This window comes from Nyctereutes procyonoides, unplaced genomic scaffold (assembly GCF_905146905.1).
Source record: "Nyctereutes procyonoides isolate TBG_1078 unplaced genomic scaffold, NYPRO_anot_genome, whole genome shotgun sequence".
In the NCBI taxonomy this organism is placed as follows: Eukaryota; Metazoa; Chordata; class Mammalia; order Carnivora; family Canidae; genus Nyctereutes; species Nyctereutes procyonoides.
This window is the reverse complement of record NW_026575145.1, coordinates 22,753,146-22,814,622: the sequence shown is the minus strand read 5'-3', so window position 1 is coordinate 22,814,622 and position 61,477 is coordinate 22,753,146. Positions and strand designations below refer to the sequence as shown.

The window sequence follows — 61,477 nt, the reverse complement described above, 5'->3', positions numbered from 1 at the left end:
GAGGTATGGTTTTCCTGTTAAGATTGGATCAGACAATGGAACAGGATTCATCTCTAAGCTGTGGCCTAAGCTGAGGTGACTGGGTGTACTTCCAGAGATACCAACACCAAACACTTCAACCTCACTGGAAGGGACCCTACATCGTGAGCCTGACCACTCCCACCGCTCTCAAGGTCGACGGGATTACTCCCTGGGTCCACTACACCCACATCCAGCCAGCTGACCCACACGCTGTTCTCAAGGACTTTGTTCCAGAATGGAAAAGTCAACCGGACAAGGACAATCCCCTAAAGCTAAGACTGTGCCGTTCTCACTTACGCCACTAATGTTGCTTATGCTCTGTACTCTTCATGCCAGAACCAATCCCCATCAGCCACTTAATCTAACCTGGCAGGTGATAGATGTCTCAAGGGGAGAAGTAATATACTCCATCTCTAAGAAAGCACCTCCACAGACCTGGTTCCCAGACCTTACTTTTAACTTACCTCAACCTTGCCAGGGATACTGTGGAGACTGGACAGATCAATGCTTTTATGTCTGTCTGGGGCATCTTAAAGGGAACCTACGTAAATAGTGCAGAGACCCCTCCGATTTCTATTGCGCCTCTTGGAGTTGAGTCTTCACCGGAGATATTTGATGGACCTCCCCCTTCAGCAAGGATCTGATCACCCTTAAACGCGACTCCACAACCCGGGGGCGCCACCGAACAGGGCCCAGGAGTGGGGCCAGACTAGTGACCCTGAGGTTTACAGAGGCCGGTAGAATAGAGAATAGGTGGCAAACAGGACTTACCTGGGGCCTGCAATTCTGTTCACAACTGGGATCAGACCCCAGTATCCTGTTTACTGTTAAACTCCAACACAGGGATATCCGTTGGGTTGCCTTAGGCCCAAACCCTGTGCTAGTACCTCCTCCGCCTAAACCTCAGACAACTCCTATCTCGCCACCCCCCTCCCCTATACCTACCATGCCATCTGCGTTCAGTAACACCCCTGATGCAGACACAATCACTCCCGTCCTGGCCTCCTTCCCACAAGATCCTCCTTTCCTCAGCCCCTCTCAGCATCCACTTTGGGACCTGATGTTCCAAGCTTACAGGTTCCTCAATGCGACTAAGTCCAATCTTACCCGATCTTGCTGGCTCTGCTATGACATCCGGCCTCCCTTCTATGAGGGAATCGCGATGTTAGGTCAGTAAACAACCTTCGACCCTAATGCCTGTAGATGGCATCAAAAGACTCAAGGACTCACTTTACAATCAATGTCAGGTCAGGGACTCTGTATAGGCACCCCGTCACCCCAAAACCAGTCCCTATGTAATGATACAAAATCTATATCTAGCCTAGACTACCACCTACCTCAAGACGGTTGGTGGGCATGTTCTACAGGCCTAACCTCCGGTTTTCATGGCCAGATTCTAAATCAGACAAAGAGTTTCTGCGTGCGAGTTCAGCTACTTCCTAAAATTATCTACCACTCAGATGAGCAGGTACTTCACTGGTTCAATGCAGGTACCCACAGACGGGATAGGAGAGAGCCCATCTCAGCTATCACCATCGCCACCATGTTGGGAATTGGGTTAGCAGGTGCAGGGACAGGTATTGCTTCACTAGCTTTATAAAACTCCCACTATAACAGTCTCAGAGCAGCAATCAATCTAGACACAGAACAGAGAGAAACCTCTATTTCCCACCTCCAAGACTCCCTAATATCTTTGTCTGAGGTTGTCCTTCAAAAGAGAAGGGGATTAGACTTAGTCTTCTTACAACAGGGGGGATTATGTGCTGCCTTAAACAAGGAATGTTGCTTTTTTATTGACCACTCTGGAATAGTTCGAGAATCTATGGCAAACGTCAGAGAAGTTTGGCTAGAAGTAAACGGGAGTGAGAACAGCAACAAGGTTGATTTGAATTCTGGTTCAATCATTCCCCCTGGCTCACTGTCTTGCTGTCCACCCTAGCCGGGCCCCTTATTATCCTCCTTCTCCTCCTTACCTTCAGGCCCTGCATTATCAATAGGTTAATTACTTTTGTCAAAGACAGAGTCAGTGTCTGCACCCAGTTCAGCTCATGGTACTCAGACAGCAATACCAACCACTGGACCTTGTTACTGAGACCAACCTGGACCCATGATTGGGTCCTTCCTTAGGTTCCTTTGAGAGGGGGAAATGTGGAGGCCGAGAAAATTAAGGCCATTGCACCTCAAGTTTAGCGTTAGCCCAAGTACAGCCATCTTAGCTTCGGCAGCCCTCTCAGGCCCCTGTGAACAAGAGCTGAACTTTACCCTACTTCAGTTACAGGAAAAACCGCAGAACGCCCTTGACAGAATGCCCTTGACAGAAAGTCCCATATCGGAATGAAAACAGAGCTTAAGAAACTCCCCCACCCTTTCCCCCATATTGGAATGAAGAAATTCCTCCACCCCTTCTGGAGGTCCCCTAGACCAGCCCATAAAAACCCAGCTGGAACCCACCTCAGGGTCCAAGTCCCTGCCTGCTCCACTGTGTCGGGTATACTTGGACCCAAGCTCGAGCTTGCTAATAAACCCTCGTGTGCTTGCATCGGTGTCGGCTCCTTGGTGGTTTCTCGGGCACAACATATATACTCAGCTTTAAAGTTAGAAACTTCTGATTCCTCAGGGTTTAAGCCTGGACTGGTGGTATGCAGACTTTGTCCTAAATCATGACTATCCCCATGCCCCAGTGGTTTGTTATATGATGAAGGGAAAAGTGAAACATTTTAGGCAGCAGCAGCCTCAGTTTTCAGTGGAGATGTTGTTCTCTCATAATCCAAACAAATAACAAGACAAATAACAAATAACTTCCCGGTTGACCGGGAAGAACTCATGCTTATCAAGCTGGAAAGCCAGGCAAGCAATGTCTGTGGGCACTTAATGCCTGCCCCTAGAGGATTTAGTTTGGCTCTCTGGCAACACTGATCATAGGCTTGGAAATCTGAAAGGTGGACAACTCTGCTCATTAAGACACTCACTCCTGGGATAACTAGGTGGCTCAGCAGTTGAGCCCCTGCCTTTGGCTCAGGGTGTGATCCTGGAGTCCTGGGATCGGGTCCACATCAGGCTCCCTGCATGGAGCCTGCTTCTCTCTCTGCCTATGTCTCTGCCTCTCTCTCTCTGTGTCTCTCAGGAATAAATAAATAAAATCTTTAAATAAATTAAAAAAAAAAGAAAAGACACTCACTCCTGAGACTCCAGAATAGGGAGCAGAACTGGACAGGTTTAGGAGAGGGAAAATCCAGGGATAGAAGAAATCCACCTGCCCCTATTCTAGAGTGTGTGCTGAAGACTCCCTCTTATGTGGATTTCACTCTAAAACTTTAGAAGATGGAGTGGACTGTATGGGGATTGGAAGAGAGGAAGAGATCCAGGCTATCCGAGATGGGAGGGCCCCACCTTTAGCAAGACAACGAACCTTCCCAGCTCTTCCAGGGACTAGTGCTGAAGAATGGGGACTCATCATGCCATCCTCAATATAGAGATGTTAATCCCCCATATTGGTGGAAATTCTCTCTTCCTTTGCATGACTTAGATATTAGCAGGATTAACCAAGAGGCACATTTACCCTATAGCTAAGGAAGCTGAAGTTTCAGGGCCATCTCTTGCACAGACCTCTTCCAAAGCACTGAAGGAGCCCCAAGAACATGTTAACATGGTCATAGTTTTTTATAAACTTGAAAAAAATATTTCAACTGCAATTGGCTCAGATTGATGTCTCTTTCCTTTCTGACTCCCCTTCCATTATACTTCTTTTGTCAAGTGGCAGTGGAGGAGCCATAGGCATTTTGGGATTGGCTAAGGAAATTAAGTTGGGGATACATTTGCTTTGGGTTGAGTAGGTATATCACTGTGGTTTGCAGTTACTTCTGTAAATAGTTTAATAGTAAGCATACTGTTAGGGGCTGAACTGTGTTGCCCCCCCCCCCACACACACACTCCATATTCTTTTTTTTTTTTTAATTTTTATTTATTTATTTATTTATTTATTTATTTATTTATTTATTTACGATAGTCATACAGAGAGAGAGAGAGAGGCAGAGACACAGGCAGAGGGAGAAGCAGGCTCCATGCACCGGGAGCCCGACGTGGGATTCGATCCCGGGTCTCCAGGATCGTGCCCTAGGCCAAAGGCAGGCGCCAAACCGCTGCGCCACCCAGGGATCCCCACACTCCATATTCTTACTGTGAAGTACTAACTCTCGATACCTTAGAATATAACTGTATTTGGAAACAAGGTCTATAAAGAGGTAATTAAGTTAAACTGAGGTCTTCAGGGTGAGTCCTAATCCAATATGACTGGTATCTTTAGAATAGGAAATTTGGACACAGACACGAACATAGGAATGACCATGGGAACAGATAGGGAGATGGGTATCTATAAGCCCAGGAGAGGAACCTCAGAATGAAGTCAACCCTGTGGATACCTTGACCTCAGACTTTTACCCTCTACAATTGTAAGGGAATTTCTGGCTAAAGCCACCCAGTCTGTTGTATTTTGTATGGCAGCTCTAGCAGACTAATACACTTACATTAATACTAATGTCAATGATCCAGAGCATATTAGTCATTACAAATTTGAAATGCTCTGAAATTTTATATCACATACATCAAGGAAATTTAAGTGTTTTTTTCAAGTTTGATAAAAATCAGAAAAAAATTTGTGATATTCTTATCACTTATAAAGTGTGAAGGTGAAAGTTTTCTAAATCACTAATAATAAAAAAAAGTGTCATGTTGACTTTTCTATACTCCTTAGAGAAATCATAATCATCATAGAAGCTATCAAGAGCATGCACTCAAAAATAAAATTGTAAAAAAAAATGCTTGTCAAGTAGGTTTTAAATTTTTATTTTTCTTGATTTTATGATATTGTGGTATTTGTCAGCTCTTTAAAATTTTTATCTTTTCTCATTCTAAACTATTTTCACTTTTGTGACTAATGTATTTTTCTTTTAAAAAGCCTCCAAAAAGGGGCATCTGGGTGGCTCAGTGGTTGAGCATCTGCCTTTGGCTCAGGGTGTGATCTCGGGGTCCTGGGATAGAGTCCTGCATTGGACTCCCCATGGGGAGCCTGTTTCTCCCTCTGCCTATGTCTCAGCCTCCGTGTCTCATGAATAAAATTTTTAAAAAGCCCCCAAAATTGTGCTTCAAGCACCCCAAAACTAGCATCTACCCCTGGGACAACCCAAATGGATATGGGGAGTTTCTGCCTCACTTATGGGAAACATGCTCCACCATTTTGTGCCCGGTCTCCTAAGAAATCCAAAAGCTGAGGGCTGACCAATCAGAACTGCAACTATTAAAAGATTTGGGATAGCTAAAGCTGCAGTGAAGGAATTTGTGGAAGAATTTCAGACAGACGTAGCACTAAACTGTGAGAAGCCAGGAAAGACATTAGGGCCACGGAGGGACTTTAGGCAATAAGCCACAGAGAAAAACCCTGGGAAGCCCCCACTTACCTCTCTTTGGGTGTCTGCTCCTCATGCTGACTCTACCCTTCAGCAGATCTAGCTTCACAACGTTAGTGTGGGTGCTCTGTAGTGACATCACAACTTGGCCATTATGATGAAATTAGGAGAATCTGATTATTCTCAGGTTAGGGCTTTCCTATTAGAAACATTGTCTCATTTGTGGGTAACTGGATTCTCTCATCGTTCAGGTGATGTGGAAGTCAAAATTAGGTTAGAACCTGATCTTTTTCAAGGATGCCTCACTTTAATATTTATTGTTCCACTCTGGATTAGACAGAGGTCTTTGCTTTTCCTCTTCATATTTCTTGTGCTTTACTTTAGGGTTGCCCTTGATAGAGAAAAGGGCTTTGCTCTGCCCTTCAGCGCTTAAGAAGAATGTAACTTAGATGGCCCCCAGACACAAGGGGAAACTCTGGGCTTTTACCCTTTAACTGTACCAGGAATTGGTGCTGGGTGCTAGGGAACTAGAGCTGGGCCCCCTGACAACTTTCCTACCACTATCCAAATGGTGGGATTCTATTGGGGTGTCTTATACCAGTGCTGCTCCTCTGTATCTTCTGCCCATCCAACTTTTGTGTAGCAATAGGACAACAATGGACAGGGCTTTTCGGAAATGAGATAACCAAAAAATGGGAAATAGGGAAGAGGAATCTTGCCGCTGGGTCTCTTGCCACCCTCCCCCCACCCCCGAACAAATCAATTTATCTCAGTATCTTATACTTTCATATTTTACCTTTATTTCAAACATGAGGCCTCTTAACCAGAAGGGAGGGCAGTTGCATGAGGAAGCTGAAGTGAGGCTCAGCGCTGGTGGGATTGGGGCCCAGAGAACAGGGCTGTGCTGTGAAGGGAATGAGGACACTCTGCAAGGGCCTGATGAGAACTGTGGTTTGGGGGGATTCACATAGCAAACTTGCAATTCCTCTCCAGGTTAGCTAGTCAATGGGTGGGTTATTCAGTCTTTTTTTTTTTTTTTTTTTTAGCAACTTCACTGTTCCTTAGCAATATCACCCAAAGCGCGAAGGCTTGGGAGAACAGAGAAAAAACTACAAGTGCCTTTTGTTTCTTTTTATGCCGGGATAGAAAAGGGAGTGGAAACTAGCAGCAGAAAATGAAACATTTGTGATATTATCCTTGCCATGAAAAACCCCAGGTCTGATTGTGCAGCAGCCTGTTTTCTAGCCTGGGAGTGGGATATGGTCAGGAAGGCTGGGGTTAAGCCCCATCTCCAGCTGCACTAACAAATTCTCTGGCCCTGCTGAAGTCACTCCATCTCCAGACCTGTGTTCTCATCTGTACTGAAGCAGGGACCCCAGTGATCTCTAAAGATAAGCTTTTCCAGGTCTCTGATTATATGACTTGCAGATTGCAGGGATCCAGAGGAGCTCCAGAGAAACACAGGTGTTAGAAGCAAAGGAAGGCGGGTGTTAGACTGAAAAGTTCAGGAGTTAGGACTTACTACGAAGAGAAATAATGAGCTGCATTCATAAAGAGAAACAAGGTACAAAAAGAAGGCTCATAGGTGTTAAGACAGGTTGGTGTAGGGAAACATCTGAGGTCTAGATGAGAGAAATGGGCAATGTTCCAGCTGTGTTGCTTCAAGGGTTCAAGCCCCTAACCAGGGTAATGTTTTCTCTTACAGTGCTGTCTCGTCCACAGCTGACGTATTATATGTTAAATTGTTCCAGTTCGTATAGTCACCAGCCTTTAGGGGAAAGGACTCATCCCAATGCCTAATATGTAACACATCTCTAAAGATTGCTTCAACTTCTAGTATTTCCCATTCCAGATTACACCACCAGCTTACCCCCAGGCCCTGGGGCAGCTCTATATGGGAAGAACTAGAAGATTCAGGTGTTGGTTCTCTAAAGCTGAGAATGGGGGGGTGGGTGAGCCATGGTACTTCCTACAGACAGAGCTCAGGGAAAAATGGATTATCCTTGGTTCCTTGTCTCCAACCAGTTTACATTTCCACTCAATAATACCCAGGCTTGCAGAAAGGACCCAAGCACAGACCATTTGGCAGTTGTCCGAGTCAGGGATACCTTTTAGTGGAAACTTTAGGGACTGGTCAGTTCCAGACTAGTCCGGGGAGTTGGGTGTCACACCAACAAGTGTGGGTTGGTTACAGCCAGGAGAGAATCCCAATCAATGTACAGAAAAGGTGGAGTTCAAATGGGTTCCCAAGTTCTCTAGCAGGCAGGCAGTGTGGTACCTTGCTGATTCTGCAGAGCCAGAACACTGGTACAGGAGAGAGCAGCAAGCTCCTGCATGGAGCTTGGGACCCTCAGTACTATGCCTTCTCTGAGCCAGTTTGGAAGACTGGGAGGATGGGAAGGCAGAGCAATTAGAAACTGTGTTCTTTTCCTAATAAAAGATTATATATGGCAGTTTTCAGTTTTGTTTAAAGTAAAAAATACAGTAACGTGGCTATGCATAGAAACTCTGGAGATCCTAACTATGCCATTTACCAGAGACGTGAGCTTGGAACAAATTACTTAGCTTTTCTGACCTGTTTTCTCATCTCTGAAACAGGGATAATATTTCTCAACTGACAGAGTTGTCCTGAGGATTATAATGCATGCACGACACCAGATTTTAGTTGCTAAGTAAAGGTGAGCGATTATGATTGTTAATACAACATGACAATAATGCATACACATTAGGCAAGAGATTATTATACATTGAGCCTCAACCCAGGCTCCTCCTTCTCCATCGTCCTCCCTTGGGCTCTTCATCGATGACTAAAAAGCGCATTGTTTGGTGGCTTCCAGGAATTTCTTTCTTCACTCTGCTGGAACTTTGACCTGAAGATGACCCACAAGATGCATGAAATTTTTTGTTTTCTTCATCAGGTAAGGATGGTGTTTAAACCGGCATTTCTTTGAGGAGCGACTCGAGATTCCTCTTTTTTGGCCATCTTCCTTCAAAAGACTAAGGCTTTGGATAGGAGGGGCATGGTAACAAGCCCCATACTCTGTTCTGAATGCATGTATGGGCCCATGTGCATGCACTCTCTGACTTGGTAATAAGGAAGAGGGGGATTCAGAAATTTTTAAGAAAGTAGTAACAGATAAAAAAAGGGTGTGGGGAACTGGTTACCTGGGAGCAGCTGTTCATCTGCATCAGGAACTGCTTCTTTCCCTCTTCTCCCTTCTAGAAGACTGTCAAGAAGGAGCCTGAGGAAGGAAGGTGGATCAACCATGGTCTTGGAGAAGGGAAGAAGGTTCTCCACCCCTTCTGGAGGGAGAAGGAATAGCAGAGATCAACAAGGACGAAGATGGAGGCAAATGGAAAAGAGAAAACGAAGGTGAATACCCTGTATGCTAAAAGGAAAATGAAAGTGATGAGAGAGAGGGACAAGGAAAGGAAAAAGCTTAGGAATAGGGCAAGAAAGGAAAGGAAAAACTACTAGCAGAGGTTAGCCAGGAGGGGAGACCTAAGGCATGACTGTGATAGCAGAGTCCAGCTTTCCCACTCTACTTGCTCAGGGTATGGAACAGACTGCCATCTTCTGGTGCCACTTAATTGGCTTTGATTCTTGATTTGAAATGTTTTCCATTTCTCGTATCCACAATCCTTTATCCTAAAGAGAGCCTCACATGGTTTCATCTCTGGGGCTCCCAAACATTATTTTCCCCAACAGAGATGCAGCTGCCCAAAACTGTCTCAAAGGACCTAGACTGGAAGTCTGTGGGGGTCAAGAGCAAAAACCACGGGGCAGAGGAGGAACTGCAGTTTGGAAGAAGCCCTGGAATACCATCAGGCTGAAGTCTGGTTATGAGATGCTTCCTGGGCTCTGAATATTTGTGTCAAATATTCATCCTCAGCCCTACCCAAATGCTGAAAGTGCTGTGTGTTCTGAACTGTAGCACTCCAACTGTAGGTTGGAGATTGGGGCTTCTAATCTACACTCTGCCACTCATAAATCATAAAATATCAAAGCAAGAATAGACTGTGAGATCACCTCGCCAAGATCTAATTTTCCAAGATGAAAACTGGGGCCCAGAAAGGTAAAGTTAACTTTGCCCGAAGTAATACGGCTAGTCAGTGAGTCTTTCTGAGGCAGAATCATGAGAGTGATTCTCGTGATTCACTATTCCATGACAGATACAGCGCATAAAGTGCTTAGAGGTCATTAAAAGGCACCCTAGGAAGGTATAAGGCTGGCATTTTTCTGGAAGTCCCTGAGTGTACCAACTCCTCAGGCACGACATTATTTGGCTACAAGGACAGGCCTGGAGTTGGTTTCGCCTTCATTTTAATCCCCAGGGCTGCCTGGAGGAGGACGAAGGAGCTCTGATTGCGGTCTGCCATCACTCCCCAGGCCAGTCAGGGATAACCAAGGAATCGTGTCATAACGCCTGGGACTGAGGAGCAATGGCCAAGTTCCTGGGACTTACGCAAGGCAATTATGGCTGAGTTTAAAGCTAGGATGCGCAGGACTGCGGGACCTGAGGTGGCAATTGGCGGGTTAGAAGAGGAATGAGCAATCCAAATGACTTTAGTCAGGTGGGCTCCTACTCAATCTCAAGGAGGTAGCTAACCTTCACTGCCTAGGCCTGCCGAATCCGCTTCCTTTCTCCCAGCACTAGCTCACGACACCAATCTTCTGCTTTTTTTCTAATCCCTCTAATCCCTTCTTCTATGCCTTGGGTTCCTGTCCCATCCTACTCCTGTCTTCCCATCCCGACGTCCCCGACGTCCCCGACCTTGGCTGTTGCCGCCCACCGCCCACACCCCTTTGATTTCTCCCTCCCCCAATTGACTCTCTCGGACAGCTCCCAGCCAATCTCGGTTTCTCTCATTCCTCCCCGCCAAATCTTCGGGCTCCCCCAGCCCCTGGGTGCCTTTGGTTTGCCCGCCGTCGGCCGCAGGTGGCTCAGATAAAGTGGATCCAGCCCTGGGGCTCCGGGGCTCCGCCACTCCCGGGGTGCTCGGGCCCACGTAGCGCATAGTCGCGGCCGCCGTTGTTGTCCCAGAACTCGTGGCCGGTCACGCGGTAGCGCAAGGCGAAAAGCAGGGCGCCCCCACTGGGTGGCGCGGGCAGGCGGAAGGCAAAGCGGTCCGCGCGCGGCGGGGGCGGGGCCGGGCCGGCGTAGGAGGCGGCCGCTTCGCGTTGGCTCCGCCAGCCGTCGGCGCTCCAGCGCACGCTCACGCGCTTCTCGTAGGCCAGGTCCAGCACGCGCGCGCTCCCGGCCACGCCCAACGGGCCCGCCTCGGCGCGTTCCAGGCAGATGCGCTGCGCCTGCAAGCGGGCGGCGAAGCCGGGCTCCCGGGCCGGCTCCAGGGCGGCGCGCGCCTCCTGGGGGAGGGGGGAGGAGAGGAGAGACGGGGGCGGGGTCAGGCGAGGCACTGGGCCAATCCGAGGCCGACTCCGACGCCGCGCAGTCGGGAGTGGAGCCCCGCTGAGAGGGCGGCCCCGACGGGAAAGAGCGACAAGCCTGGGGTTGGGCGTGGACGTGGGTGTTCCTCCATAAACGCTCTCCCACACGCCCGCGGCGGCCAGGTCGGGGAGGTCCCGGGAAAGGGGCGTGCCGCCGCCGCCTGCCTACCTGGAGGCCGCGGGCGCGAGGCCTGCACGGCGCGAAGTGGCGGAGGGCGTCCCTCTGCAGCTGCACTTGCACGTGGCGAGGCACCCGGGGCAGCTCTCCGGGGCGGAAGCGGCGCACCGCGGCCAGCTCCAGCCCAAGCGCGTCGGCGAAACGCACTCTCTTGCGGGTGTCGGGGCTGCGGCTGCGGGGCGCCGGGACGCCGCCGCCTCCGGCGGGAGCAGAAAGAGCGCGGCGACCCCGACTCGGGGCGTGAGCGCGGGATCGGGCCCCCAGGCGCGTCCCGCCCTCGCCGGGCTCCACCTCCGGCTCCTCCTCCTCGAGGCTGGGCCGCTGGCTGCGGTAGTAGGCACGCTCTGTCAGCGCGGCTATGAAGCTCAGGTTGCGGGGGATGTCGGTGCGGGGGGGCCGCTCTCGAGACATGGCACCCCCCGCCCGGCCGGGCCCTCCTGCCGCGCCGCCGCGTTGCCCTGCTCTCCTCTCCCCCGACCGCCCGGCGTCCGCGCCGAAGCCGCCCCTCGCCGCTGCCGCTGCCGCTGCCGCTGCCGCTGCCGCTGCCGCTGCGTACTCTCCTTGCTGTCACCTCCAGGATCTCCACCTCCTGTAGCCCTGTCTCCCCTCCGTGACTACCTTCCCCCCCGCTCTGGCTGCCAGCTCCCCGGGTTGTAGACCATCATCTCCTGCCTCCTGCGGGCCGTCTGCTCTGAGCGTGCGCTCAGCGGCGCTCACCCTCCGGTGCCGCGGCCCTCTCGCCCCGGCCCCCGCCCACAGTCCGCTGATATGGGGCTCCCCGTCAGTCTTCGCAGTGTACCGGGGGCGGGGATCCCCCTTCCGGTCTTGATGAGTGAGACCACTCGGGCTTTTTTTTTTTTTTTTTTTTTTAATAGCTTCAACCTCTCCAGCACCGGAAGGGTTAATGCAGAGGCCAGAGTAACCTTTCCCGGTCTTGCAGACTGGCTCAAAATACCCAGCGTGTGACTTTCTCTTCAGAGTTTCACCGTTTTCTTTTCCAAACCCCAGGCTCCGGGTTTTGGAGTGGGGTGGTGGCGGAGGGAGCACAGAAGGAAAGGTCATGAAAACTAGGTAATGTCTCAAATAGAAGCTGAGACGTGGCCCTCAAAAGGGTGGGTGGTCCATTGGAAAAAAGAGTTCTGAATTGAGTTGTGGGAAGACAGCTCTGGTCTCACCTCTGGTGGCATTTTGCTGTGTGACCTTGAGCAAGGCATAACTTCTCTGGACATCAATTTTCTCATCTGTGAGAAAGTAGATGAGCATTCTGATCTCCAACACCACTGCATGTACTTTGAAGGCAGAAACTGTGTCTGATTCACGGTCAGTTTCAGCATATAGTAGGCTCTCAAATTACTGAGTGAACACAACTCTCTGGGAGTTGGGACTGGATTTCTAGCTCTAGTGGGAGCTTCTAACAGGGGCACAGAGCTGGCTTTTTTCTCCTTCATTTTGTTGTACATTAGTGAAAGAAAAAAAAAGTATTTTGTGTATTATTTTCTCTGAATTTCCTACTGATCTTGTGTAACACAAAATGTACTGGGTATGCTTGCACGAGTTTTACAAATATTAACTCCTTTTTTAAAATATTTTACTTATTCGGGATCCCTGGGTGGCGCAGCGGTTTGGCGCCTGCCTTTGGCCCAGGGCGCGATCCTGGAGACCCGGGATCGAATCCCACATCGGGCTCCCGGTGCATGGGGCCTGCTTCTCCCTCTGCCTATGTCTCTGCCTCTCTCTCTAGCTCTGTCTCTGTGTGACTATCGTAAATAAATAAAAATTTAAAAAAAATAAAATAAAATATTTTACTTATTCATGAGAGACACAGAGAGAGGCAGAGACAGGCTCCATGCAGGGAGCCTGATGTGGGACTTGTTCCCGGGACTCCAGGATCACGCCCTGAGCCCAAGGCAGGCGCTAAACCGCTGAGCCACCCAGGGGTCCTCACAAATATTAACTCCTATAAATATTTTATAGATATCCTATAAGTGAGAAATTTGAGGGAGAGAGGGGATAGGACTCTTGCCCAGGGTCATATAGGTAATAATTGAGGAGCTGGAATTAGAACATCAGCAGTCTGTGCTAGAGCCCACTCTCTTATCCATTTGGTTATATAAGCTTAAAACGTTTAGTGATAATAGTTGACATTAGAGTACCATAACGAGGAATGTTAGAGTAGAAATGGAATCTCTACATTTACACAATAGTTTAACTGTAAAAATCACAAGTAACTAAGTTGGAAATAAGCAGTGAGACACATACTATCTTGTCATACAAGTCATTCCTGTTTGCATTTTTACTCCAATATTAACCTTAGCAATGCTAATTAGCCAGGAATCATTTTTAAAGTGATACATTTTTTTTGAAGATTTTATTTATTTATTAATGACAGAGAGAGAGGCAGAGACATAGGCAGAGGGAGAAGCAGGCTCCCTGCAGGGAGCCTGATGGGAAACTGGATCCCAGGACCCCGGGATCCTGACCAGAGCCAAAGGCAGATGCTCAACCACTGAGCCACCCAGGCATCCCTGAGTTTTATTTTTTGATTTTATGCATACATATATAGTTCAGGACATATTCTTTTCCTATCTTAGGGTGTAAAATAATGTTACACTAATATGTGTTATAGTCAAGCATTTTAAAACTGTCTTCCTTGCTCTTCTAAAATATATCATTGAGGGGTGCCCGGGGTGGCTCAGTTGGTTAAGTGTCTGCCTTCAGCTCAGGTCATCATCTTCGGGATATTGGGATGCAGCCCAGGTCAAGCTCCCTGTTCAGTAGGGAGTCTGCTTCTCCCTCTGTCCCTTCCCTGCTCATGCTCTCTCTCCCTCTATTTCTCTCTCAAATAAATAAATAAATAAATAAATAAATAAATAAATAAATATTTAGATATGTATATCTATATCATTGAAAGAATAGATAAGGTTCAAAGTGGGCCTATGGTCTGAGATGTCCTGATAAAAACATTTATGCTTTGTCTATAGTTTCACTGTTATTCCTTGGCTCTGTGGTGTTGGTCTGAGAAGATCCTTGAGGTATGTAGCTTTGGACCAGGTATACTTTGTGTTGGTCTAGTAGCTCTGTTCTGGCTGCTCAGACTGACATTTTTTTTAAAAAAGATATTTATTTATTCATGAGAGACACAGAGACAGAGTCAGAGACACAGGCAGAGGGAGAAGCAGGCTTCCCACAAGCCCGAAGTGGGACTCAATCCAGAGACTCCAGGATCACACCCTGAGCTGAAGGCAGACACTCAACCACTGAGCCACCCAGGTGCCCCTCAGACTGATATTGAACCTTTATTCCAAATCAATTTTTGTTTCTTTTTCTTTTTTTCCCCTCTTCACAGTTGAGTCTTTGGTTCTTTAACAGCCACTACAGTTATCTTCAAACATCAGAGTGGGCCTGCTCAAATAACTGACCAAGGGTGTTGAATGATTTGTTCAGTCAACATTTACTGAGTGTCTATTAGGCCTGAAGAACATAACAGTGAATATAATTCCGTTCTTGCTCTCACAGGGTTTATAAATAAATGGGAGGGCAGACAGAAACATTTGGATCCTGAAACCTAAAAGTGTTTTTATTTCAAGTAAGTGTCTTAGAAGAAATCAGGATTGCAAATGAAGGACTGGACTGGATTATTCTCTAAAGAAGGCAGCCTTGCTGGTGGCAGCTGGAGTGATCAGCCCAAGAGCAAAGAAGTGAGGAGGGTGATTGAAAGGATACAGTCATAAAGGTGTGAAATCTGCTGTGCATTCAGAATGGAGGGGATAACTGAGTTTGGACTTGATTCTTTTTTCTTTTTAAATTTTATTTTATTTACTCATGAGAGATATGGAGACACAGGCAGAGGAGGAAGCAGGCTCCATGCTGGGAGCCCGACGTGGGACTCGATCCCAGGTCTCCAGGATCACGCCCTGGGCTGTGGTGCTAAACTGCTACGCCACTGGGGCTGCCCTGAGTTTGGACTTGAAAATGGGGTTGTAACAACATAGATTACCCGAAGCAGAAGAGATGATCTTACAGCAATGCACTTAAAGACAAACTTTAAAGTCAGACAAAATTGAGTAAGAGTTTCTAAGTATATGATTTCAGCCAAATTACTTACCGTCTCCAAGCTTCACTCTCTTCATCTATAGAATGAGAATAAAGCATAGGGATTGGTGTGAGGATAACTATCATACATGTAACGAAAGCACATAGCACCTAATAAGTCATCAAAATGTATTTGTTGTTACTATTATTGTTACAGAAACCTTTCTTCTCCTGTGACTGTAGGGCCAGGTCGGAATATCAAGGCTTGAAGTAGAGGTAGAAGTAAAGGGAACCAGCAGGAAAGGAAAAGTGAGTTGCCGCTTTCTAGCCTTTGGCTGGAGATCCCTTCAAATGGAGCCGAAGGACGTGCCAGAGCAAGAGCCAGTGGGGCCCAGTCAGAATGCCTGAGAGAACATTCCTGAGGATCACCTGTAGACAGACTGCTTAATATTCTGTGAACTGCCCTGTATAAATATACTGCCTTGTATAAATAATAAGCATACATACATACGTGTGTCTATACATATAATTATATACATAATTATATATATAATATATATATGTAATGTGAAAGAGTAAACATCAACCTTGTCATTAGCAACTTCCATGAAAGGAGGTGGAATTGGGCAAGAGGTGGAAGGGGGAGGAGATTAAGGACTCATATGTTTCCCCCTTATACCTTTATGTTGTTTGAACTTGTCATAATGAGAATTCATGTGTTGAGTAAAAAGAATTAGAATGAAAACCAATCTGATTACAAAACAAAAAGGGAAAGAAAGAAAGAAAGAAAGAAAGAAAGAAAGAAAGAAAGAAAGAAAGAAAGAAAGAGAAAGAAAGGTAAAGAAAAGTTACCTGCAGAAACTACTTGGCGATCCAAGTCTTGATGCCTGGCTAAAGCTTCAGCCCATGAAGAGACTACTAGATTAGAGGTCCTGGAGAAAAGAGGAAGTGAAATGTTCAGTGTCCATGTTGTGTCTGCCAGTCCCACAAGGCAAGGAAGGCACCTGGTCAGCAGTTCCCATTCTAGTGGGAACTGCTCCCCTAATCCAGGCATCCGCTCCAGGGCAGGAAAAATTCAACAAGTGCATGGAACATCAGAGACCTTCTGGGAAATGGTGAATTTACTCCGAGGTTTCCTGAGGCCTAGCTGGCTTTTCTGGGCAGCCTTCAGTCTCAGGAGCCCAGACTGGCCCTCAGTATCCTCCCAGCCCTACTCCTCTTGGCCTCCAGCGGGCCTCTCTCTTCCGGAGTTGTGGCCCTTCCCAAGCTTGCTTCCCAGCCCCGCCCCTCTCTCTCTGGACGCATCTCTAGGCCCCATCATCACCCGGCGCCGGGCCCTCCCTCCCGCCCCCCCTTTCTCCTCCCTCCTTCCTTCCCTCCCTTCCTCCCTCTCTCCCTCCCTCCCAGCTCCTGCACCAGGAAACGGCCCGGATCCTGCCAGCGGCCTGACCCGTGAGATCCCTAACCTGGCAGGCAGGCGGGGTTGGAGACTTGCTGAGGGTGGGGGTGAAGGAGGAGCTGGGCTGTTGGACTGCACTGGGGGGGGAGCCGGGAGTAGAGATGGTGAAGGCAGGAAGCCCTTGGCCCTGGGTTTCCCGGGAGGACAGTCATTAAACATGGATTCGGCCACACAGCTGGTAGAATGTTGGGGGCAGGGGCCGGTCCAGGGAGCTGCAACCCCAGCCTTCTTAGTCCAGACTCTGATCGCTGGCCTTCCCCACCTAGCTCTGCTCTCCCCCTCCCCTTCCCAGGGCTCCACGCTGGCCAGGAGGATGAAAGGCCCCAGCTGGGGGCTCCTTGCCACCAGCGCTGGGTCCTAAGAGCTGCCATCCAGGCTAGGTGAGTGTCCCCTTTCTTTTCTGTCCCCTGTCTCCTCCCCCATCGTGTGCCTCTGCCAGCATCTTCACATCTTCCCTCTGGGAAAGTACTAGGCCCCTTCCTTTAGCCAAAAAGGTGTGTACTGTGGAAAGGGGGGGTTTTGCAGGGGTGTTGCAGAGCTGGTATTCTCCTATTGTGGAAAAAAATCTAAAGTATTTTAAAAATAAAATTTACTTGTTTTGCATTTAATGTGGCATATTACGAATTTAATGGCCAGCCCCTCATGCCCTGACCGCTCACCTTGACTTAACTCTTGTGTTCTTGTCCCTCCCTGCCCAGTGGTCTCTGAGCATTTCCTCCCACCTCTCTCCCTGTCTCACTGGGTTGGCCAAGCCTGAAGTACCCCTTCTGGCTCTCTGACCATATATTCATGCCAGTCTTTCATCCTTGACTCTTACAGCCGCCCGGATGGCGACCCCAGCCTCAGCCCCAGACACACGGGCTCTAGTGGCAGACTTTGTAGGCTATAAGCTGAGGCAGAAGGGTTATGTTTGTGGAGCTGGCCCTGGAGAGGGCCCAGCAGCTAATCCACTGCACCAAGCCATGCGGGCAGCTGGAGATGAGTTTGAGACCCGCTTCCGGCGCACCTTCTCAGATTTGGCAGCCCAGCTGCATGTGACCCCAGGCTCAGCCCAGCAACGCTTCACCCAGGTCTCTGACGAACTCTTCCAAGGGGGCCCCAACTGGGGCCGTCTTGTGGCCTTCTTTGTCTTTGGAGCTGCACTGTGTGCTGAGAGTGTCAACAAAGAGATGGAGCCACTTGTGGGACAAGTGCAAGAGTGGATGGTGGCCTACCTGGAGACACGGCTGGCCGACTGGATCCACAGCAGTGGGGGCTGGGTAAGAAGCTTCTCAATTGCTGCTCTGCACACCCCTCCGAAAAGCTTGTCTCCAGAGGGAAGATGGGGGCTCTGGCTGGAGGCTAGGGGCAGAGTCGCCCTATTTGGGTGGAATCAGATGCCTTCACTATGGGTATCTCGCTAGACTCTGCACTCCAGGGCTGCCATGCAGTCATCACTGGATGGGTTCATGGTCCAAAGCAGAGGACAGACTACACAGTGCCTGCAGGGAAATGGCATCCAGCTGTCAGGAACTTTTTACACCAGAGTACGGTGACATGGGCGGTGGTGGGGGTGGGGTGTCAGGGATGGGGTGGTAGTTAGGAAAGCCTTGGCAAAGGATGTCAGTTCAGAGCACAATTTTTGGCCAAGGAGAGGCTGGGATTCACTTGAGGTAGAGAGGGCAAATGAGCCAGGCGCTCATGGGGGATGATGGGGCCTTGCAGCCAGTAGAGCTTTGGCTGGCGAGGAGCTGGGTATGGGGTAGTGCTTGCAGTGGATGGAACTGGAACTCTTCCTCTCCTCTTTCCTCCACTCTTTCCTCTCCTGATCTCCCTTTCTCCTTCTTTCTCTCCTACTTCCCTTCTCTCCCACAGGCGGAGTTCACAGCTCTATACGGGGACGGGGCCCTGGAGGAGGCGCGGCGTCTGCGGGAGGGGAACTGGGCCTCAGTGAGGACAGTGCTGACGGGGGCCGTGGCACTGGGGGCCCTGGTCACCGTAGGGGCCTTTTTTGCGAGCAAGTGAGCAAGTCCAGGGCCAGGTGGGGCTAGGTGTGGCTGGGGGACAGGAGAGCAAGAACAGAACAGGAGAAATGCCCTTGGAAGAAGTGGGGTGAATGGATGGGCACGGAATGGGGATCGGAAAGGGCAGGGTACTGTGTGAAGGAGCTGTGTGTGTCAGGCAGGCAGTTGGAAGGATGAGCTGGGAGACATTAGGGAATGTATTTGGAAAGTTGGGGGGGGGGCGGCAGGAGATAAAGTCATTCCAAGGTCAGGAGGAGGTGAGAGAGATCATGTCTATAGGTGTAGGCACACAAAACTATACCTAGAACTTAGCTTGTAGCCCTGAGGAAGGTCGACTTGCAGAAGGGGTTGTGTCTCCATTGGGTGAGTGAGAGTGGGGGGGGGGGAAACAGAGGACACATTCCTTTGAAATGGAAGCTTGAGGTTCTCTGGTGATAGAGAGAGATGGCTGTGATGGTGGGCTGCTTGGACATGCGTGTGCATGTGTACGCATGCTTGTGTGCATGCCGGGCTGCTTGTCTAACCTGTTGGTGGCTGTACTTGAGAAGAGCTCCCTGTTGGAGTGGCAGGAACAAGGGGCAGTTCTCTGCCCCTCCCCCGCCACCCTCCCCACCCCTTGTCCTGATACCTCAAGGCTGTGGGAGAAACACTGTATCCAGTAAAGGGCTTTGGGCACTTTCTGGCAGAAAGTCATCAGCAGGTTTGAGGGAGAAGAGAAGTTCTGTAGCTTGCCCTGTTGCTTTGCCATCCCCATTCCCTGTACATCACATACTTGCTGCTGCCTCCTGGACTCTGACTGAAAACAGGAGAATAGGCTGCCAAGCCTGCAGGGGTGGGTGGAGATGGGGTTGGGGGGTCTGGACCTACCTGCCACCCTCCTTTCCCACTGGGGCACACTGGTGCCTCAGGTGTTCCCTGTCTCTGGGACTGTACCCAAGCTTAACTCTAAATTGGGACTCTAATTTTCCTTTGGAGTGTGTGGAGGTAAATGTTGATCTAGAGTATGGTCTGGGTCCTGCACTGTGTCTCAGTGAGACTCCTGATGCCTTGAGAGGAACATTCCAGCTCTGAACCCCATGGGTGTGAGGGTGACCTGTAGTCCATGACTGGCCTATTCCATGTAGTGGGCTTTGGTGCTGCTTTATCAAGGGCCAGGTGTATGGGTTCTAGAGTACCTACGACCTAGAAGCATTTCTTTCTTTGAAGCCACACTGTTTGCATGGGTATTACTTGTCTGTACCTCAGAGTCTGAGGACACTAACTTTAGAGCTCACAGTCCTCTAGAATGGACTCAGATTATAGCTTTTTCTTTTGAGAGAGAAATTATTTCACTCCAGATGTATGTCCTGAGCCAGACCTCACTGCTGCACTTCCCAAGGTGCTAAAATTGCTGCTCTCCAATGCTGACTTCAGACACAGTGCTCTAGAACCCTGCCCTTGATCCTGAGCACTGATCAGCTTAGCTAGACCATGGTTGACTCTTCTTGGAGATTTTCATTTGGTCCCAGAATGTGGCAACATAGTTGTACTTGCGAGAATGTGGGACCAAAATTGGCCTCAGGTGTTTAGCCCAGACTTCTGCTTTTGAGAGAGGGCTGCACTTTTTAAACGGTATTTATAGGGGAAGTGGTAGACTGCATGCACCACTTGGTCTGTTGTGAGTATGCTGATACCAGAAACTCAGAGCTGGTCTGTGGCAGGCAGTTGGGGTGGGGGTGGGGGGTCTCTGACTTGCTCAGGACAAACTAGACCAGTGGTTTTCAGACTGCTTGGCAGAACCCTGAAGTTTTGTAGGAGTTGCCTCAGGAGTCCTTGGGGAGATGAAGTGGGGGTGCTAAGCAGGCTGGGCTACGTGTCCTCAAACAGAATAGCTCCCCTGGTGGCTGTCTTACATATCGGGGTTCAGGGTAGATTTAATTTACATTAAGGGGTTTGCTGCTGAAAAAAAAGTTGGAAAACCACTGACTAGACCATCAGCTCCAAATTGGAGCCCACTCTCCCCCAAGTTTGGGGCAGACTCTTCACCTTCCCTTCTACCACAGGACCCCTGACCCTGCTAGCTTTCCTGGGGGCCTTTAGCAAACCAGAGCAGCAGGGACCATGGTCAGGTAACTGAAATGCCCTGTGCTGAGGCCTTCACACCTGGGTGGAAGGAGACATTGTTTTCTGAAAGGGTAAAGGGCTTGGATTCCCAGAAGCATAGCTTACCTGGGGTCATAGTGGGCAGTTTTGATCTGTCCTGTCCTTTATAGCTTGAGGGGCAATGGAAACCCCAGAGACTCTTCTGTCAGGGAAAACTAGAGACTCTCTTCTAGAGCCATATAGTTCCTTGGGATTAGCTCTTGGCCAGGAAGGCTGAGTATGGCTCCCAACTTTTAAATCTATTTCATTAAAAAAAAAAAAAAGGGAAATAAATCTAAATGCCATTTTTTCAGAGATTAAAGAGGTGGAGAGGGCATTTCTTGCTTTCCAGAGCCCAAAGGGACAAATAGGGACTTTGCTTAGGCCAAGGAAGGAGAAGTAGGGCAACTAGGTCCTGCAATTATTAATCCCACTCCCCATTTATCCTAGGGTATATACTATTTTACTTTTTTAAATCATAAAATGGCGGGAGAACAGATTTGGTTAGTTTAGAAGAAAAGAAAAAGCTCTATAAATATAAATATATATTCCTGTATTTTTATTTAATAATTTATAAATATCAAGTTCATTTGACTTTTATTTTTGTGTAATATGTAATGGTCGTATTAAAAAAAAAATAAAGCCCAGAAGTTTAATGAGAAGGACTGAGCAGGGTTTGTGACTTTTACACTCTGTAGCCTGGTGTCAGGACATTTCTTGATCTAATCATCTCTTCATGACCTTGTTAAAGTGCAAGAATTAGAGTAACAGGGATTTCGGAAAGTGTTGAGATAAAAAAAGAAAAGAAAATCAGAGTTGTTCCCCCCATCTCCCAACCCCTGCCAAATGCCCAAAGCCAAGAGCTCCATCTGTGCCAAACCAAATCTTAAGAGGTGTGTGTGTATACAGTACTTTGGAGTGGCCACAAACAAACAAACAAACAAACAAAACAAAGAAAATCTTACCCCAAATCTTTTTGTGATGTTAATCAAGTCCCCAGTTGTGGTTCAGCCTCCAGTGATGATGAGCATTTCTTCCCCGAATCCTGCTGCTTACTTCTTGCAAAAATGGAGCCCCTGGTTCCTTTCCTGGCACCTTGAGATACTTGATTTCAGCCATTTTAATGCAAACAGTTGAAGTGGATGGAATCTACAGGAATTATTCAGCCCATCCTTCTGTCCTAACTGAGAACAACATCAGAATCCTGTCTGACAGGAAGAGCGATACTAATTTCAAATTATAAGCAGGAATTTCTAGTCTTTCTATAATCCGGTGCAATTAAATTACATTTGGGTATATATGTGTTAGATTGTAGTTAGAGATATACTGCTCAGAGGAGAGTTTCCATCCTCTCTACAGGAAATCAACAGGGCAAGCCATATGAAAATCTGAGAGTGGCTTGGTGAACATGGCGTTAAGGAAAGGAGAATTAGATGCTCTTAATAGTTAATATTGTCAGGCTATGAGAGCATTTATCTCCACTCCAGGGTGATTGATTTAATGATCGGTTGATTTGTATTTGACTAATTCCTTCCAAAAAGCATTTGCAACATCTTGCTATACAAAACAATAGGAAAATACGGATTTTAAAAGTAGAGGTAAAGAAAAAAAATAAAAAGTAAAGTAGAAGTAAAGGATAAATTGAAATATTAAAATAAGATGACAGCAAAAGGAAAATTAATGTACAGAAAAGCATTCTATAAGCAGTATTTCCGAATACTGAAGCTAAGCTATGAATTTGGCCTTGAGCTTTCCAATTTCTAAGGCAAATTGGAAAACAGAACAAGATTCACTTTCCTCTTGGGATTTAGAAAAGTCTGTCGGTTCCTTAAGATGGGCAAAGACTTTTGTGGCTCTTCTGGGGTGATATAGAGGCTATCACCCTCTGTAACATCTGACAGTAAATATGATGTTGAGTTTTGCACCAATAAACACCAAATGGGAATTCAGTAGATCCTAAGCTTGTTCTATCAGGCTCATCACAATTTAGCCCAAATATACCCTATGGCAGTTTATTATAGGGCTAAACTGCAGACCATCTAAATGGATAGATGGATTTTTTAATCTTTTAGACATTTCTCCATGAATGTCATTTCTCCATATGGTACTTTTGATAAAATTTGGGCAACATTTAGTTACAGTTTCTAGCAAATGGATGGGTTGTAGACATTCTGTGTTTTTACTTAAGAGCAGATTCTTTGAAAACTTTAAAATGTTCCTTAAATGTGGATATAGGTGTGACATAAACTATATGAGAGAGAGAGAGAGAGAGAGAGAGAGAGAGAGAGAGGCAGAGACACAGGTAGAGGGAGAAGCAGGTTCCCTGCAGGGGAGCCCAATGCGGGACTCCATCCCGAGACTCAGAGATCATGACCTGAGCCAAAGGCAGACGCTCTACTACTGGGCCACTCAAGCGCCCAAAATTAACAATATTTTAAAAATCAACTAGAAAACGTAATATAATGGAAAGCTATGTAGTTTTTTTTTTTACTGATTCAATCATTGATTCATGCAGCAAATATTCAAGCATCTTCTATGTACTAAGCACAGTTCTAGGCACTGAGTGCATAGGCACAAATTTCTGCCCTCATATTACATATTACTTACATTCTACTAAGGGAAACAAACAAAAACTAAATAAATTCATTTCACAATATTCATTAACATAACATTTCATGTTTCAAGGTGATAATGTTGTGAAGAAAAATAATTCATTGGCATGGAATTGGGAAAGTGTTTAAGTATAGATTTCAATGTTAAATAGAATAGTCAGGGAAGCCCTCATTTCTAAGGTGACTTTTTTGAGTAAAGTCATGGAAAATCAAATTGGAAAAATATTTTTATTGCTATGGAAAGACATTTCTAACTTGGTAAAGAAGGAAGTAGAAAATAATATATACAGTATGATCCCAGTTTGCCAAAATAAATATATAAATGTGTGTGTGTGTGCATGTGTGCTTCTATATGTATATATGTTTTGAAAATTTCAGGAAGGGGATATGCCAAAATATCACTAGTGATTATCTCTGGGTGTTGGATTTTACTGGTGATTTTATTTTGTTCTTTTTACTATCCATATTTTCTGATCTTTTCATAAAGAACACATATATATGATACAGTATATTAAAACAAGTTTTCCAGGTACATTTTTTAAAAGTTAACCAAGCAGAATAGAAAATAAGCAGCCCATGGAGATTCTTTCTCATTTAAATGGACACCTCACTTCCCTGCAAGGACAGACCTAGGGAGTTAAGATAGTCGAGCCTAGACTTTGCATTAGAGAATAATTGGAGTTGGGGCACCTGGGTGGCTCAGTTGGTTGGACATCCAACTCTTGATCTCAGCTCAAGTCTCCATCTTAGGGTTGTGAGTTCAAGCCCTGTGTTGGGGCTCAGCCTGAAAAGAAAACAACAAAGAAAATAATTGGAGTCTGTTCCATAGTAGAGGTAAGTAAATGATCAAGGCTTCAAGGTTTTATGTCAGCACTAACAGAAATATAATGCAAATCATATATGTAGTTTCAATTTTCTGGTAGCCTCATTAAAAAAGCAAAAAGGTACAGGTATAAAACTAATTTTAATAATATTTTACTTAGCCCAGTATATAAAAATTATTATAATTGCAACCTATAATTAATATAACAGTTATTAATTTGTTTTATAGTCTCTTTTTCCTAGTGTCTTTGAAATTTGGTGTATATTTGACATTTTCAGTATATCTCAAGTCAGACTACTCACATTCCAAGTGCTCAAGGCATGTGTGAGTAGTGGGTATCATATTAAACAATGTAGTTTTAGATTATAGAGAATTATTATAGCAGGCAAAAAAGAAAAAAAAAAGCAAGAGTTAAAAATAGGGATGAAACTACCACAAAGCCATGTGTTTATATAGTTTAGTGAGACAGCTTTTCCCTTTTGGACAAAACTGGAGATGCCCTCATCCATTTTTTTACTGATTAAATTCTCCTTAAGTCCACTAGCCACTTCTATTGACACATTTTTCCTTCTAGGGCACAGCATCACTGAGTTTTATTTTTCCCAAAACTCCATAGCCTCTATGGAAAGGTTATTACTGAAGGAAAATTATACTCATAATGGGTAAATTTCACATCATCACGTATGAATTTCTTACAAATTCATTCTTAGAAACTTACTCTTTGATGTTCTCTATGCATCAACAATGGGTAAGATTTTAAATTATTATGGAAGATCATTCATTCAGTTAGCATTTATTGAGCACACAGTGTTGGGCATTGGGAATACAAATATAATTAAGATGATGTCCCTGCCTTTTACAGTTTACACTCTAATAGGGAAGTATCTCACTTTATAAGTCATTCAAATATCTTTTTAAATGTGTCTGAAAAAGTAATCATTCTTACTAGAGTAAGTTTGGAAGTTAGAGGGTTTTTAAAATTTTAAATAAAAATAACATGATAAAAAATAACATGATATTGTGGGGAAAATCGTTCGTATAACGCAGAAAATGATAAATCAATTATAATCCTACTACTCAGAAAGTACCACTGTTAACATTTTGGCATATTTCTTTCCCATCTTTTATCTGTGCTTATATTTTATGATCATACTGTATATACAATTTCTTATACTACAGTTCTGCTTACCATTATATTGCACAGTTTTTCCTTGTCATTAAAAGTGTTTTGAAGGCAAAATGACTATATAAAATTAAATCTATGTGTGTATAATAATTCTCCTGAATGTGCCTATTTGGACATTCAAGTTGCTTACCTTTTTTCACTTTGATGAAGGTCTTTATTCCTAAATGTGCAGATGATAAATAAAATCGCCAGGTCAAGAATCTCAACTGTTAAAAAATTAGAGAAAAAAAAAGGAGGGGGACGCTTGGATGGCCCGGTGGTTGAGCATCTGCCTTTGGCTCAGGGCATGATCCTGGAGTCCCGGGATCAGGTCCCACATTGGGCTCCCTGCAGGGAGCCTGCTTCTCCCTCTGCCTGTATCTTTACCTCTCTCTGTCTCTCATGAATAAATAAATTTTAAAAATAAAAAAATAAAAAATAAAAAGAATCTCAACAGTTTTAAAGCTTTTAGTACATATTACCAAAGAAAAGATAGAACTGGTTCTTGCTCCCTTTTTTCCCCAAAGTCCAAGTTATTAAAAAAAAAATCATAATCGTGCTTTATATACACTTTTACATTCTACTTCTTTGACCTAACAAGAATTATTTTTGGATTTTATTACATGTTTTGTGTAACCCTTTTAATAGGTGCATAATAATCTTTGGATATAATTACAGCTTGCCTAAACATATGTCTATTGTTGAAATTTAGTCTTTTTCCAATTTCAATATCATACATAATATAATATTTGTGTATTAAGGCAGACTTTATGGTAATTTTGATCTAAGCTTTGAAAGCTAGCTCTGAATTCCCTGCTAACTTTTTTTCTCCCCTGCTCACTTTTAATTATTAGTTCCATGACTTGGGCAAGTTACTTCACTCTTTCTTCGTCCCCCCAAAAGGCTATAGTTTTGGAAATATCTGCTTTATAGAGTTGTGAGAATTCAATGAGATAATATAATAAGGAGTCCAGGATTGTGCCTGTTACGAAATCAAGTGCTCAACAAAATTAGGATTCGAAAGTCCTTATAAAAAAATCGCATTTCCCTTGATCAGCTTGATTAGTTAATTTATCAAGATTTTGTTTATTTATTTGAGAGACAGCACATGCCAAAGAGTAGGGAGGGGCACTGGGAGAGGGAGAAGCAGGGTCTCTGCTGAGTGTAGATCCTCCATCCCAGGACTATAGGACCATGAGCACTAAAGGCCACGCTCAATCTACTGAGCCACCCAGGCGCCCTCAGCTTGATTAGTTTAAACCAAGCACCAATTAAATATGAAAATATTGATTAGGTTAAGATTAGTAGAAAACCTTTTTTTTCCAGTGACCTCACAGTCTTTTAGAACTTGTCTTCCGTGCTCAAGTTAGTTCTCCCAGACCACTGGAGCTGAGATGCTGCTGAAGTAATTTTCAGTGAAATTTTAAGCGACTGTGACTCTGCTTTGAATTCCCCTGTTCCTGAGGTAAGGATTTGTGAGGAAAAGTGAGGGTGAGGGGAAGAGTGGGGTATACTGAGACGCTTTTGACTTTTTGGTTTGCTAACAGGGATCTCCTCTTGTCCAAATCTCCTCACCCCAGACACACACATCCTGTTGGGGTTGTCTGATTAATTTGATTGGGCTCATTTGAATCTGGCTGTCAAACCCTAGCTGCGTCTGGCTACAAATAACCCTCTTGCAAACTTTGCACCTTTGTTTCTTCTTTTTAAATAAATGTGTAGTATCACTACTACATATGGCAACCCTGCTTTCCAGGGTGATGTCTCATTGGTTATCTCAGAGTGGAAACTTGTGGTGGGAACCTGCCTGGAGGAATTCCTCTGTGGTCTGAAGGAAGGTTTGGGGGCTGGGAAAGAGTTGAAGATGAGGGTGGCACCCAGATTCCCGGTCAATGCAGACATTTATTGACACTTAATATGTGCCAAGCATATTGCCCCACAGTGGAGCTGCAAATATAAATAGGATCCAGCCTCTCCTCTCCAAATTCTCAGGATGCAGGACAAAATGATTATGTGCACAGTGGAGGTAGTAAGCCTGCTAGTCATGGGAAAGGAGAGGAGGCTAGCGTAAGGTTTTGCACGAGCGGTGCTTAGGTTTGCAGTGGTCTGGTCGAAGAGTGACTTCATGTACAGAGGCACAGAGCTGGGTGCAGGTATACCCCCTGGAATGAGGACTGTAGAAATAACATTTGTGACGTAGGCTGGTCCTGAGGTCTCTAAGGCCACGGCACAGTTTTACTTTTACCTGGCCAGCAAAGGGGAGCCAGCTCACTGTGGTAGCGGTGAGGACTGTTAAGAGTGACACTGGAAGCTGAGAGATCTATTAGGGGGCTTAGCAAACAGCCCAAGAAACAAACTGAAACTGAGGCATGAGCAGCGGGCTTGGAAAGTATGCCTGCACAAGGAAGACAGATCAGACAGGCCTGGTAGCTCTGGAGTGAAGATTCCTTCCTGCTTTCTGGTCTGGGAGACCTGATGGGTGTTGGTACCTGGATGGGGAAAGCAAGCATCTTACTGGAGAGCTCCATTCAGAACCTCCATTTCCAGCAACATCCCATCCACTGGTAGTTTCCTGGTTAGCAAACCAGTTTACAGAAACCGCTTCAACGTTTCCAGCCACTGCTTTCTAACACCTCTCCAGCCGGCAACCAGTAGCGTCAAGATGGCGGCCCCCGCCAAGGACTAGTCATGTGACCTCGGCTTTCCATGGCTGGAAGCCTTGCCGTCCGTTGCGGGGCAAGGTTCACCTGTCACGAAACGGATGTTAGCCCTTCGAATCTCACGAGCCAATCGGCATCCGAGAGGGCTATTGCTGCGAGGCGATCGGAAGATTGGCCTTTTCTCCTCGCCCTAGCCAGCGGCCAATCACCGAGCGTCCTATACTCGCGGATCCGCCTGGAGGTGGGGGTGGGGGGAAGCAGGAATGTCGTCACAGCGTGGCGGTATTGTTACCTAAGGGCTTGAGAGGAGGTGGGGCGTATGTTGATTGACAGGCCAGCTCCCCTACCGGGATTTGAGAATTTGGCGCAATATCCCGCCTTAGGGGTGGGGTCTTATTTGATCGCCAAGTAATATCTCCCAATGGAGTCCTAGCTCGTGGTGACGGGCAGGTTGCTAGACTAATGAATCCTCGGCGTGCCCGGCGCTGTTCTCCAATCGCCGGGCGGCGGGCCCCAGTCTGAGCGGCGATGGCGGCGGCGGCGGCGGCGGCAGCAGCAGCGGGGGCTGCGGGCGGTCGGGGCTCCGGGCCGGGGCGGCGGCGCCATCTTGTGCCCGGGGCCGGTGGGGAGGCCGGGGAGGGGGCCCCGGGGGGCGCAGGGGACTACGGGAACGGCCTGGAGTCTGAGGAACTGGAGCCTGAGGAGCTGCTGCTGGAGCCCGAGCCGGAGCCCGAGCCCGAAGAGGAGCCGCCCCGGCCCCGCGCCCCCCCGGGAGCTCCGGGCCCTGGGCCTGGCTCGGGAGCCCCCGGCAGCCAGGAGGAGGAGGAGGAGCCGGGACTGGTCGAGGGTGACCCGGGGGACGGCGCCATTGAGGACCCGGTGAGGGAAGGAGGGCGAGCGAGCAGGCCTGGCCGTGTCACGGGAGGCCCAGAGCTCGGGCGAGCGGGAGGCAGGCGGGGGGTGGGGTGGGCGGGGAATAACGTGGCTGGGGCCGGGCGCGGATCCTCGACGTCCAGAAGGGGCCCAGCCGGGTTGATTCGGGCGTTATGGGTGCCTAGTGTTGTTCTAGAGAAGGTAGCTTGGTTTTCTTTTCATCGCGACCCGCGCGTGGGGCGAGGGAAATGGCCGAGCACGGCTGGGGCCGCGCTTGGACGGAGAGCAGGGCACAGCCCCTGCGTTGGTTCCTCTGAAGCTCTTCTCCATACCCTTTCCACTCATTACAGGAGCTGGAAGCGATAAAAGCTCGAGTCAGGGAGATGGAGGAAGAAGCTGAGAAGTTAAAGGAGCTACAGAACGAGGTAGAGAAACAGATGAATATGAGTCCACCTCCAGGCAATGGTGAGTAACCGGCGGTTGCACGCGGAGCCCGGGTCCTCGGAAGGGTTCTGCGAGCACGGATTGTGTGGGATTAGATGCTCGGGACCTTGGAGCTGCTTGTATGTGCAGTTACTGGGCAGGTGCTGGGGTCATAGTCCATTGTGTGTTTTTCTGACCTTAGTGAGGCAAGAATCTCTATTTTGGTGATGGTAATTTTGTGCCTTTCTTTGTCCTTTTTACAAATGTGTTCTTCTTTGTTCTTTAGTCTACCTCTACTCTTTGTGGACGTTGCCAACTGGCATTTGACCTTCAAGTCTCATAGTTCTTCCTTTAGTTGGAGACCCTTTAGTTAGGAGTCCTAAGAGAAGCTACTCGACTGCAGAGGGCTTTCTCTTTAACCTAGAACTGTTGAGTTTGGGTTCCCTTGATTTTGTTCACTATAAAAATGATTTGAGTCAAAGCTGTTCAATAGGGTCTTGATTTGGGGGCAGGAGAGAAATTCCTGTACTGTTTTCTCTGATTTTTTTTTTTAAGGATATGTTAATCTGTTGCTTGATTAGTCAGATGTTCAGCCCAGCATCTATTGTGTGCTAGACAGTATTCTTGGTAAGGGGTGCAGCAGGGAACAGAACAGACCAAAATCTTTGCCTTCCCTGTAGTGGTTGTGGTGGTAGTGATGCATATATTGGTCAAATAGAAAACCAGTTTCCTGCCACCCCCCTCCCTTTCTTTTTTCTTCAAAGCTGGCCCAGTGATCATGTCCATTGAAGAGAAGATGGAGGCTGATGCCCGTTCCATTTATGTTGGCAATGTATGTATTGGGGCCCTGATTGGGGTTGTGGGAAAGCTCTTGTTTGGGGAGTTGGTTAATAGGAGTCTTAAGGAATATTTCAAGGATAGGTAGTAAGTTGGGGGAGTATTGAGAGGGTTTGGAGGAGGTAAAAGGAAATGGAGATCAGCAGAGGCTCTGGGGTTAGGAAGAGAAGATTAACTTCTTAGAGAACGAGAGTTGATGTGATTTGGAGAGGATAGGCAGGGTACCTGTGAAATATAACCTTCTCTACCCTCACAGGTGGACTATGGTGCAACAGCAGAAGAGTTGGAAGCACACTTTCATGGCTGTGGTTCAGTCAACCGTGTTACCATACTCTGTGACAAATTTAGTGGCCATCCTAAAGGGTAAGTAGAGAAGTAAAATGAGGTTGTTTTAATCACATCTTAGAAATAGATAAATCATGTTTTGTATTGAGCAGTGTTAACTTGTTACACTAAGCAGTGTTCGTCTTACGGTTAGGGCGTTAGTGTCACATATACATATCGGGTTGCACGTAAATGTCTTCAGAGACCAAACATAAAGATGAAGGTTAGCATGAGTAGGATTATGAACTAGAAGAAGGAGGGACAGCATTTGCTTAGCAATCCAGGCTGTTTGTATACTATTTTATAATTTTCTTAAGAGTAGGTGGAAATTTAGATTGAAGTATTCCATTTAAAAAAAATTTGACCAGGGCAGCCCGGTGGCTCAGCGGTTTTAGTGCTGCCTTCAGCCCAGGGCCTGATCCTGGAGACCTGGGATCAAGTCCCACCTCAGGCTACCTGCATGGAGCCGCCTTCTCCCTCTGCCTGTGTCTTTGCCCCCACCCCCCACCCCCCCGCATTGTCTCTCATGAATGAATAAATAAATAAAAACCTTTTTTAAAAAAAATTGACCAATAAATAAATATGTGGCCCTGTTGTTATTCAGGCATACCTGCAAGTTGGATTTGATGTGTAAGCTGCTGTAACTTCAGATGAATGAAATGACAATTATTCTTTTCAGTTTTGCGTATATAGAGTTCTCAGACAAAGAGTCAGTGAGGACTTCCTTGGCCTTAGATGAGTCACTATTTAGAGGAAGACAAATCAAGGTAAGCCCTGTACTCATTGCTGTTCTGGTTCTGTGTAAACTCTCCAGGCTTATTTTAAGACTTTCTGTTGTATATCCCTCACTCTCAGGTGATCCCAAAACGAACCAACAGACCAGGCATCAGCACAACAGACCGGGGTTTCCCACGAGCCCGATACCGTGCCCGGACTACCAACTACAACAGCTCCCGCTCTCGATTCTACAGTGGTTTTAACAGCAGGCCCCGGGGTCGCGTCTACAGGTCAGGATAGATGGGCTGCTCCTCTCCCCCGCCTCCCATGAGCCCTGTATGTTTCCTTCTTTCCTGATCTGAGGAACCTCCCTCACGTTACCCTCCCCTTGGTCTCCAGGGACTTGGTCTCCTGCCTGTGCAGGGTGAGGAAGGTAGTTGCAGGCCAGGCCAGGAGGCCAGTCTCATCATCGTTTTCTGGAGCAGGAATTGGTGATAAGGGCTGGATCTCTCTGCTCTTGTTCTGAGAGATGCTTTCCCCCAGCCTTTTTTTTTCCCTGAGAGTTGGTAGCAATGAAGGCATTTACACAGCAGGCCGGAAAGAATGGCCTTAGTAGTGAAGGCATTGCTTGGACATTTGCTATTTTTCCCAGAGTTAAGGAGGGGGTTGAAGATTGAATCTCCCTTGGAAGAATACCAGAGGCTAGTTGATCTTCCTCAACAGCCGTGTGGGAGGATACTGAAATATTTACTCTTTAACTGAGCCACTGTTTTGCAAGGTTAACTTTTTCTCTGGGCCTAGTGTGGTGCCCATGTTGTTGCTTTACTATCATTTCTCCGCCTTTGAATAGACAGGACAGGTATATAGACCTTGGCTTTTTATAAGATACACTTATCTGCTCCCAGGAATTAGGGAGGATCTGATGGTGAAGGCCTGGGGTTTAAGAGCTGTGGAAAACTGAAACTGGAAAGATGAGTCCATTTTCTTGCCCCTGTATCTCAGATGTAGTTTTTTGCCTCTGGCAAAGTATTCTGTTAAATTATCCCCTCCTGTTTGCCAGGTGTGTCACCATTGTGGGGTCACTTTTAGGATACTTGGAAACTTCTCCTCCCCCCCCCCATTCCCTGCACTGTCACTGGGGCAAGGGCCCACGGGGAGGGGCTTGTGCTAAACTCTTAAGTGATCATGTTAACACCTAACTCTCCTTCTTTCTTCCAGGGGCCGGGCTAGAGCGACATCATGGTATTCCCCTTACTAAAAAAAGTGTGTATTAGGAGGAGAGAGAGGAAAAAAAGAGGAAAGAAGGAAAAAAAAAAAAAGAATTAAAAAAAAAAAGAAAAACAGAAGATGACCTTGATGGAAAAAAAAATATTTTTTAAAAAAAAGATATACTGTGGAAGGGGGGAGAATCCCATAACTAACTGCTGAGGAGGGACCTGCTTTGGGAAGTAGGGGAAGGCCCAGGGAGCGGGGCAGGGGGCTGCTCAATCACTCTGGGGATTCGCCATGGACACGTCTCAACTGCGCAAGCTGCTCCCTTGTTTCCCTGTCCCACTTCACCCCTTTGGGGGCTGCTCGAGGGTAGGTGGGCATGGGTGGTAGGAGGGTTTTTTTACCCAGGGCTCTGGAAGGACACCAAACTGTTCTGCTTGTTACCTTCCCTCCATCTTCTCCCTAACTTTCGCAGTCCCCTCCACCTGCTCCTGTCCTGCCAGGTCTGCCACCCACCCCACCCCTCTTTTCCGGCTCCCTGCCCCTCCAGATTGCCTGGTGATCTATTTTGTTTCCTTTTGTGTTTCTTTTTCTGTTTTGAGTGTCTTTCTTTGCAGGTTTCTGTAGCCGGAAGATCTCCGTTCCGCTCCCAGCGGCTCCAGTGTAAATTCCCCTACCCCCTGGGGAAATGCACTACCTTGTTTTGGGGGGTTTTGGGGCGTTTTTTTTTGTTTTTCAGTTTTTTTGTTTTGTTTTGTTTTCCTTTGCCTTTTTTTCCCTTTTATTTGGAGGGAATGGGAGGAAGTGGGAACAGGGCGGTGGGAGGTGGATTTTGTTTATTTTTTTAGCTCATTTCCAGGGGGTGGGATTTTTTTTTAATATGTGTCATGAATAAAGTTGTTTTTGAAAATAAAAATTGTTTGGCCTTTGGGTGTAAGAATTATTTATCTATTTTCCTATTTTCTTTTAGATCCAGATGGCTGCTAATACTCTTTGTGGAAGTGCTGGTGTTGTGGAGGGGAAGTTCTCACTTAACGAATTAGAGTGGGGGTTAAAATTGCAACAGGAACATTGTGTATTTAGTTGGGGACGATGAGTTTTCTGGGTAGTATGTAGCCTGGTATTTGAAAGGTCTATCGAATGAGTCCGGGAATGTAAAAGAATGGCAGGATTAAGAGTAATCAGTGTGCATACCTGATTAATGTGCAAATGAATTATCCACACCAGCAGCACTGGAGTCTTTGGGGTCTGGGTAGCTTTTCTTGTCTTTACCTCAAAGTGAGCTCAAAAAAATGAGGGAAAAAGGCAGTAGTTTGCTAACAAAGATAGTTGCAAAGCTTATGCTATCTTCTGTAGCCACACTGACCACTTAATATATGTTCAGTGAATTCATTTTGAATCATACCATTAATTAGGACTTAACTGGTTTTCACTGATTTATATCTTTAAGTTTCGTACTTGGTCTCATTAATAACTGAATTACTCCATTTTGTATTTTTAAGTCAGATTGGTCTTAAAACTTTTGGGTGCTACATCGCCCCCTAACTGTTCCAGTCTTCCCCTGCTATAGGATTTCTAAATATCTAAACCTTTATATGTTCTATTGAACCATTTACTTCTGTTCATAGGGTGTTTTGTGATTGCCTCTGACCTACATACTCTTCAGTAATCTTAGGTTAAAGAAATGAGTTCCCTATATATCCATGAAGCCTTAACCCACCTCTCTGGCTTTGTATTCTGAATTCTCAGGCCAGCATCAACCACATTAGCATTTCGCTCATCTATTATATTGCCTCCGTTGCATCATTTAAGCATTCAGAGGTCTGTCTGTTCTCTAACGATTCAACTAGAATAGTGCCTTGTAATCTGAATGGAGATTTCTGCAAAGGCTGGTTGGTAGAAATCTGGATAGCATATTAATATCAACTTGGCTAGAAACACATGGAACTTCTTAATGCTGGGAAGCTTAATGCATTAGTACTGGGAAGGTCTCTTCTATCCACCAGAGGGCACTAAATGGCCATCTAAAAAGTTCACATAAATTGTTAGAGATCATTTTTTTGACCTTTGTTTTAAATTTTGTACGTCCAATTAACATCCTGCGCATTCTCCGTTCTGTTTTAACTTCTTGAGCAACTCCCTACCTTAATTGGGCTGCTGAGAGATGTCTGGCTCCAGACTTCATGTTGCCATTGAAGGGCCCTTGTTCTACCACCAATAATTACAAATTCACTTAGGTGTGTAACTAAGCCCTTTCCCAGTTTGATCCTGGTTAAGTTTCCCTGCCACATCTTGCTCTACATCTGATGCCCTGTGCATTCCAGTTGAATTTTATGTACTGTTCATGCTGTGCCCATTCCATTTACTCTCTCAGAATCAAGGTGTAAGCCAAGGCATAAAGCCAAACACCACAGCCAGAAACCTTTCTTCATTCCCTAGTCAGAATGAGTCACTTCTGCTCTCAGGGCAAATTGTTCCTATCGCTGTTTAAGCATTTCATTGTTTTATAATTAGAACAATTATATCCTGGTTTCCTCACTAGACTGCAAGCTCCTTGTGGGCATGGATTGTGCCTTTGTATAAATTAGTAGGTACTCAGAAGATGTTAATTACCCTTGAGGGTTCCCTTTATCTGGGACCTGCTGGTTCCTGTCCTCACAAGAATCAGATTTCCCTCCTTATCTGAACTTTTAAATTTTTCCTGTATCTTAGTAATTTTTTTTTTTTTTAGTAATTTTAAAGGAAGTGGCATGGAAGGAAAGTTACTTTCCTTGGGAAGGATTGCTTTCTTTGGTCAATCACTTCCTGATGAACCACCTCTTAACCAAGGGATTGGAATGAGCTCAGTCTCACTGGGACTATGGGGGAAGGAAGTGTTTAGGAGATTTGAGGGCGCTTGTCTACAAGATTTCTCTGGAGTGAGACTGAGGGACTGAGTGTTAGAAAAACAAATGAAGACAACATAACTTTTTCAGATAGAATTTGCCCAACTTGACATCAGCATAGAGAAAAATGATGTTTTGTGGGTTTTTTTTTTCCCCAAAATGGTTGCTCTTCTACATGGTTGAAATGAATAGCCTTCCTTAAATCAACTAATTTTAAAACATCTTTCAACTCTGCTAATGCTACTTTCTCATACCTCTTTCCCTTTGTGCTTGTGGTAATCATTGGTTCAACAGACATTTACTGAGTATTTGCCAAGTGCTGGGCATTGTTTTGGATGTTATTTGCTTGGATGTCATTTGTTAATCATTTAGTAAGAGAACTTTTTAATAAAGATTTTATTTATTCACGAGAGAGAGAGGCAGAGACACAGGAAGAGGAGGGAGAAGCAGGCTTCATGCAGGGAGCTTGACGTGGGTCTTGATCCTGGGGCTCCATGACCATGCCCTGGGCCAAAGGCAGGCATTAAACCAATGAGCCACCCAGGGATCCGCCTAGTAAGAGAACTTTAATTTTATTTGTTGAAGGCGAATGTTGGTTTGCCATACCTCTGATTGCATCCCATTGAAAAGTTGTATGGATTTTGTTACATATAATTCGCATACCATACAAATTTAACTTTTAAGTGTACAGTAGTATTTTATGTAACATAAATATATATGTTATCATCTATACATACATTTATGTTAACCATCACCATTACTTAATTGTAGAGCATTTTCATAAGCCCCCAAAGAACCCTATACCCATTAGCAAGCATTCTTAATTTTCCCTCCCACTAACAAACAATGATTTCTGTTTCTCTGATTTTGCCTGTTCTGGATAGTTCATATAAATGGGGTCATACAACATGTGGCCTTTTATGTCTGACTTCCTTCACTTGGTATCATGTTTTAAAGATTCATCCATGTTGTAGCATATATCAATAATTCGTTCTTTTTCATAGCTAAGTATTTCCTTTTTTTTTCATAGCTGAGTATTTCCTTGTGTTGACTGATCATATTTTGATTATCTGTGAATTGATGGACATTTGCAATTTCCATTTTTTTCTACTGTTAGGAACAGTGCTGCTACAAGCTATATGATTTTCTATGAACATACCTTTTCATTTCTCTTAGAAGTGGAGTTGCTAGGTTATCAGGTAATAAACCACGTTTAACCTTTTGAGGAACTGCTGGAACTGCCAGGCTGTTTTCAAAAGCAGCAGCAGCATTTTACCTTTCTACCAGCAGTGTAGTAGGGTTCCAATTTCTCCACATCCTCATCAAATTCATTACTGTCCATCTTTTTGATTATAGCCATCCTAGTGGGTATGAAGTGGTATCTTGTGTTTATTTGCATTTCCCTAATGACTAAGGATACTGAACATCTTTTCTTGTGCTTACTAGCCATTTGTTTATCTTCTTTGAAGAAACTTTGGTTTGGATCCTTTGCCCACTTTTTAATCGGCTTGTCTTTTTTTTTTTAATTTTTATTTATTTATGATAGTCACAGAGAGAGAGAGAGAGAGAGAGAGGCAGAGACACAGGCAGAGGGAGAAGCAGGCTCCATGCACCGGGAGCCCGACGTGGGATTTGATCCCAGGTCTCCAGGATCGCGCCCTGGGCCAAAGGCAGGCGCCAAACCGCTGCGCCACCCAGGGATCCCTTGGCTTGTCTTTTTATTGATGAGTTGTAGGAGTTCTTTATATGCTGAGTACTAGACCCTTATATATGTGATTTGCAAATATTTTCTCCTATTTTGTAGGTTGCTTTTTCACTTTCTTGATAGTATCCTTTGAAGCACAAAAGTCATGAAGATGTATGCCTATGTTTTCTCCTAACAGTTTTATAGTTTGACTCTTATATTTAGGTCTTTGATCCATTTTGGATGAACTTTTGTGTATGGTGCGAGGGAGAGGGCCACTTCATTATTCTGCATGCAGATATGCATTCTCTCTGCACCATTTGTTTAAAAAGCTGTTCTTTCCTCATTAAATATGTTGGCATCCTTGTTGAAAATGAATTAATTAACCATGAATGTATAGGTTTATTTCCGGGGTCTCAATTCTATTCCATCAATTTATATGGCTGTCCTATGCCAGTACTACACTGTGTTCATTACTTTACCTTTGTAGTTAAGTTTTAGAAGTGGGAAGTATGAGACCTCTAATTTTGTTCCTTTTCAAGATTGTTTAGCTATTCTGGGTCTTGTATATTTCATATGAATTTCAGAATCAGCTTGTCAGCTTTCAAAAAAGAAAGCCAGGATTTTAATAGGGATTATATTGAATCTGTAGAACAATTTGGGGAGGATTGCCATTGTAACAATATTAAGTCTTCCAAACTATGAAAGTACTATGTCTACTTATTTGTCTTTAATTTCTTTAACAATGTTTTATAGTTTTCAGTGCACAAGTCAACGCTTCTTTTAGTACATTTATTCCTAAGTATTTTTTGCTGTATTAAGTGGAGTTTTCTTAATTTACTTTCAGATTATTCATGGCTATTGTATAGAAATATGGTTGATTTTGTACATTGATCTTGTATCCTACAAGTTTAATTGTAAGTTTAGTAACCTTACTGAACTTGTTTGTTTAGTTCTTACAGTTTTTGTGTGTGTATAGTCCTTGGGATTCTGTATATACAAGATCATGCCATCTGCAAATACAGGGTTTTACATTGTTCTTTATATTCCAGGAGTATTTTTTTGTTTTTGTTTTTTCATTTTCTTGCCTCATTTCCCTGCCTTGAACCTCCAGTATAATGTTGAATAGAAGGTGAGAGCAGACATCCTTGTCTTATTCCTGATCTTTGGGGAAAAGCTCTCAGTTGGTCGTGATAAATAGGATCAGCTGTGGGTTTTTCAGAGTCTCCTTTTATTTTGTTGATTTTTGAACACTTGCTGTTCTCTGCACACCATTCATGTTCTGTCATGCCCCTGAGCTTTGCATTGTTCCAGTCCAAATATCTGAGAAGCTTTCCTTGACTGTCTCCCAAAGAGGAGACCGTTCCCTTGACAGAGCTGCTGCAGTGCTTTTTATATTTCTCTGTATTTTATTTTTTAAAAGATTTTTTTATTTATTCATGAGAAACATAAGAGAGAGAGAGGGAGAGAGATTGGCAGAGACACAGACAGAGGAGAAGCAGGCTCCATGCAGGGAGCCTGATGTGGGACTCGATCCCGAGTTTCCAGGATCAGGCCCTGGGCTGAAGGCGGCGCTAAACTGCTGAGCCACTGGGGCTGCCCTTCTCTGCATTTTCATATAGGATTTTAAGTATTAGTTGCACGGTATTCAGAACTCTCACAGGGCAGGACCATGTCCCTTCCCCCAGAGCTGAGGCAGTACCAGACAGTAGTGGGTCATTGGTAGAAATCGGTTCCATGGTGGCCAGGCAAGGTTGACCAAATGAGAGGGATGAGAGTGGCCTTCATGTCATTTCATGTAACTTAAGTTTAGAAATGTACCCTGTATATTCTTTTAATTTCCCCCTCAGAATCCATTATGGCCCATAGTTGTGAATCCAACTAAAACATTTCTAAAATCTGTTTTGTGTTCATGAAAGTAGTCATTTCCTTATTTGCCTAAAAACGATCTCAAGTTCCTGAGGTATCTTCGAAACTGACTACAGAATAAGTAATACTTCCATGGTGTTCAGAAATATTTTCTATCTGGTGTGCTGTACGAAGATTGCAGGTTCTCAGTTCTCCAGATCTGGCTACTCTAATTAGTCAACAGTCACAAAATCTCTTTTTTAAAAAAAAAAAATTTTATTATTACTTATGATAGTCACAGAGAGAGAGAGAGGCAGAGACACAGGCAGAGGGAGAAGCAGGCTCCATGCACCGGAAGCCCGATGTGGGATTCGATCCCGGGTCTCCAGGATCGCGCCCTGGGCCAAAGGCAGGCGCTAAACCGCTGCGCCACCCAGTGATCCCAACAGTCACAAAATCTTGAAGAAGTTACCTTTCCAAACCTCAGTCTCCCCATCTGTAAAAGCCTTAAAAAGGAGACCTGTTTCTTTCTTTTTTAAAAATATTTTATTTATTTATTCATGAGAAACACACAGAGAGAGAGAGAGGCAGAGACACAGGCAGAGGGAGGAGCAGGCTCCATGCAGGGAGCCTTACGTGGGACTCGATCCCAGGTCTCTAGGATCAGGCCCTGGACTGAAGGCGATGCTAAACCGCTCAGCCACCCAGGCTGCCCAGGAGACCTGTTTCTCATGGGATTATTGACTAGGGTCCAGTGAGATTATGTGATTGGTGGGTTTAGAACAAGATGCCAATTGTTTTAGCTGTACACTGACCCTTTTTACCTAGCCTATGAATTGCTTAGGGATAAGGAACTGTATCTTCCTCCGTGCTTCGTTGATGCTTCTTGAATGCTTTCATTTTCTTTGCCTTCACCTCTGGTTGAAGTCAAATAATCATGTTCTCTTTCACCTATCCTCCTACAAGAGCTGCTCTTTGTTTTTACTTTTTTTCCCTAAACCTTCTTGTAATGTGCAAAGAATGGGTTTACTGGAATGCCCCTTTAACGTCATTCTTCACAGTATGTATTGGACAGTGTCATTAGCATATAACTAACAGGGGCCCTTCCAAAAAGTACAAGAGCTTTCTTATCTACCATCATGTTGGTTTTCGCTGAATCCCTGGAGACAGTAGGGAGTGTGATTTCATTTCATCATTGTCTATCCCAAGCTCAACAGTGAACGTTGGAATCAGTTACATTGTTCACAGACATTGTTCTACAGAATGTGAGATACAGAGTACATAACTGTGAAGGAACTGATAGAGTTGAAAGAGCAGCCAGAAGGCCCAAATTGGAGTCCTGGATCTACCATTTAATGGCAGAGCCTTCTCATTTCCATGTCCTCAGTAGTTAAATAGGACAAAAATAACAATACGCACTTCTGTGGGCTGTAAAGATTCATTGAGAAAGGCTCTTAAGAGTTCTCCAGTAACATGGTTAGTATCGAGAGTCCAGCAGCATGGCTTGGTGTGTAGAGCCTTGGGCTGTCGACATGGATCAGCAGAGGGGAAGAGAGAGAGAACACTGGTGCTGCAGGAACCTGTGGAGAATGGGCCTCCCTCCTCTGGAAGAGACTGGCTTCAAGACTCCAGTTTCTTTAAGAATTCTCTCCAGGGGGATCCCTGGGTGGCTCCGCAGTTTGGCGCCTGCCTTCGGCCCAGGGTGTGACCCTGGAGTCCTGGGATCGAGTCCCACGTCAGGCTTCCTGCATGGAGCCTGCTTCTCCTCTGTGTCTCTGCGTCTCTCCCTCTATCTGTGTCTCTCATGAATAAATAAATAAAATCTTAAACAAACAAACAAACAAAACAACAACAAAAACATCTACCACGTCAGGCTTTGGTGTTTTAAAGTTGAGAAAGACAAAGTTCCTGTCCTCAACGAGCTTACCATTTAGTGGGATAATATAAGAGGCATTTATAATACATTATCTTGTTTAATCTCATAGCAACCTTGAGGGAGCTGGAAGAAATTTGCCCAAAGTGGTAAAGCCAGGCCAGGGCTAGTTTGAGAGGCAGGGAGGCCCTGTCATCAAGGTGGAAGTCCTAGTCTCCTATAGCCAACTCCTGGGTGCCTCAAGACTCAATCCTTGCTTCCAAGGGTAGTGCCTAAAGATTGGAAGGAGTTAGGAAGGTGGACACAGTGTGCGTCAATTAAGAGCTCCAACTCCAGGATCTAATGTGTCACTGCACTCATTAGCTTTGTAACCTTGACTAGATTACTGGGTATCTCTGAGCATCTATTTTTTTAAAGATTTTATTTATTTATGATGAGAGAGAGAGAGAGAGAGAGAGAGAAGAGACACAGGCAGAGGGAGAAGCAGGCTCCATGCAGGGATCTTGATGCGGGACCCAATCCCAGGTCTCCAGGATCACGTCCTGGGCCAAAGGCGGCGCTAAACCGCTGAGCCACCCAGGCGTCCGCATCAATTTTATTTGTAAAAGAATACTGTAGTGGGCATCTGTCGTTTTTACCTGCACAATATCCAGTCCTACTTTTGCTAACAGCACTCAGTTGCATTCCATCTTCCCGGTTCTCAGTAACATGGGTGGGGATGCAGGTATGTTATTCAAGCTAGCCAGGCTTTTGCTCTTTGGAAGTGAATCTTCAGTGGGATGGAATCCCACTGGTGGTCATTCATCCAGGTGAGGCCCCAGTCCCTACTCCCTGGACCAGTGGGCCTCTCTGGTTCCTGAACTTTTATGACTAGTTCTGCTTCTCTTTGTTTTGTGAGCTCCCCACCACGTCCCTCTAATAAATTCCCCTTTTTGTTTAACTTCATTATAGCAGTTTTTATTGCTTGCAATAACAAAAGAACTGTTAATTGATCCAAACACCTACCTTGTGGTGTTGGAAGGACTAAATGGTTAAGTGAAGTTTGTTAAGTGTCTAGCCCAGTCTTGAGCAGCAGAGCAAGTCATCCCTAAAGGTGGTGGCTGTAAGTTAACAGCGGGGCAAGGTACAAGGAGGTGGGGAGGGAGATTATTACTGATTTTGGTTCCACTCAAAGAAACCTTCCCCCAAGAGACAGGACAACAGAAGGGAGGGAAGTCCAGGCTATGGTATGCTCATTTATTCAAAATGTCTTTATTGAAACAGAATGATAGAGCAAGAAAGAATGAGGTCTGGGAGGATGTCTTTGGGCGCAGGATGATGCCCAGACCTAGTGATTACACTGTGGAGCTCGCTCCCTGTCCCCTGACTCTTGCCAAGGAAGTGAACACAAAGCAGCAGGGAGGAGATGGGGGTGGGGACAGCCCTCTGAGCCCTCCTTGATGGCTGGCGTGAGGTGCCTCTCAGTCTCCTGGGCAGCCCTGCCTTCCTCACCAGTCCTCCCAATCTGTTTGCCAGGGCCTTATGCCACCTTTCAGTATAAGCCAGCCTCCTGCCAGGGTGCTCAGAGGCCACTCAGAGGGCAGGGTTGGGGGTGGCAAGCAGTGGGACATGGTCACAGCGATTGGGGGGTGGCTGCCGCAGCAGGGAAGGCCGGCGGCACAGCTCCCCATCCCGGAGCACCTCGGGCAGGAGCTTGCGCTTGGTCTCCGGCAGAAGCATGATGCTGAGGATGCAGAGGAGGGCACAGGCTGCCAGCACCACATGCTGCAGGAAGGCTCCATGGCCCATGTGGAGGCGCTGAGCTGGGCCACTTAGCCCTCCAAGAGCCCCCAGTGCCATGATCAGACCCAGGCCTCGGCCCCTGGGAGAGAGGGAGGAGGTACTCAGCCTCTAGCTGTGGGCCTCACCCCAACCCTTCTCCAGCAGCCTCCCCGCCTCCCTTAGGCCCTTCCTCAGCCAGAACAGCACTGCTCTCACCGGACAGTGGTAGGGATGACTTCAGAAGCAAGAAGGGTGCTGAGGATGCCAGCAGCTTGGGAGGAGAAGAGGCCAAGGACAGAGAAGGTGGTGATGGCAGCCTCGTTCAGATCTGGAGGACCAAGGGAGGATGTGAACAGAGGTGAAGAGATCATGCTCGGTCTAGGTCCTGGCATCATCCCTTTGGCTCTCTGATCCCATGGCTCTAGCCAGGTGGGCTCTGGGCATCCACTAATTGATTGGGAGAACAGACAGGGTTGTGTGGCTGGGGGGAGGGGGGGAGGGACAGGGAAGGTGGACTGTGGAAGATCTGAGCAGGGTCTGGTCTTGGGAGGCCTATGCCAGGAGCAGTGGCTGATTCTGTCTGGAGCACCTCTGCTGGGGTTCCTTTGCTCAGCCCACACTGTGGGGAAGGGAGGATGCTCACAATCCCACAGGCCCAGCAGGACAAGGGACGCAATGCCAGTGAGGGTCATCGAGAGTAGCAGAATGCCCCGGCGGCCAAATCGGTCCACGGTGACCCCCAGGAAGACGCAGGCCAGGGCTGCTGTGCCGCTGGCTAGTAGGGAACACAGGTAGAAGTCCGAAGGGCTCCCTCCTCCTCCCACAGGCTGGTAGCAGTGGCGGATGGCATGGGCAATAAAACTGTGAGAAGGGGGTAAAACAAAGAGGAGTGTCTGAATCCCCATCCACATAGCCTTCCACTGCCCTGGCTGCCCTCTGCAGGGGTCCTTAGGCCTTCCCCACCCAGCCAGCCCCCATTCCAGCTACTGGCCTGGCCCTTGGCTCAGACACCCAGGCTCACTTGGTGAAGCCCAGGATAAGCAGATTTTTCCAGATGTTGCGGTAGTTGAGGAGGGAAGCGAAGGAAAAGGAAGATGTTGCAGGGAGAGGGCAGGTGTTCTCCAGGTCTTTGGGAAAGAGAGAGGAGCTGTCTGTTAGAAGAAACAGCTGAGAACCCAGGGTCATCCCACGTGGGTGGTGGGGACCCTGGGATGTGGCACAGATATAACCATGGAGAGGATACTATCATGTGTGCATGTGAGGTGTCTATCACCTGTAGGGACCCCTGTCTCTTACCCTGCAGGGCCTCCTGGGCCTCCTCTCCCAACATCTGCCCATGGGGCCGGTTCCGCTCAGCCAGGATCCTCAGCACGGACTGGGCCTCCTCAATCTGTCGCTTCACTATTAGCCACCTTGCAGACTCCAGAAACAGACCAGGCCAGCTAGGGACAGAGTAGGGGTGCACTCTCAGGTCTTCTGTCTCCTGATCCAGGGGTGGGAAACTCCACCTCTGAGGGGCTGGGGCTGGGAAAGGTGGGAACAAGGGGTAGTGGAGAGGAGGAAGGGTCTCCGGGCCAGAGCCAGGCTGGAGGTAGAGGTGGGAATGGCCAGACAACAGGTGGAGGATGATACTAACCCATAAAACAGGAAGAGGATGCAGGGAGCGGTGATCATGCGCTGCAGAAATCGCCAGTCCTTAGAGACAAGGGCCAGGCCCAGGAACAGGAAGTGACCCCCCACCCCCACCAACTCCCCTGCCAGGGCCACCCGAAGCCTCTGGGTTGGGTCGCACAGCTCCAGGCCTAGAGATACAGCAGGGACAGGGAGGAGACGCCAGGGGGGAAAGAGGGATGGGAGAGAGAGGGAAGGAGGGACAGAGAGCGAGGTCAGACCCTGAGTGGAGGCTGCAGCTATCACCTCCCACAGACTAACCTCAGAATGGCAAAGAGTGGAGAGACTGTTCAGTCCTCTCTCTTCTCCTGCTCAAACCTAGGAGGACTCAAGGGTCAGAGTCCCTGGTGAGTGAGTGTTCGGCATTCCTACTTTACAGTTCCTCTCACATCAGACTTTTTATCTGACCTGCATTATCAATGCTTGCCCAACCGCATACAGCTACTCAGGATTTCATTTTTCAATGAGGCACCATTCCCTGACAACAGTGATTCAAGGGCAAGGAAGGCCTTAAAGATGGGGGGGTGGGGTGGGAGGAGGGGTGTGGAGAGAAGCAAAGTCCCTGGATCCTTCAAAGGCTAGGGCAGAAAGATAGCTGAGATCCTGGACAGCTGAAATTTGGGGCTGAGAAGAGACTGAGGGGGCCCTAGGGGGGAAGTGGGAACAGCCTGTGTATACAGACAGGCAGGCATGGGCCTCAATGGAAGGACATCTGGGAAGTTGCCACTCACGCATCAGGTAGACACCAAGGTCAACTCCGGCAAGCAGAAAGCCCAGGAGGAATCGGAGGGCCATGACACCTGTGGAGGAGCCTGCGGCAGCCCCTCCCACTCCACAGGGCCCCACCAGCCCCAAAGTCAGCAGCACAATCCCTCGACGGCCGAACCTGGAAAGTGGGAAGGGCCTCTGGTCACCCAGACTCCCTGGAAAAAGAGTTGCCGGGTAGGGCCCAGCTGCCCACTTCAAAGCTGGAGGTATGAGGATGAGGCCCCGGGGTAAAAAGTTGGACTGGGGCTGGAGAAGATGGGAAGGGATGGGGACCATGGGTAACTGATGTCTGGCTACTGGGCACTGGAGTGTAGCTCTGTAGCTATGTAGGGGATTGACTCTTGTGGATGAGGCTGTTGGTCAGAGACGAGAGCATGGAAGTGAGACCAGCCATTAAAGGAGATTAGATATTGCTTGGGGGACATGGAACCAGTGATCCTTGGGGATAGAGCTATTGGCCATTGGAGATAGAACTTGTCTTGCTCAGACTGGTCAGAGGAGATGAAGTCATTGATATATGGAGTTGGAACTATAGATCTAGGAAGGCGAGGTCATTGGCTACTTATACATGGGGATAGTATTAGTCAGTGAAGACACAGCTATTGACCTTAGGGGACTGAATAATTGATTTGGGGGGATGAGGCCATTGTTACATGGGTTGGTTTATGGGTCATTTAATCCATACAGATGTCAGTGGGGATGGGGTCACTTGCCAGAAGATCCACTGATCCATGAGAATAGAACTATTTGTTAACCCATGGGGTAAAACTATTGATCAATGGGGATGATCATTAATCTTTGAAGATTGGACAAATGATCTTTGGGGATAAGGCAATTGATTCATGAAGTGGGGACATTAGTTCTTGGGTGGATGGGGCTATTGGTCAATGAGGAATGAATCTACGGGGATATAAATCCACAAGGATAATCAATAAGCTGGCAGTGAGACCAGGAAAGCTGAGACTATTGGTCAGCAATGGTGCTTACTGACTATGAGTCAATGAGGACAGGGCTACTGATCCTTGGAGGCTGAGCTACTGATCTTTGAGAATAGGACCACTGATCTGTAGGGATGAAGATAGGGGTCACTGATCATTGAGAAGGGGGGCTGATCCTTGAGAGTGAAGCTACTGCTCCAATACAATGGGGTCATTTTTCCATGGAGATGAACTTATTGGTTAATGAAGCTAAGGCTACCGAATTTAGGAGACTGAATTATTGGTTTTTGGGGATGAGGGTATTATTCCATAGGAATGATGCTCTTGGTCTGTGGGAATGAGACCAGTAATGCATGATGAGAATGGGCTGTTGACGTGTGGGTTTAGGAACATTTTTCCAACAGGTGTGTGGCTATTGGGCAGTGAAGGCATATTGATTTTGGGATTATTGAATGTTGTGTTGCCTTTGACCTATGGGAGTTGAGCTATTAATCCATTTGGATGGGACTGTAGATGGATGGAGATGAGTCTAATAATCCATGATGATGGTCAGTGGAGATGGAGCACCTGGTCAGTGGATGGTATCAGGAACCACAGGAATTGGGAGTTTTGATCCCAGGGGAGAGCTACTGGTTGGCAGGGATAAGTTGTTGGTCTTTGAGATAAGGCCATTGATTCATGCGAATTGGGCTTTTGATCTGAGAGGATCTAAGAGCATTGAAGACCATGAGGATGAGACTATTAATCTCTTGGGGGGGGGTACTATTATGATTATTGGTCTTTGGGGTGGAGTCATTTGTAGTGTTGAACTATATAGGTCAGTGGGAATGCGGCTTTTGATATTTAGGAATTAGCATACTGATCTGTAGGAATAACACCGTTAAGATGAAGCCCATTGTGTAGATGGGGCTATTACTGGGGATGAGTCTATGAATCTATGAGGGTACAGAGGGAGGTGGTTAGTGATGACAGGGACAATAAAGGATGAGCTAGGACTTTTGATCTGTAAAGGTAGGAGTTTTAGTCAGTGGGGATGGGGCTGTCATCTTTGGAGATGAGCCACTGATCCATGGATATGGGGATGGCTAATGGGTGGTATTATTCTCTTGTGCGGAAGAGGTATGGAAGGAGTATTTCTTGATGGGGAGTGAAGTGAAGGTGAGACAGGGCTGGGGCTGCAGATCATTAAACAGAAGAAGTCCAGAAGACTGCAGAGTCCAGTGAATCCTCTTCGGCCTCCTGCTAAGGCCACCTGCCTGGGCTAGCCACCCTAGCATCCCCTTCTCTCTACTCGCCCTGTCCCCACAGCAGCCCTCACCTGTCCGCAGGGTAGCCCAGGAACAGATAGCCGGAGGCAAAGCCCAGGATGAAGAGGATCTGCTCCAGGATCACCTGCCAGCCCAGGTCACACACTAGATCCCACTGGGGTTGTGAGAGGGATATAGCCGGCGTCAGGCCCTATGCTCCCCTCTCTTGGCCCACCCCCACACCCGCGGCCCGGCAGGCCGCCTCACCTGGCCGATGGCGTTGGTGGTGAGCACCGGCAACCCGTTATAGTCCCAGTCCTTGAGACAATGGTTGAAGTCCGGTGGGGCAAAGCCGCTGCACGAGGGGTCCGTACTGGTGACGACGCGGCTGGCAGCGCTGGCTGCTAGGGCCGCGCTGGTGACGCTGACGCCGCTGGCGTTGGGGGTCTGCTCCCAGCCAGAGGCGTTGGGGGCAAAGCCCCCGTAGTGGCAATGCAGTGGGGGCGCCAGGGTGAAGATGGGGTCCGAGGCCAGGCCCAGCGCCACGAAGAGCACGGGCAAGCAGCAGAGGCCGAGCTGCAGCTGCTGGCCGCCGCCCAGCGCCCCCACCTGGGCGAGCAGCGCTTCAAAGCTGAGGGGGCCGGGGGGCACGGCCAGCGACAGGCTGCTGCCCAGGCCGTCGCCGCCCGCGTCGCCCTCCCCCTCCCGCTCGCGCTCGCGCTCCCGCTCACCCTGCAGCTGCTCCGTGGGCACCGCATCTCCGAGGGTCCCGACCTGCTGGGGGGCGGGGGGCAGAAGGGTGAAGCGGAGAAGCGGGGAAAGCCGCAGAGCAAGGGAGGAGGGCGGGCGCGAAGCAGGCGTCGGGGGCGGGGGGCGCGCGGGAGCAGGATGCCAGGCGCTGGGCGCGGGCGCGGGAGGGGGGGGTGATGGCGTAGCCCCCAGGGCGCGGGCACTTACTCCGTTGGAGCTGGGGGTGATCTCTACAGTGCTGTCGATTTTGCTGCCGCCCCCGCCATTGGGCTCGGGGGTCCCGGTGGCCACCCGGGGAGCCAGCTTGCCGACTGCAGGGGCCCCGCCGGCCCTCACCGAAAGGATGCGCTGTCCTCTGGCCCAGTGGGGCGCCGGATGCGCGGTCAGAGGCCGGAGAGACCCCGCTCCGCAGCTCTGCAGCCGCGGGCGCCTCCTTCGTCTCTGCGATCTCTGCGCTGCTTTCCCCTCCCCTTCCTCCAGACTCTCCTCCCCTTCCCACGTCAGCAGAACCTTCGGTCCAGACTCTTCGTCAGAGGGAGGAAGGGGGGCCAGGGCCCAGGGGCTCTGTCTCTGTTCCCTGGGTCTGCAGGTCATTGCGGTAAAAAGGAAAGAAAGCTGAAGGATAGCAGCTATCCAGGCAGTTGCCAGAGATTCCATCTTTGCTTCCACTTCCTCCTCATCCATCCATCCATCTTCCCATCCATCCTCTCATTGTCAGTAAAATTTATTAAGTGTCTATTATGTGCCTGGCCTTGTGCTAGGCTTTGGGGGATGACAGGATGGACAAGGCCACCTTGGAGTAGCTTACTTGGGAGACAGCTGTGTGTACTGGCATCTACAGTTCAGGGTATGCACACGGAGGGCTGGGTTGGGCCCTGTACGCAGCCCTGGCTGCCATTCTCTAAATAAGACTGCCCTACCCCCACCTCGGTTGAGTCTTTGTCATTTCTCAACATCATTTGGCACTGGTTTTTTTTTTTGTTGTTGTTGTTGTTTGTTTTGTTTTTCATTTGGCACTGTTGACCACCCTTTCCTCTAAACACTTTCTTTTTTGGCTACTAAATCTCACACATTCATCCTGTTTCTCTAGCTCTTCTTTTCTCCACGGCAGGCTCGTCCTCCTCTTCACCATCATTCAGGGTCTGCAATCCTGAGGCTTGGTCCTGGGTCCCCCTTTCATTTCACCTTGAAATCTCACCCATGCCCATGGCCTCATTCACCCCTGATACAAACGATACAAATCTGATCTCCAGCTCCCACCTCTCTTCTGAGCACCGGATCTCTGAACCTTGGTTGACTCACAGGGACCTCAAACTCAATATATCCAAGACCAAACTTACGCTCTTCCCCCTGTAACATGGCAGTCTTCTAGTGCTTCTTTCCCCCCAGGGAATGGTACCCTCATCACTCAACTGTGGCCAGGTGCTCAGGTGACAGCCCTTATGATGCCTCCTCCTTACCCCCATGTCAAATCCTTTACAAAATCCATTTTATTTTCTACAAGTTCTCAGATACTCTGCTTCTCTACATCACTACCACCACTAGTCAAGCTACCTGTTGCCCAGGACTCTTGAGCCTCCTAACTGGTGTTCTGCATCTGCTTCATTTCCGCCCCCTTCCCCATCTGTATTTCTAGTGCAGATGGAGTGATTTTCAAAATGCAGATCTATTCACCTCCCTTTTCTGCTTAACAGACTTCAATGGCTTCTCCTCCTCAACAAGGTAAATGCTAATATTCCAGAAGCCTCACATATGGTTCTACATGCTGGATCCCATACTCCCTGGTGCTCCACCTTGCTTCTCTCCCCAGACTGCACTCATTACACTGGCCTTCTTTCATTCAGTTTTCCCAATGCCACAGGGCATTTGCACAACTTGGTCCTTATGCCTTGAAGGTTTCTCCTCCCTTAGTCAAGTTCTCATCCTTCAGCTCAAGCATACCCACCTCAGAGCCTTCCCTAACCCCTAGAATTGCTACTCAGAGTGATTTACAGACCAGTGCTCCCATGTCATCCAAGAGCTTGTTAGAAATGCAGAATCCAAGCCCTTGAATCATAATCTTCCTTTTAACCAGATCCCTAGGTATATGTACATTCAAGTTAAAGACACACTTCTCTAAAAGATTTAATATCTATTAGGTATTTAATATCTATTTTCTAGTCTAAGGTTAAGGACTAGAAAGGGGTGTCCTGTTAGTCTCAGCCGGGAAATCGATTGCCTCTTCTCTCCACTGCACAATACACTTCCAATTTGTCTCCTCTGTTCAGATATTTTCCAAATACGGGAGCTCTAATATGTTAAGCAGCTTCCCACTGCTCCCCTACCCCAAATCATTTCAGTATCTCCTTAGGATTTATTTTGGTGCTGTCACAGCCAACATTCCTTGGGTATTTGTCTGTGTCCTTGTGTCTGTCCTGGAATTATTATTTTTAAAAATATTTTATTTATTCACGAGACACACATGGAGAGGCAGACACAGGCAGAGGGAGAATAAGGCTCCCCACAGGGAGCCCCGATGCAGGACTTGATCCCGGGACTCCAGGGATCAACCACTGACCCACCCAGGCATCCTTGTCCTGGAGTTATACATAATAAACTTTATGTGGCACTGGGCCATTTACAGGCATTTTATTGTTATGGCCTCACAATCCTGTGAGACCATTATGATCATCCTCTTATTAAAGATAAAGCCTGGACTCAAAGGGACTGACAAGATTTACTTGCAGATAGGCACAAGGCAGATCTGGGGCTTGCATTGAAACCTCTATTTCCAGGTTGATCTCTTGACATTCTTTTTGGGAGATGATGAAAAATAGCCCTGATATAAAATCTTCAACACCCAAGGGTAAGTTTGGGTGACCCCAGAATCTGGAAGTGAATTTTCTTTGAGTGAAATGAGAAAGAAGGAACCCAAAATGGAGAAGGCAAATGCATAGAGTGGGGCAAGAGACTCAGATTGTGATTGAAGTTTGGGGTGCCTCTAATCCAGTCACAGTCACAGTGCCAAGGTGTCTGGGGAAAGCACAAATGAAGCAATGGATCGGTGGCTTGGACTTCTTCCAGTGGAAGTGCCTGGAGTGATCTTCCATCTAAGCCATGGCTTGTCAATTTCACCAAAGCTTGAGGACTATGGACTAATGACACATTGCATTCATTTGGCCCCTCACCTCCTCCAGAAGGATGGTCAGCAGGAGGACTGGGAAGGGGGATTCAAGGGGCCAGACCTTCTTGGGTTAACATAAGAGAGGGCACCCATAAGGAGAGGTTAGCCAGCAGCACTTTCCAGTTGGCCAGAGTGCTCCTGTGGCGCTAAGCTGAAGACAGACCTCACTGGGGTGATCTCTTCAGCATGGCACCTTTCAAGGTTCTCGTGAGGCCAATCTCTCCACACGTGCACCTCTCTAATGATATCGTGTGATGATGAAGTCTTGGGGGAAAGGCCACCAGTCAGTAATCAGTGTCTGCCTTCTGGGAATGCTGGTTCTCAGACTCTCTTTGGGGCTCTTATCCCTGGGCCCTCAGCTATCACCTCTCAACCATCCTGTCCAAAGTCTCCTTCAACAGCCTCTCCCTCAACCAGTTAGTCCCTCACATCACCCTGTTTATTTTGTTATTTACTTATTTTAACTGACTCGGTTATATTCACCCCACTCCACAATGTACCCTCAGGACTGTGCTCGGCACATCATGGGAGCTGAAGCCCGCCGAATGAATAGTTGTTGAAAATAAGAGCAAAACCTCCCCCCAAACCCAAGGACATTCTGTCCACAGTGTGTGTCCTGTAGGTTTGGCCAAGGGGCATCAGGCCCGGCCCCTTCCCCAAGCACCCAAGAAGCAGAATCAGAGAACCAGAGAGCAGGGCTTACTGAGGCCCCACTCCGTCCTGCCTCCTGGGGGGAGGAGCCCTCGGGCCTCTCCCAGACCTCCACCTTCTGCGCAGTCAACGTCCTGCCCTCAGCCTCAGCTAACAGTGAGGTGCTGATGTTTTAGAGCCAAGAACCAGGACAAGACAGGGGTTCCAAGTGACCCAAGGTTTCAGTCACCTGATTTCTGTGGGGCCAAGTTTCCAGAGGTGGGTGGCAGTGTTGTGACCAAGAACCTCCACCCCAGGCCGAGGGAAGAGACCAGTTCCTCCCTGCCCCAAAGGGCCCGGCACCTGCCCCTGACAAAGCAGGGAATAATATTAAATATAAATAATTTATACAAAACGGCTCGTACAAAAAGCTGCGGGAGGGGGAGGGACATCTCTGTGAGAGACTGAGAAGACCGGAAAGATGGCCCCACCTCTCCTGGTCCCTAAAACAGAGCTCTCTGGCTGCCCAAGGCCCAAAAGGGGTAGGCAGGAGAGGGGCAGAGCAGGGCCGAGGGGCCCTCACGGGGCCAGGCTGGAGAGCAGAGTGGTGAATTGCAAGGCCTGCCCGGCCAGCTCTGCCACGCGCTGTGCCATTTCTTGGGCCGCAGGGTGGGACGGGTAGCCCAGGGCGGCCCCCTTGACAGCCAGCACGGCGGCCCGCAATGCCTGGCCCAGCGCCGTACCTGCAGCCCCAACCTGCGCTCGCAGAGGGGCGGAGGCTGCCAGCCGGCCCAAAGTGTCCCCAACAAACACCAGGCGGTGAGCGGCCACCACTACCCGCTTGCCATGGGGCACGAAGAGGCGTGGGGGCTGGTTGGCCTGGGTGCTGGCCATCAGGGCCGCCACGGCTGCCTGCAGTGCTGAGTAGTGGCTCTGGCACTGCCCTGCGTAGAAGTGCAGGAGCTGCAGGTCTCCGGTGGGCAGATCCAGTGGCTCCCCTGGGGACAGGGCCTCCTGAGGGTGAGAGGAGTGGTGGTGGGCAGGTTCTCAATAGTGCTACTTTTACAATCGCTTCCTCCCTCCCCCCTCCTCCCCCCTCCTCCCCCCTTCCCTTCCTTTGCTCCTCATTCCTTCTTTTTTACCTGGGCTCTTCCCTCTGCCCATCAGAAAATCTAAATTCTCATTGCCAGTGGCAGAAAGTGCCCGGAGTCAATGTCAGATCAATCTGGATTCAAACTATTGCCAACAAATCTCTGAACTTGTTTCCTTATCTCTAAAATGGGGAGGGGTCCAGTATCAACATAACATGAACCACATGTGTAATAAAATTTTTTCTAGTAGCCATGTTAAAAAAAGTAAAAAGATCTAACTCCAGATATAAAAAGTGTTATAATTTCAACATGTAATCAATATAAAAATTACTGACTTTTTTTCATACTAAGTCTGCAAAATCTGATGTGTGGTTTCTATTTACAGGGCCTTTCAATTCAGACAAGCCACATTTCCAGTGCTCAATAGCTGTGTGTGGCCAGCGGCCGCCCATATTGAGTAGTCAGTTCTAGTCTCCGCCTCCCATGGCTGCAGGGCAGTTAATGCCACGGGTTGAACGGGCCTAGAACAGAACTAGAACAGAACGTGGCACACCACGAGCACTGTACGGGTACTAACGGTGGCTGTGATTAGTGCTGACACATGCGATGCACTTGGCACAGGGTCTGCACTTGGTAACTACTCGATAAACCGTAGCTACTATACTTAGGACCATTCTAGACAGTCCAGGAGACCACCTCACTTTTCCCAAGGCCCAGAGAGATTAACTGGTGACTTCAGGGCTCCTGGCTTCTTACTGGTGGAGCTGGGATTAGAAGCCAGGTCTCTTAGGAACCCAGGAATTCAGTTGGAAGGAGCCTCGGAAGGCCCCCCGCCCAGCTCTGACCCACAGTCCAAAATTCTCTCTGCTTCCCTGGCTGCTTGGTTTTCTAATTCCTCTCCAACACATTCTTTCCCCGCTTTCTGAATTCCTGATATCCTTTCCCAGGTTCCAGGTCCTTCCTGCTGAATTCTCACTCTTCTCAACTGCAGCTCTGCCTCACTGAGTTCTTATCCCCATCCTAATCTCTCTCCCTGGCTGGTTCCTCCTCCCTGTCCCCCTTCTCCAGGGCCATCTGCACAGGGTTACCTGCTGCTCTGGTGGCCCCCTCTCCAGCAGTTCAGGATCCCCTGGGAAGGCTTTATCCAGGGGCCTAGATCCCTGAGCTTTATCCATGCCCTGTGGGAGGGATCAGGGTCTCAGTGCAGGGGTGGAGGAGCAGGGCAGGTGGCCCCCAATCTTATTCCTGCCCCTCCCCTCCCTTCCCCAGGTCTCTCCCGCCATCAGAGGTTGCAGTCCCTTGAGAGTGGAGTTCTGGTGGGAGGGTCAAATGGCTTGCGGACCTCAGGCTGGGTTTAGGAGTGTGGCCCTGGTACAAGTGATGGGGCCTAGTACTGGGGTCCCAGGGCATAGGGTGAAGGGCTAGTGGAGAGAGGAAGGAGGAAAGAAAGGGAGGGTCCCTCTGGGCGCCATGCCTCCTCACTCCTCCCTCTGGTTATCTTGGGGTCATTTCTGGTGGGGCTGGTGGGAGATGAGCTCACCTTCAGGTGGACATAGTCGTACTCCTCAGCCATCGGGATGCCCTCATACTCATTGCGGTGTCCTGCTGGATCGTCCTCTACCTCCTCACTCATTGGATCCCCCTCAGCCTTGGGGCCCCCATAGCCAGGCAGGCGGGGTGGGGGTGGGGGTAGAGGCCGGTCCTGGATGCTGCCTTTCCGGCCCGGTGCAGGAGATGGAGCTGGGGAAGGGCTGGGGGCCTCAGAGACAGGCAGGGCAGGCAGAGGGCGACGGGACAAGCTCTCAGCTGAGGGTAAGCGGGGCCTGTGTGGGAGTGGGGGGCTTCTGGCCAGAAGCAGGGCCAAGGTGTCCAGGTCATTGGAGGCCGAGGCTCCTGGGGGCTCTGGAGAAGGAGGTGCCTCTGGCCCCAGCAGGGGCACATCGTAGATGCCCTCATCAGTGCCTCCACGTTCCCCATCTGCTAGCAGTTCCTCTGGCGCTTCGTACAGATTGAGCACGGCTGATGCCCGTTTCAGGTTGGAAGGGGCAGCATAGAGGGGGGGCTCTGGTTCCCGGCCCCACTCCCACTCCAGATCCGGTTCCAGCTCTGATGGTGGCTTTGGGGCCAAAGGCACATCATAGGGAGCTTCATCCTCTCCAGGTGACTGCGGGGCAACCAGGGCCAGAGGGCGTGTAAAGGAGGCAGGGGAGTCATAGGGACCACTGGAGGGAACTCGGAGGGCAGCGGGGGGCACGTCATAGACCTGGAGAGGGAGCAGAGTCACCGGTTATCCTCAGACTCAGCACTGGATGCCCACGGAGCCCTCAGTTCCCTGCCCAACACACACGTGGACACCCAGCCCTCACCTCCAAGGCATCTCCGGGGGCAGCCGGTTGGGTCCCACTCCCTCTGGGGACCTTGTAGATGGGATCAGGGGAGGGCAGGCAGGGTCCGGCTGGTGGTCCTAAGGTAGGACAGAGCCGAGCTGGGGGTGGCACCACATATACCTGGGAGGTCAAGGCAAATGGGTGGATCAGGAGTGGAGACCAGGGAAGCAGATAATGTATGCCTTAGAGGAGCTTACACCCCCTTCCAGCTCCCACCCTGTACCAATGGGGAAGGGTTGGCAAGCAGGTTTCACACGGCACAGGATCCGTGAAGAGCTGTGGTTTCAGGGATCACCCTGCCCCACTTCGCTGCAGGTACCAGTGGAAGGGAATGGGACTCTTCTGGCTTGGGGTTGGTAGGGCTCTAGCTCTCACCTCCTGGTCCTCATTGCCATGCTCTGGGGCTGGATATGGTGAGCCAGGCTGGGCTGGGGGCACCTGGGTGAGGCTGGGCTGGGGTGCTGTGCCAGCAGGAAGGAGCTTCACTCTGTTGGCGGGCACAATGCCCTGTTGGCCATGCAGAGAGCAGAGGCACCAGCCGTCTAGACCACCAGCGCCCTCCCTCTGCAGTACCCGTAGAACGTCCCCTCGGCGAAAGGACAGCTCCTGGGGGGACTCAGCGGTGTTGTCGTAGAGTGCCCGGGCCAGCTGGGCCTGGTGGGTGAAGTGGAAGTGGGGAGAGGGGTCTCACACATGTATCAGGTCATCAGGTCCTGTGCTCAAAATATTACAGAGCTCCCCATTTCCCTCAAGCTAAAAATCTAAACTCCTGACTCAGCTCTTCGTGACTGGGTCCTGCCTTGTCTCCAGCTTCATCCCCTGTACTCTTCCTTTCTATTCCCTGAGTTAGAGAAATCCTTTCCCACTTCAGGGCCTTTGCACTTGTGGTTTCCTTGGCCCAGAATGCTCTTGCTCTGACTCATCACCTGACTGGTCCCTTTTCATCCTGTAGTTTTGCTTAAGTGTTTCCTTCTCCAAGAGGTCTTTTCTTCCCTCTTCTCCCCACCCCATTCTGTGTCAGTCTCCACCATTGTTTTCTTCCATCATACTTCATACTATTTGCCTATTTCGTTTCTTATGTTTCTTCCCTTTCCCTGTAAGCTCTGGGAGAACAGGGATGGCTATACTCGTAAGCCCCTACAAAAAGGCTTCACCTGGAATTGGGCCTCAATGAACCTATGTCAAGTGAATTTCCTCCAAGGCCACGAGAAAGCCCTGAGAAGGCCCACCTCCGTCACATTCCCTGTTTTCCAGGCAGCATCTCCCCACCCCTGTCCCTGCCCCAAGCAGGTTAGACTGAGTGACAGCAGAGACCCACCAATTTGAGAGAGCCTGGGAAAAACCCAACACAGATAGTGCCTCGGCAGAAAAAGGAAGAAAAGAAAAACTGAAGCAATTGTTTTATTCTCAGTCTTAGCAAATAAGGTTCTATCAGAGGAAGCTGAAGTTACCATGGAGAGGAGAAGAGTATACATGCTACTGTGTGTGTGTCTGTGTGTGTATAGATGGGTAGCTAGCAGGCCAAGAGCAAACATTTATCAGCCTGTTGCCAGTTGTGTCTGGTAGGGACATCTAAGCTTTGTTGCTTCGAGAGTCACCTGCTCAGGTGGTTAGTCACAGATATCAAGTGCAAATTATGTGTCCAGACACTGCAAGTCTTTATGCTAATCATCTCATTTAATCTCAAAACATCCTTATGAAGAAGGAGCCATCATTATCCCCATTTGAAAAGGCTAGGACAGAGAGGGTAGGACTCTGCCCGCAACAGAGAGTGGGTGCTGCTGGTGGAGGTGACCTGAACCTCAGGCTGTCTGACCCCAGAGCCCACGCTCTCAAACCCCGCCCCTGCCCCACTGCCTCTCCAAGATCACAAACAGGAGGTTCTACTTTTTTTCTTCTGTTAGTAACTTAACCACTTGGTTAAGTATAGTCCATGACTCAAACATGACTCAAGCGCATATGAAGTCTTCATTATACCTAATTTTGCTTTGTCAGTCACCCCTCATAGGGCTCTGGTTCCATGTTGTCCTTTGGTAGAAAAACTTACACCACTCATAGCATCAAAAAAATATTCTGGTTTGATTATGCTTGCTAAGTGACTGCGCCAACTGGCAGGATTCCAGGCAGTGATGGTGGAGAGCAAGTGGTTAGGCGTCACTGAGCAGGTAATCCATGTTAGCTGACGAATTCAGGAAAACATCTCAAGCTAAAGATCTCTAGCAGGCTGCATTTGGCCCCCAAGGCCCTGGAGAGGAGGCCCTGCTCAGCCAGCATGAGTACATGTTCCTCTTAATTGGCATTTCCCTGGGGTGGAAAGGTGGTTCAGCCCTTATGGTGTGGGGATTTTAACAACAAACTGGCTTTTCCTTTCGCCTGGTTCCAAACTCATCAAACCATTTTCTGAGTATATTTTGGATTCTGAAAGGATATTGTCCCACAGAAAGAAAACATGCTAACCAGATGGCACAAATTTCTGGTTAGTTCAGCACTTTTCTAATTGCAAATTAGAAATTAGTGCTTTGGGGGGCTCCTGGGTGGCTCAGTGGGTTAAGCGTCTGTCTTCGGCTCTGGTCGTGATCTCAAGGTCCTGGGAAAGAACCCTGCATTGCATTGTCTCCCTGCTCATCGGGAAGTCTTCTCCTCCCTCTCCCTCTGCCCGTGCCTCTACTCCTGCTCTCTCTCTCAAATAAATAAATAAATAATTTTAAAAGAAGAAGAAGTAGTAGTAGTAGTGGAAGAAGAAGAAATAATTAGTGCTTTGGATTAGGCAGGGGGACTCAGACCCGGGGCTGAGTCCTGGCTCTTTTTCTAGCTGGGTGACTTTGGGCAGGTTGTTTGACCTTCCCAAGCCTTGGTTTCCTGCTTTGTAGAATTCCATGGCCATATCCAAATATCCATTTCTGGATAATAACAGCACTATCCTTACAGGATTGTCTCGAGGACTGGAAGAGATAATGCATCAAACAACCAGGACAAAGCTTAGGGCCAGCACAGAGGCCAGCACATATTCAATAAATATTAGCTGTTATTAGGATCCTAAGTCTGATTAGCATAAATGCCACCCCCACCTCTAGGTAAAAAGAAAACTCCTCCTCCTGGGACTACAAAGCCAACCAGCGGACCAGCTAGCTCCTGAGCCAGCATCTTTCCATCAGAGTACCCCCACTATTTTCAGGACCCCCCCCCCCCAGGCTCTGAGTGAAGATCTTCTCACCATCATACCGATTGAGATATGAGTCCAAAGGAGTTTGGTCTTAGAGGGAGTGAAAAACTGAACTTGCCCTTGAGAGGTATGGGAGGATGTCTGGAGCCAAGCTTCTCGGCTTGCCAGCCTCATAGTGCTCCTTCCCAGAGTCCCCATTAGGAGGGGACCAGAGAGTAAGCGGCAGCCTTACATTCCCGGGGAATCACAGGGTCTAGGGAAGGGTGGAGAGGGGACAGAATTGCTTGGATCCAGACTATAAGGCATGCTGGACAGAAAGAGGTGGGGCTGTGTGGAGAGCTCCTCCTTGTGTTAAGGTTTGAATTCCCTCCAGTGGGGCCAAACCTCTGAGTCAAGCAAGGAACCCAAGCCAGTGTTGCTGATAGACTGATTGATGATGGGTGTGGCCACCTCTGCTCTACCCCCTCCTCAGGGACCCAGCTGAGGGAGTGGCTGCCTTAACTGGGGGGTGGCGTTGGGCCTGACACTCTCTGGGAGGCCTCCTCCCACTGTCCCATCATGCCAGCTGCCTCCTCCCTTTGTCCCCAGAAAGTGGCCAGAGGCTGGCTGACATCACCTTTCCTCCTCCCTCTATTTTCTCTCTCTCTCCCAGCCTAATCTCCCTCTTTTGCTCTATTTCCCCCCTTCCCTCCATCCTTCCCCTAGAGAAGGGCCTCTTTGGCCTCTCCCACTCTCCTGGAACCACCGCTGTTCCTTCAGCCCCCTCCCAAACTTTTCCTTGCCTCCCAGTCACAAGCCCCTGCCAACCACCGGTAGCCATCTGTTCCCTCCCATGAAACAGCAGACGGGACTGGGGCTGGGCTTGCTCCCTCCCCTCCATCCAGGGGTAGCCTCTAGAAAGAAAAAGAGGAGAATGGGGAGGAGGAGGGGAGAAGGTGGAACCTAGACCCAGAAGGAGTTAGGGATGGAGAGGGAGAAACGGAAACAAAAGTGGGGGTGAGGGGAGGACACAGCCTTTCGGAGAAGGGCCCAGGCAAAGAGACAAAGCGAAGGCAGAAATAAAAAGTGACAGGAGTGCAGGGCAGACCGTGAGGGCCCAAGGCCTGCAGCCTCCTCAGCCCGGTGGACTCACCGACGTGGCTGCGGCCATGGCCTTGGCCTCCCGCGCGGCCTGCTCCAGGCCGAGCTCGGTTTCGCTGACTTCAGCAGCGGCCGCCCCGGACCGTGGAGGCGGCCCCCGGCTGCGGCGCCTGAGTCGTGGCCTCCGCGGAGGTTGGAGGAGGAGAAAGAAAACCCACAAAACTCCCCAAATGGGAGGCAGCTCGGCAGGGCAGGAGGAGGAGCGGGGCGGGCCGGGGCGTCGCTGCGGGACCTCATCCAAGGGCGCGCGCTCCGTGCCGTCCCGGGGGCCGCGGGGTGGGCCAGGCCCCCGGAGCCGCGTGCCCTAGGCCGCGGTCGGCCCCCGGGGCCGCATGGGCGAAGGCTCCCTCTCGGGGCCGCGCTCGACGCCTCGCAGGGCCGCCCGGGGCCGCCCCGAGCGCTGGGAGAAGCCGCCGGGGCGGTTGGGCCGGACGGGCGAGTTCAGGGGCCAGCCCTCCCCCCCGGGGGCCGCTGCGGGGAGCGGGGCTCCCAGGGCCGCGGTCGGGGCGGCCCGGGGCCCTGCGGCGGCCCGGCTGCGAGGGGGTGGGGCGGGCGCGCCCCGAGACGTTCGCCCCTTTTCCGACTCGCCCAGGTTGGCACCCAAGGCCCCGGGGCGCGTGGCCGTTGGGCGGCGGCGCCCAAGTGGCTGCGCTCGGCCCAGACGCTCGCACCCCCGGCGGCCGGGCAGGGTCACCCTCACGCACGCTCGCCCTCCGCTCGCCCGCGGCTCTGGGGCGCCGCGACGGAACCTCGCCGCCCGCGCGCCGCCGCCCCCGGCCCGCCCGCGCACCCTCCGCAGGGCCCCTCGGCGCGCCCCGGAGCTCGGGGCAGCTCCCACGATCTCTGGGGACGGAGAGAAAGGCCACAAAGCAAAAGCAGCAGCAAAGAGAAGGCGAAGGAGCAGGAGCCGGGGTCCTGTGGACTCGCCTGGAGGGGGGCGGGCGGAGACACTGGGGGGCTGCGAAAGCTCCGGGGGTCGCGCGTGGCCTTCGGGCTCAGCCCCGCGCGCGCGCCGCTCCCCTTTCCTCCCCTCCCCGGGCTCCCGGCTCCCTCTCGGGGAAGCGCCTTTCTCCTCCCCTCGGGCCCTCTGGGCTCCGGCGCGGGGCTCCAGTCCCGGGGATTAAAAGAAAGGAGGGAGGGGGAAAGGGAGGGGAAGGGAAGGGGCGGAGGAGAAGGGAGGACGAACCCTCCAAAGGCGGGTGTTGAGTTTCAGCTCGGGACCCTCGGGCCAAACCGCACGCCCCCTCCCGGGCCCTCGCGGCTGCGCCTCTTCCTCCCGACGTCGCGGCGGACCTGCGGCGCCGGGGTGCGCCCCCTCGGGGGAGCGTCCCTCGCCCGCCACGCCCCCGCTCTGCCCCGCCAGCCCCGCGGTCCCGCGCCTCTCTCAGCGTCCCTCGCAGGAGCCCCACTTCTGTCCCGTGGGAGGGAGCGCGCTCCCTCCTCCTCTCTGGGGTCCTCAGCCGAGCCCCTCTCCTCCCTTGGCATTGTCTCCGCCCTGGCGCTAGGGTTGGCCGGCGGTTCCCTCCCCAGGAACGGGAGGCGGGGGGGGGGGGGGGAATACGCCCAGGAGGGGCGGGGGGCGGGGGGGGATACGCGAGCCGGGGTCTGAGGCTGGACGGGGATTCTGGCCCCGGCGAGAGAACAGGAGCCTGGCCCCAGAGCTGCGGGCGGGCGGGGCGGGCGGCTGTGCCGCCTCTTCCACTGCTCTACCAGCCCTGGCCTGTCCCCGGCCCTCACTCTGGCTCACTCTGCTGCCCCGGGGGTGGGGTGGGGGGCGGGAGCGAGGACCTGCTAGCACAAAAGGGCAGACCTGTTTCACGGGAGCTGGGATCAGCCGAAAGGACAGGGTTCTTGGGTGCCCACATTTCTCCTTACTGTGTGCCGTTTCCCTCCAGCTGCCCCCATCTCCTGCTTCTTCCTTTTGGGGCATACCTCAAGGCCTCTTAGGCTGGAAGGGAGCTTTCCTTTTTCCACTTTTGAGGTTCCTGGTATTTAAAAAGTGAGATGCCAAAAAAGATTGAGAAGCTGTAGTAGATTTTTAGTGTTTACGTTTAACAAATTAACACCTCAAATGCATAAATCAGACAATGACTGTGTATACCCTTATCTGGAGATAACATCAGAAGTCTAATTTAAGAGGCTTTGTGAACCTGAGGCCTTGAACAGA

The 61,477-nt window shown here is 48.9% G+C and overlaps 5 protein-coding genes across 15 annotated transcripts; 2 read left to right on the top strand and 3 right to left on the bottom strand.

Annotated features, from left to right (window-relative positions):
* Positions 1–5,532: 5,532 nt before the first annotated feature.
* PPP1R3E (protein phosphatase 1 regulatory subunit 3E) lies at positions 5,533–11,873 on the bottom strand. 3 transcript variants are annotated; one of them, XR_008662381.1, is made up of 3 exons: positions 11,042–11,873; positions 6,220–10,791; positions 5,533–5,550 (listed from the first exon to the last, which is right to left on the bottom strand). XR_008662381.1 is itself a non-coding variant. In XM_055309147.1 (2 exons), exons 1-2 carry the CDS (start codon positions 11,459–11,461, stop codon positions 10,369–10,371), a joined length of 843 nt encoding a protein of 280 aa, XP_055165122.1. In that variant the 5' UTR covers positions 11,462–11,873; the 3' UTR covers positions 6,203–10,368. The 3 variants fall into 3 exon arrangements, 1 of the variants encoding a protein (XP_055165122.1); XR_008662382.1 differs by lacking the exon at positions 5,533–5,550 and having other exon boundaries at positions 6,203–8,293; positions 8,589–10,791; XM_055309147.1 differs by lacking the exon at positions 5,533–5,550 and having other exon boundaries at positions 6,203–10,791.
* Positions 11,874–16,435: 4,562 nt separating this feature from the next.
* Positions 16,436–28,298, top strand: BCL2L2 (BCL2 like 2). Of its 3 annotated transcripts, none has more exons than XM_055309132.1 (4): positions 16,436–16,534; positions 16,834–16,921; positions 17,361–17,800; positions 18,396–21,259. In XM_055309132.1, exons 3-4 carry the CDS (start codon positions 17,369–17,371, stop codon positions 18,543–18,545), a joined length of 582 nt encoding a protein of 193 aa, XP_055165107.1. In that variant the 5' UTR covers positions 16,436–16,534; positions 16,834–16,921; positions 17,361–17,368; the 3' UTR covers positions 18,546–21,259. The 3 variants fall into 3 exon arrangements, with proteins under 3 accessions (XP_055165107.1, XP_055165108.1, XP_055165109.1); XM_055309133.1 differs by lacking the exon at positions 16,436–16,534 and adding an exon at positions 16,537–16,555; XM_055309134.1 differs by lacking the exons at positions 16,436–16,534; positions 18,396–21,259 and adding exons at positions 24,028–24,111; positions 26,592–28,298 and having other exon boundaries at positions 16,589–16,921.
* Positions 28,299–28,438: 140 nt separating this feature from the next.
* On the top strand, positions 28,439–33,227 carry PABPN1 (poly(A) binding protein nuclear 1). 2 transcript variants are annotated; one of them, XM_055309130.1, is made up of 7 exons: positions 28,439–28,804; positions 29,149–29,263; positions 29,986–30,053; positions 30,315–30,421; positions 31,062–31,149; positions 31,238–31,389; positions 32,318–33,227. In XM_055309130.1, exons 1-7 carry the CDS (start codon positions 28,454–28,456, stop codon positions 32,355–32,357), a joined length of 921 nt encoding a protein of 306 aa, XP_055165105.1. In that variant the 5' UTR covers positions 28,439–28,453; the 3' UTR covers positions 32,358–33,227. The 2 variants fall into 2 exon arrangements, with proteins under 2 accessions (XP_055165105.1, XP_055165106.1); XM_055309131.1 differs by lacking the exon at positions 28,439–28,804 and adding an exon at positions 28,924–28,999.
* Positions 33,228–41,828: 8,601 nt separating this feature from the next.
* SLC22A17 (solute carrier family 22 member 17) lies at positions 41,829–49,773 on the bottom strand. 3 transcript variants are annotated; one of them, XM_055309122.1, is made up of 10 exons: positions 47,944–49,773; positions 47,254–47,763; positions 47,058–47,161; positions 44,765–44,919; positions 43,999–44,164; positions 43,659–43,804; positions 43,384–43,489; positions 43,006–43,223; positions 42,579–42,690; positions 41,829–42,462 (listed from the first exon to the last, which is right to left on the bottom strand). In XM_055309122.1, the coding sequence occupies exons 1-10, from the start codon at positions 48,418–48,420 to the stop codon at positions 42,174–42,176; spliced, it is 2,283 nt and encodes a 760-aa protein (XP_055165097.1). In that variant the 5' UTR covers positions 48,421–49,773; the 3' UTR covers positions 41,829–42,173. The 3 variants fall into 3 exon arrangements, with proteins under 3 accessions (XP_055165097.1, XP_055165098.1, XP_055165099.1); XM_055309123.1 differs by having other exon boundaries at positions 47,254–47,760; XM_055309124.1 differs by lacking the exons at positions 47,058–47,161; positions 47,254–47,763; positions 47,944–49,773 and having other exon boundaries at positions 43,999–44,039; positions 44,765–44,854.
* Positions 49,774–49,859: 86 nt separating this feature from the next.
* EFS (embryonal Fyn-associated substrate) lies at positions 49,860–60,045 on the bottom strand. 4 transcript variants are annotated; one of them, XM_055309125.1, is made up of 7 exons: positions 59,303–60,045; positions 55,581–55,661; positions 55,383–55,494; positions 54,987–55,127; positions 54,161–54,883; positions 53,709–53,798; positions 49,860–52,543 (listed from the first exon to the last, which is right to left on the bottom strand). In XM_055309125.1, the coding sequence occupies exons 1-7, from the start codon at positions 59,545–59,547 to the stop codon at positions 52,109–52,111; spliced, it is 1,827 nt and encodes a 608-aa protein (XP_055165100.1). In that variant the 5' UTR covers positions 59,548–60,045; the 3' UTR covers positions 49,860–52,108. The 4 variants fall into 4 exon arrangements, with proteins under 4 accessions (XP_055165100.1, XP_055165101.1, XP_055165102.1 ...); XM_055309126.1 differs by lacking the exon at positions 55,581–55,661 and having other exon boundaries at positions 59,303–60,043; XM_055309127.1 differs by having other exon boundaries at positions 55,383–55,661; positions 59,303–59,451.
* Between the last annotated feature and the right edge of the window lie 1,432 nt (positions 60,046–61,477).

Excerpts from the sequence above, each read along its gene's own strand:
- PPP1R3E (XM_055309147.1), bottom strand. The coding sequence starts at position 11,461 with ATGTCTCGAGAGCGGCCCCCCCGCACCGACATCCCCCGCAACCTGAGC. Across the intron at positions 10,792-11,041 it reads CTCGCGCCCGCGGCCTCCAG|GAGGCGCGCGCCGCCCTGGA; the intron begins GTAGGCAGGCGG and ends CCCCTCCCCCAG.
- BCL2L2 (XM_055309132.1), top strand. The coding sequence starts at position 17,369 with ATGGCGACCCCAGCCTCAGCCCCAGACACACGGGCTCTAGTGGCAGAC. Across the intron at positions 17,801-18,395 it reads TCCACAGCAGTGGGGGCTGG|GCGGAGTTCACAGCTCTATA; the intron begins GTAAGAAGCTTC and ends TCTCTCCCACAG.
- PABPN1 (XM_055309130.1), top strand. The coding sequence starts at position 28,454 with ATGGCGGCGGCGGCGGCGGCGGCAGCAGCAGCGGGGGCTGCGGGCGGT. Across the intron at positions 30,054-30,314 it reads GTTCCATTTATGTTGGCAAT|GTGGACTATGGTGCAACAGC; the intron begins GTATGTATTGGG and ends CTACCCTCACAG. Across the intron at positions 31,390-32,317 it reads CCCCGGGGTCGCGTCTACAG|GGGCCGGGCTAGAGCGACAT; the intron begins GTCAGGATAGAT and ends TCTTTCTTCCAG.
- SLC22A17 (XM_055309122.1), bottom strand. The coding sequence starts at position 48,420 with ATGGATGAGGAGGAAGTGGAAGCAAAGATGGAATCTCTGGCAACTGCC. Across the intron at positions 44,165-44,764 it reads CCTTGGTGTCTACCTGATGC|GCCTGGAGCTGTGCGACCCA; the intron begins GTGAGTGGCAAC and ends CTGTATCTCTAG. Across the intron at positions 43,224-43,383 it reads CTTATCCTGGGCTTCACCAA|TTTTATTGCCCATGCCATCC; the intron begins GTGAGCCTGGGT and ends CCCTTCTCACAG.
- EFS (XM_055309125.1), bottom strand. The coding sequence starts at position 59,547 with ATGAGGTCCCGCAGCGACGCCCCGGCCCGCCCCGCTCCTCCTCCTGCC. Across the intron at positions 55,495-55,580 it reads GCCGAGGGGACGTTCTACGG|AGTGAAGCTCCTTCCTGCTG; the intron begins GTACTGCAGAGG and ends GCCCGCCAACAG. Across the intron at positions 52,544-53,708 it reads GGGGGCCACCAGAGCAGCAG|GAGGCCCTGTCCCCAGGGGA; the intron begins GTAACCCTGTGC and ends TCTCACCCTCAG.